The sequence below is a fragment of the Amborella trichopoda genome, chromosome 11, assembly GCF_054954075.1.
Source record: "Amborella trichopoda isolate Santa Cruz 75 chromosome 11, AtrichopodaSantaCruz75HAP2 v2.0, whole genome shotgun sequence".
NCBI classification, from domain to species: Eukaryota; Viridiplantae; Streptophyta; class Magnoliopsida; order Amborellales; family Amborellaceae; genus Amborella; species Amborella trichopoda.
The window spans coordinates 38,972,141-39,024,079 of record NC_142346.1 but is presented as its reverse complement, the minus strand read 5'-3'; the positions used below and the strand labels follow the sequence as shown (position 1 = coordinate 39,024,079).

Sequence of the window (51,939 nt, the reverse complement as noted above, 5' to 3'; positions counted from 1 at the left end):
ACTCGAAGATATTTTATTTTTATATTTTTTAACACCTTTTTTTATAGTTCGGGACTTGCAACGTTAAGCGGGTTGAACCGGCTCCTTTTCGTTGAACCTCTCCTCTCTCTATCTGAAACTGCCTGTTCACCTGGTTCTCACTGAGCGCGGTTTGGTGATGCCTCTGGTCTTTGCATATCTTTAGAAGGTTTTAGAGGGGTCATGAGAAACAAAATGAAAGTGATCTATTCAATCCCTTCTGAGGATTTTCCCCATTTTCCCGGTCACCCAAAAAGGAAGGGAACGGAAGAGAAGAGAAGAGAAGAGAAGAGAGAGAAAGAGGAAAGAGAGAGAAGAATGTCTGGTTTCGTGGACCAATGGATGATCAAGTTTCAGAAGCTTAAAGAGAAAGGGCAGGGCCTCTTTTCTAGGAGCTCAAGCCGCGTCGAGAGTAAAGAATCGGAAGCCAAAAACCGATTCAACTCGAGGCAGAGAAAACGGCGGCCCTAAGTTTTCACTCCCCTCCTCGTATGGAATCGAGCCATAAGGCGTTGGGCTCGGCGCACAGGGAGAGAGAAAAGGCATGGGGGTTCTCTCTCCCCTACCCTGTTTATTCTCCTTCTCGCGCTATCACAGGGATTTCTTCCCCTCCCTCTCTCCTTTCATCACTGCCATGGAAGCAGATGCGTCAAGGTAAGCAGTGCAGGAGGGGTAGAGGAGGAGAAGAATACGCAGGAGGACTTCACAACGGACGAGGATGAGAGTGCACAGGGCAGCAGCTCCCATGAAACTGATGAGGATGAGAGTACACAGGGCAGCAGCTTCCATGAAACTCCTTTACATTATGACAATGATGACTGCCACGATTATTCATTGTTTGGATCGGTGGATTACAACACAGACAAGGACGAGGAGGAGGAACGCCTTTTCAAGGAGCAGGTCTCCATTCCCAACCTTTTGGTTTTTTGCCGATTGGATTGCGTGGTTTCCCTCCGTAATTATATTGAATATGTGTCTCTCCCTTCCTGAATGCTTCCCTCCTTTACTTTCTCTTTTATTTTCTCGTTGATCAAATTTACTTCTTTCTGAAATGCTCTTTCTCTTCTTTTTGGGACGGGACTCGATCCTATTCAAATTGGGGGTTTGTTTTTTTATTTCTCTTCGTAGTATTTGATTTTAAGTTGGTGTTTGAATGATTCTTCTCTTTTTTGCTTTTTAGATGATGAAGTCCGTACTGTTTGTGGTTCTTTTTTATCCCAATTTATTCATGTTGATTCTCTTGCACTCTCCTGGTTTCAGAGGCAAAGAGAATTTTTGAAACTCAAGGATTTTTCTTGTCATTTTGGGAAATAGTTTAGTGAAATTGTACCTCGTGATCTCCCATTTCAACAGATCTTGAAGGAATGCTCACTTGCTGAACTTATTGATGTGAGTATCAATGCTATCAAGGGTGCTATTTCTCCTGTCGTTCTCAGTCTTCATATGGTCTACAGACTGTTTATAACTTTATATTTTATTTTATATTTACTCTTTTCTATGGGTATGTACTCTGAAATGCTCTCGTTATGCGATTCTATCCATGTGTTCCTTTTTTTTGCTTCTCTGAGATGGCAATGGTGGCCATAGACATGCTTTGTTGATGTGTGGTTGATTCTGTAGGGGGCTCTAGATTTTTGCAGTTATTTTGGTCGGTTGTACTTTGATTGTCCAACATTTATACACCTAGAAAAGCCAGAGATGATCGAGAACAGGGATTCGGAAATCTGGAATTGAGATCCCCTGTTTGTAGTCATTCAGGTCATAGGAATCACAATCATTGTACCAAATGTAGTTTGATCACTATGAACAATATATAGTGATTGTCTTCACCACAAACTAATTGTAGATACTTTTAGCTATCTGATCAATGAGATCATTATTGCCCTAGGCCATTGTCTATCTCGGTTGAGATGAGGAAACACCTGGATAAGTGCTGTTACTGGAATCGTGTTTGTTGCATGTGGTTTCACCACCTAACCAATGAGATCCTTATTGCATGATACCCAGAACGGTTAAATAAGTTCCTATCACACTCTGCTGTCTGGACGGAAATTTTGGAATCTCATTACCAACTCTTTTCCCTAATTGGATTTGGGTCATGGATGTGGAGTATGATGGGAGCATTGGAGCCTTCTCGTTTGACTAAGTGGCTTCAAACCCCTCACCATGATTGGTTGCCCGAAAAGATAACTAAGATCTGTGCTACTCCCACCCCCCCCAAACAGTGTCTTAGACATTCCTTTGAAGAACGAAGAAACGCAACTAAGGGAAGCACTAAAGCTACATTTCCTCATCTCATTTCATCATATCTCGAAAGAACAAGATAAGTCAAATTTTCATTGTAAATGAGTGTAACATGTTGGCAACATAGAGGACCTTCCATATGTGACATAACCATTGTACTTCTAGTTGGGCTATGGTGATTGGCTCATGGTATTTACAATCTTAGACCATTAATACTATGTGATGGGACCCTTAAAATCCGGGTGGCTTGATCAAAAATGAAAAAAAGGAAAAGGCTATCCATAAGAATAAGGAAACCTTGAATAACTTAATTAAGGTTGGCATAGAACTAGAAATTTGGAAAATTGATAAAATGGATACAGATCCCAAAAAGGTATTTGAATTCAGTTCTTTATCGCCCCAAATGGACATATGGATGTCTTACAATCTGGAAGTGTTATGCATCAAGTATCCACTCTTCTTGACCCAAGTCTGTAATTCGTTTCTTGAATGGGCGAACATATTGCTGTTCCTACTGATCCTTCAACAATTTATTTTGGGGCTCTGTCATTTAAGAGTTTGGTCACTAGGCGTGATGTATATTTTGATGTATTTACCTCAAACGCCACTCTTCCACGAATTCATTGCATAATTTGGATGTGCACTCCTCCCCTTGTTGAGGACTTTTATTGTCCTCAGTATTCAGTAACACTTTTGGTTAGGACTTTTGTTGAGGCTATTAATTACTATATTATTCAGTAACACTGTTAGGCTATTTTGATTCGAACTAGATATAGTCTTGGATAATTGTAGGTTCACCTTAGTGTAGGATATTTGGGACGCTACACCTTGAATTCGACCCGAAGCAGTGACTTTGAATCAAGATCCTTTATTAATGTGAAACTCCCATTGCTTGTTCCATAGTTGATGAAGGCATCATGGCCTTCTATAGTTCCATTTTAAATTTAATTTTTTATTTGGGCTTTTTGTTTTTTATTAAATTTTTTGGCGAGTGAAAGTATATTTATTTGGGCTTTTAATTTATTTTAGTTATGTTGTCGTTTGGGTGCTCCAGAGAATTCAACGGCAGTTTGTTCATTTTATTAGTTTATTTCAGTTAAATGTATTTTAGGTTACTTTAAGTATGTGTAAAAAGTGGAGGGAGGGAGAGGGACGTCCATCCCCACAGGATGAGGATGTTTTATTTTGAGATCTTTGAGAAAGTAAAACCATGGAAAGGGCTTCGAACTGTTTGATTGGAGAGGGACGTCCTTCCCTTCTGTCTTATTTTTTCTTTGATTTTTTTTAACATTCTTTGCTATTGATTTTCACTTTCTCCCATATTTTCCTAATTCTTTCTTCAATTTTTTGTTATTATAATAACCCTCCGATCGAGTAAACATTCCTTGTTGAAAATCAATTAAAACCTTAAAATTAACCCATAGGTTATCCTTAGAATTCTATATCTATAATCCATTGAAATTTAACCTTAATTTGCCATCTAGAATCAGAACCCTAATTTTTTACACCTCGTTAATTTTTCAAAACCTTTGAACTAATTAATGGCAACTTCTGGAATTAATTTGAAGTTATTTCACACCAACTTCTTTTCTCCAGGCTGTAGGTTAGCTTTAAAATTGACCGTGTTCAATTTTTTGTATTAGGATAGATTCCAATCCATTATGGATTCGTAATATCATCTGCTGGACTCTGAAACAAATTCTTAAAATTTAATACTGATTTACACAATTTTGGTTTTCAATTACCTATTGAAATTGAAGATATTTGACCTTATTTGAATTCAATGCGTACATCAACTTGGTACAAGAGCAAGTTCTAGGGCTAGAGGTCAATCTTTAAATTATTTAGGGTATGTCCCAGAGTTTTAAGGTGTCCATTAGGTCTTTAGGGTCGTCTCTCTGCTGCTATACTCCTTTTATGCTGTCTTGCTTTGTGATGTAGCCTTCTATTCTAAGGTCAATAGGGAGTTTGTGAGGTTTTTTTTATTGCCATCCTAGTGTTCCCAAGTTTGGAACTTTGTTCAAGTGGCTGCCTGGAGGCTAGGAAGTGGCCTTCCTTAGGTCTAGGAAAGTTCTATAGTAAGGTTAGATGAGTTCACAGCCATGGCAGGCGAAGGCATTGTGAACCAGGGTCTTGGTCGAGGTATGGCGTGTGGACAAGACCATGGGCGTGGTTAAGTAAGGAGTAGTTGGCAAAAATCCATCCTACAAAGACTTGTTCAATGATATGAAGCCCTCCAGCAGATTAGGGAGTAGTTGGCATAAATCTTGCAAACTCTAGTGTTAGGATGATGTTTTCTATTGACCCTCCGTGGAAATCATGTAAAGATGCTAATGTGTTGGTTCTGAGGGAACCAAACACTAGAAGAGGAGGAATAGGGAGAGTATGAGGATAATTCTTATGAGAATCCTAAGCAACTTGGAAAAGAGCGGTTCAAGGGTAAATTGGTTAGAGTGCAAATTGAGGAGAGTAAAGTGACGTACCTCATATGGCTAAAGAAGAGGAGAGTCCATTGATTATATAAGAGGTTCTGGAGGAATTTAGGGAGCACACTGCGAGAACATCATACTTGAGTGGCGTTGCCAGGGTCTTGCCATTTATTTTTGTTAGGCTGAGGCTATAGAGGAGAGGTTTTTCTAGCCTAGGTTGAGGTGCTAAGCGAAGTGATATGTAGATCATACTTTGCTTCTAAGGTTTTAAAAGGCCAGTCTAAGAATACCAACCCTCAATGCATACCATTTTTAGGAGATTCTCCCCCTTTCCTTCCACCCCATAACTTCTTCCTCACACCAGCCCTAAATATTACCCCTCAGGTAAGCACCAGATGTCGTCAAATACTCATCACACCACTCCTTTTCCATAGCCACACCTATTACAGTCTCCAACAGCTTAGAGACAAGAGGGGAGGGAAAGGTGGGTTTGAACTCGGACATCCAATCCTCGGTATTACTTTACCTGCAAGAGCTCTGATGCATTCACAGAGGTGCAGTGGTCCAAAAACAAACTAGTATTCCCATACTGGCATGATGCTGTTCCGATTAGTAGAAGAACAAGTTTGTTGCCCTTAAGAGAGCCTTGAACGAGATAAATCTTTGTGATTTGCTTTTTCACTTTTCAGCATTGTTTTTCTTTCCATTTTATTTCTTACTGACCTCATTTTTATGCTATAGAATCTTTGGGATTAGACTCCAAACCGAAGCGATGCATGCCCTGATATTTTGAAATCGGCATTTTATTACAAATATTATAGATTTTTGCTTGGATCTGCTATAATTCCATTTGCTGGCTAAAATGGAGAGGTCTCCAATGCGAATCTGATAACTCTGGTTGAAACCACATCACTATTTACTGACAGTGCTAACATTCTTATTGCTTGTAACTTATGCACAAATGTACTTTCCTTTATTACTTTGAAATGTAGCCTGATTCTTATTAGAATAGGTTTCCGCTGATGCGTACTCTCTTGCATGAATGGAGATTGGAGCGTGAGACATGTTTTAGAATCCATTGGAAGTTAACGAGAAGGTGCTGCCATATATAATTTTTCTTTCTAGCATTCACACTAGATTCAATATAAATTTTCACATGAAATGTAACATTTTCTCTAGTATTCGTACCAGATAATCTTTTATATAATCTTATGATGTGTCCATGATAAGATTTACTGATGATAATCTAGTATTGTGAATGAACTTTCAGACAGCACTTTATTTACTTGTAAAATTTGCATGAACAACTACTTATACAAAATGTGAAAAATAAAGAAAGCAATAGGTAAAATGAAAATTGTTAGTTCATCAAAATGTAAGAAAGAAAATTGCGAGTATGATAAATGTGATGATTTTGTACATGAGATTCATGAATTGAATGTGAATGCATATACCCAGAATAGGAGTGCACCAGTCCCTTTTGCATTCTTGTTAGTGTATTTGTCACTGCAAAAAATTGAGTATGATAAATGTGATGATTTTGTACATGAGATTCATGAATTGAATGTGAATGCATATAGCAAGAATAGGAGTGCACCAGTCCCTTTTTCATTCTTGTTAGTGGATTCGTCACTGCAAGATTCTCTCATCTATGTTTGGTGGGATAAGAAATGTTGCTGATCTTCTTCCAAGTCATGATGGAAAGGGACCATACCCAGTGGAGGAAAGCAACAATTACAAGGACTTCCACATGATTTTGGCTGCATATTCTGACTGAGCTCCTTCCACTCTTCAAAATTTAATGATTCATATGACTGACCCTACATGAGAACGAAGAGATTACTAAGAAAAAGTTAACTCATTCATAAAAACCAACAATTAGCTAAATTATACTCAAACAACCTGTGCAGCATCCTGTAGAGGACCCCAACACTCTACACGGTTGTACTCCTTCAAATTGGAGTGGAAGTAGACCCAAACCAGAGACCTCTTTAACTCTGGATGCTTCTTGAAAAGTACACCATCCCCATAAATCAATGCTTTTAAAACCTACCAAAGGATCACAATCAGAACAAGGGTCTTAGAGGTTTTTTGTTTTTTTTTTTTCAAATAATCAAAGCCAAACCAACATAAGGTGACAGGTGAAATGTGTTATTCGATCAAAACTGTTTGAAGGATGAAGTATAGGGAATTCCCAAGAAACATCCAGTATTTTGGTGACCCCTGGTCACATGGATGTAATTAAAACACTACAAAGTAGTGCTTATAGTGAGTTGTCAGTTGTAACACTCGAGGAGGTCCTTGCTGTGAGAGACATTTCACATTTGATCGAATTTTTGGGGTAAATTGAAATTTAATTAGTTACAGTAGAAATTTGTTGAATTCAACGTAATTAAGAGCATGAAAACTATTAGTCTATATGAACTTCTAAATGCATACATGCCTACATAGACCCTCAGCCATATATCTACTTATCCAATCCCCACCTGACCTAGTGGTGTGGGACACATGCAATGATCTATCCATCTATGAGATCTATCCATCTCACACAAGCCAGTAACCACCATGGAAATTCGAGATGGTTAAGGGTTGCCTTCCACTTTAAATGTACTTCGGCATGAAAGAAAATCGCTTAATGGGAAAGGTTTTGAAAACATTAGGGTCAATTGAAGCCGACGTAATTCCAGTGATATGAAACTAAAAAAATAATGCTAGAGATAGAAAAATAAGACATGCAGAAGGAAATAAACAAAGGTTAAAAAAGAACAGCAGTCATTACATATAATTAAATGTCATTATGTCTGTAATGAACCCAACAAATTATGATATATAAAGAAATTTAAATAAGTATGAAGTCATATATTTCATTCTGTTCTCTATTCTGTGGATTAAAAGTCACTCATCTAGCTAGGAAATATTTATAAAGGATTAAGGACATAATTTGGTGAAATTAATAATTTACCAATGGAAGCTCCTTTTGGAAGATATGGAAACGCAATCCAGCCACGAGATTCAGTAAGAGATGTCCCCCACTTATGTGGCAGTGTACATGCAAAGACATCTTTCCTTGGACTTTCTTCCACTCAGCTATTACATAGTCCCTTTGTAGCTTATTATACCACCCTTGCAGCTACATAATATGAATCACAATTACATTAACTTCTAAGAACAGTGATCAACATGCAGTGAATAATCCTTTGACAAATATGATCCATCAAAAACTCTTGGAAAACTCATAAATTTACATGCTTTGTATGCTCAGCCAGAGAAGAGAATGTCATTTGTCACACCTATTGTAGAGTTTGTATCGCATTGATGTTCCCTCTAAAGGTCATAGGAACACTTCATGGCATACTGCAGAATATAATATAATCCATTCCATGAAGATGAAAGTGCAGGCGATAAGAAATCTTTGTAGACGCTCGATGATTTTCTTTACAAATTCAAGTGACACTTTTTTCTAATAAAATGATACAATGAATAGTACAAGTTCTTGAATGATATAAGCTCTGCAATTTCTACCTGATTCCTATTTATGGAATGAGAAATAGCTAGGTTTAGGTCTGCAGTTATGTCAGAGTGGGTAAGGGTATATGTTCTGGGGATGGTTCCTGGATGTTTCTCTTGATCTACACCTAAGAACACCACCTTCAACTTTGATGCTTCAAACTTAGGAGGTCCCGAGAACCTCACAGCCTGCATGCGAATTAAGAAATCATAATAAGCATCAAATCATTTAGAAAAGCTTGTGAAGCCTAGTTCACCTTTGTAATCACCATTTGCTAACGCAGTAAACCATAACATGCATACGTTGTTTCGCACTAACATTGAAGGCTCAAGTGTCTGTTGTGTTGAGTACAATTTCAAGAAGGGTGATAAATAACAATTTCCAAGAAATCATTGTGAAATGTCTGTGTTGTTTAATGATGCTCCTTCATGGATGGGGGATGGATTGAGTGATGTATGTGGATGCATTACAGTACAAAAACCTAGGGTTTTACTCTCTTCACTTGATTACTAGAGAGCAAGGGATGGAGCATAATATCAAAGTTCAAAATGGCCAATACAAAAGACGGAAGAGAATATGATTCCAATGAATAATGAAAGTATTGCCCAACAAGAGTTGACTCTTAAAAAATCTTCATATCTAAAAAGATATTAGCAGGGAAGCATGATAATTCAATGTGCAAAAGGTGATGGAACTCGAAAAAAAAAGTTTACATTATGAAGATTAAAATAAATAAAAAATAAAAAAGTCCATCATGTCAAAATATAGACAAACTAATTTCTAGAGAATTGTAAAAAAATACATGAAATAATTACTGCAAAATTATGTCACAAAATGTAACCCTCTTAACACCTGACACGGCGGGTGAAAATATCAATAAAGTCATTATGCCTAAAGTAAACTCTTCCTTGAGCAATCCTAGAAGAGGCTATGGAGGGTTGTGTCAATATGCTGAGAACTGACTGCAACAATGTTCCTTGAATGCAAGGCAAGTTGTTGAAGAGGGATCAGGTGTGAAGATGTTAGGGCAAGTTGTTGAAGAGCGATCAGGTTTCAAAAGTTAATTTTTTTGGTTGATCCACTCAAAAAAAGATAGTGAACTGTGTTAAGGATTAATTAAAAAAGTTGATTTTTGGAAATTAACTACCTTGCAGTTTCTTCTTCTTGTTCTTCATTTTCTTTTTTTGTGTTCTTTTTTTCTTTTTCTTTTTTTTCTTTAGAAGGTCAATTGAAGACCACGAGAATAATAGAACTTCAAACGTCATTTTGTAACACCCTGCTACACTGACCACCTAGACCTAGAGGTCATTCCTACATTCCCAGCACTTTGCGGCATTGGTAAGGCAGTGTCTTAAAGCCTTGATTTTGTATACAATGGAAGCAAGAATTGAATGTGTAACTCTGATGCATTTCAAGTGGAATTTGTTCCAGAAACCTCGAGCCAATGCCCTTTGTAACTCTGATGCATCTCAAGTTGAATTTGTTCCAAAAACCTCGAGCCAATGCCCTTTCGCTTATGGGCCTTATGAGCTGGGTGATATCTGTAGTGTGGTGGATCGCATGATCTATCATTATTTAGCCATTCAAGTGGCTCTATGGTGCCCTACTGCTATTCTGAAAAAAATATGGCTTGTTTTTTATGTGGGACTATGACTAGCTCATGGACAACTTTACATTTAAGAAAAAATCTCTTTCCCTTTGAACAAATTTGTTAAATATGTTGGCCTAGGCATGAGTCCTACCCAATTGGAACTTGAATTGGGGCAATGGCAGGCATGGATTTTAGTAGGTGATGAGAAGATCAGTACTGTAATCTCCAATGTTAAAGTGGTAGGCATCCTTTCCTTGTGAAGCATGTAATTATATTAGATGAACCTGGTTTACCCAAAGAAGCTTCTTTTTTGGACAAGTAATAACAAGCGTGCACCAGGAGGAGTTGATGTTCCTCGTTTCAAAGTTTGTAAAAGGATTTACGAATCTTATGCGAGCATACTGTGCATTTGCTCACACGGGTAAAACTCAGGATATTTATTGGACTCCAAATTTTGTTGATGTAGCCTCTAGAACCTAATAACTAACTCAAAAGAAAAAAAATATTAAATAGGACCCTTTATGTGTCTCAAAGAAATTAATGTCCTAAGATTGAATATGAACGCTCCAATTTTGGAGGTTAAGATCCAGGTGTTCATGAACTTAAAATCTTTTTCTTTTTTTTCTTGAAAAAAAACATTTAATGATAAATGGATTGCAAAATTTCAGATTAAAAAAAAAAATTTCTCCCAAATTACTCTTTTGCCTGAGGGAGTTGTTGCATTGTATGCCTCTGCGAGAACATGCAACGCGAGCTCTCCACGCAGATTATTGGTCAATGGATAGAGGCTATTGTGGGACCGGATAAATCGATAACCTCAGCTACATTTTTTTTAGGGTGTGGTTTCTATAAGGCTGGGGTCCCAAACAATCAAAGTAAGGTGCTCTTTTAAATAGTACTGAAAGAAGTTTCCATACTAAAACACTGATAGTGTGAAAATTCATATTCATCTCTAATTATAAAAATTTAAAGCTTAAAAAATAGTGTAGATTGAATAGATCTATGAGCACTTGGAAATTTTAGAAGTTGACAGTCTAAAAAAAGATTTAAAATCCATTTTTTTCATGTTCATAGATTACAAGGTCGAGATGATTGATATGAAGATTTTTTGGGTGTCAAAACAACCTACTTTAGTGGATTTTTGAGGTGCATTTTAATTTGATTGTTTAGGGCCTCACCTTTATATAAATTTTTTCCTTCTTTTGTCCAACTTTGGTAGATTTCTGTATACAATACTGTTCTCATAGGATTGTTGTTGGATTTGGGATAAGTGAAATAGGAGCACTAGATGAAATGATCAAGAATATATACATGAGAATTAGTGTGCAAGAAGACATGCTCAAGAATCATAGCGCAAGACAAACCATCAGTGTTCAACTATCAATGGACAAGATGATGTAATAATGCATAAAAAGTTACTGGAATTTTATTTTAAGGCACATTTGTTGGTACTTTTTCAAGATAAATATTTGCCACTTCTATGTGAGATGAGAGATTAGGGGAAAACTTACTATACTTGTTTATCAATATATATATTTTTCTTACATTCCCATATCACAGTACGATTTGAATGGATAGTTGGGATGGCTTCAGCCATAAGGTCATAAGGGAGCTACTTTGATTTAGATATGTAGTCTCAAAGTATTTTATTTTTAATTTTTTTGACAAATCATATGAATAAGAATTTTGGTATGTATCATCATCTCAATAGAGATCACCTAAACAATAAAACAAATTTATTTTAAAAAATAAAATAATCAAAATATCTCAAAACTTTCAAAAGTATTTTGATCATTTTATTTATCAAAAATATTTTTTATATTTTCATATGTGCGGTTTTAAGAGAGGAGTGGATGTCCCGATTTGGTATCAAACTATTTTTTAAAAATAAAAATAAAAAATGTATGGATATGACATTGTGATTGGGGCTATCTCAACCATCCATTCAAATCAAATAAATGGAAGATGAGGGATGCAGAAAATATATATATATATATATATATGGTAGAAAAGTAAGTAAGTTTTCCCTATTGTTTTGTTGGAATAGTTATTCTATTGACAAGTGTTTTACTTTTACATCGAGTGCATTGGTGCCCTGTCCAAAAACAAACAGATGTGTCGAGTGCATAGGTGCCCTGTCCAAAAACAAACAGATGTGGATGCTTATTATCACTTTTCTTTGAAGAGCCATGTCTTCTTATTCATAGAATGAGACCATTTATTTTTTAATAGAGAAGTCACAACCTTTTAAAGTTGTTGGACTTGAAATTCGGTGGCTAGGAATGTGTTATTGGTTGTGCACAATATTCAAGACAAAACTTCTCGAACTTTATGATTTGTGCTTAGCCTTTAATTTTAATCTAACCGCAAAGCTTTTAACGTAAAAAATACATTTTAATCTAACCGCAAAGCTTTCAACATAAAAAATAAATGGTCTCATGGTATTCAATCTCAAAGTTGATGATCACTTTATTAAACTAAATAAAGTTACCAAACAATGACTAACCACATTGAGATTTTGATTTTTTTATCCTACAAATCCAAAAAAATCTCAGTGGTCACTAATTTGGCACCATATGAACCATTGGAGCCATGTCCCAAGCCTGAATTCAACAAGTATGGTTCCGTCTTGTGTCAATAAGCGTAAGTTATTTTTTAACAGACTTATCTACATCCCTTGCTCTCTGGTCATCAAGTGAAGAAAGCACAGTTCTACACTTTTTAACAATAGAGCTTTGATGAGCGCTATAGTAAAACTGCTATAGACCGGTGTTAAACCTTGTGATTCACGATCTGGATTGTTGATTTAGATGGAGAATTAGCTAGGGCTAAACTAGTTCTAAGGCAGTATGGGTCCCGGCACGGTTTCTCCCTAAAATCCCATGTTTTATATTTTTTTTATTTTTTTGAATTTATCTAATGTCTTTTTAAATCTCATTTAACTTTCACTTCATAAACTCTTGTTTTAATTATTATTTTATTTTATTTATTTTTGATATTTTTTTTAAAAAAATAAATTATCAATTCAGACCAATTTCAACAGGCACATCACCATGTCATTCACCATCCCCTGTTTTGGGCGTCAAAGTCAATGAAATTGTGTAAACTTAAAAAGTAGCCGGATTTAGTCCCTTGGCTTTTAAAAACTAATTTGAAATTTTGGTATGCGCCCAACAATTATCATAGGATCATTTTAGAGAAAAAAAAAAAAAAGGTTAAATTTTAGGTTCTTCAACGTACAAATCTTCATCTTAAAAAATTGAACGGTCTGTATTCATCTTGCCCTTCAAAATTTGTGCGGACTCTATTTGTCCTTGTCCAAGACAGGGGCCAGTCACCTCCTCAGTAGCTCTGTTCCCTTCCTCTTTCCAAGCACTTCTCTCTCTCTCCTCTCGGCTCGGAGTGTTGCACACTTATTCCTTCTCACACGAAATCTTGTGGATTTTGAGGTCTGAAATTCGAAGTTCACTTTTTTTTTTATATTTTTGTAACTTTTTTGTCTTTTGTTTATCGACTATTTTATACGTGAAAGTATATAGAGATACAGTTTATTAAAGTCACCATCACTCTTGTCCGTCATATTTCAAGCAGTTACGAATGTGTCAACTCGAATTTTATAACACATCCCAAGCCATGAAATTTGAAAAATATTTTAGGTCAGTTGAGAGAGAGAATATTAAGATTATCTTTTTCTTTTTTTTGTTTTAAATGTTGAGTATTATTGAAGCTATATTACAAAAATATTGTAGTTCTTATAAGGATGAGGAGTCGAAGATTTTGGTTGGGAGTTTTGTTTAAATTGGGGGATTTATTCAACCTGTGGCTCGTTTTTTAATATCTCATCAAATTGCATCCAAACCAGGATGATACCCACTGTATAAGTGGATGATGCGCCAACAATTGAAATGAGAGGCGATAAACAATTCAAAAACAAAGTTTAAAAATAATTTAAATTTAGAAGTTGTAAATTTAACTTTAAATATTCCTTATAGTTGTGGTTGAGACGACCAAATTTTAGGTCCAAAATCCATTCTCTGACATGGTTTTTTAAGGAAATTGCACTTCAACAGGTCTACGAGGGGATGCACCAAAACCGTCTTCTTTATAAGTACGGACAAAAGTTTATACAAAGGGGATGCTACGAATTCACCTCAAAAATATTACTAGAAGAGGCTGTTGTGATGCCTAAATATCTTCAAATTGATCATCTTGATATCAAGATGCATGAATATACAAAAAAAAAAATATTTCAAGTTTTTGGAAATATTACATCTTGTAATGCATTTTGGATTGTCAATTTTCAAGATTTTATAGATATGTTGGATTTATACAAATTTTAAATTTTATAATTAAAAATAAAAATATATTTTAAGGCTACCACAAAAATTTTTAGTATTGAAACCACATTTTTCGACACTATTTGAAGGTACAATTTACTTCGATTGTTTAGAGCCTCGACTCAATACAGATCGCACCCAATAAGTACAGCTTCTTTGATTTTGATAGAGGGGCAAGATTGGAAAGTGCCCCTCCCACGATTTATGATACTCGATAACGTGTCTGACTCCAGATGTAGGGGAGGCCACAGGTGGCCTGCACCAGGTTCGGCCGATCCTTGCCCTGGTCTCTATAGGGCCAGCCCTGCCCTAGCCTACTTTCTTGCTAACATAGCCTAGGCCTAGCCAAGCCTTATCTTCAAGCCATTGCGGCCCTGCCCTAACCTGATCCCTCAATCCACATTTTGTGTACCAGGACCTAGTTAGGGTCGGGCTGACCAGCCTATTAGTGGCCCCATCATGATGGGCATTTTAAAATTAAACAACAAGAAAAGAATGAGGTGTTAAGTAGTTGATCTCTTTTAAGTTGTTTTCATTAACTTTGCTAAATTAGGAGCCATATAGCATACTCCAGGGGGATCATAAAATACAACAACTCCCTTGAGCAAAAAAGCTACTTGGAAGGATTTGTTTTTTATTCCAAAATCTTGATAACCAAGCATCACTATATGATTATTTTCAAAGAAAAAAGTTGGATTATGAATTCTTAAACATCTAGATATTTCCCTCAAAAAATTGGATAGCTCTTGTGCATTCTTAGGATGTCATTTTTTGAGGCACATAGAGAATGTGGGTGGTTAGTTTTCTTTCCCTTTGAGGTTTGATTCCTCAGTTCTGGAGATCACAACCCAAAATTTAGGATCTAAAAATTTTCCCAATATGATTTCTTCCCCAGGGAGTAGATGGACAATATACTCCCAGTAGGAGAATGAAATGTTTTGGCAATTATACTTTTTAAAACTGATGGAGCAAAAGACGGAAAGATGATAAGAGAGAGAGAGAGAGAGAGAGTACCCTAATTGGTGAAGATGATCGAATGAAGAAGGCCCTGTTGCATTTATTTGCAGAATGCAGAAATGGCCGCTTCTTGGGCATGGCTGCCGATATTCTGGTTGGTGTGGGCACAAAACAATCCATGTCTTTCTATAACTCAAAATGGCAGCAAAAAATGTGAGGAATAGGGAAATGTGGTGGTGCCAATAGGGTGGTGCAAGAACTAGCCATGGCTTCTGACTGGCATTGTTACAGAGAGAAAGAGTAGTGAGAGAGAGATAGAGTAGGAGAGTAAAATGATGAATGGGACTCGTGGTGGATGCAGTTTTGTGGATAAGGAACAATCGTGCGTGCCCCACAGAGACCATACGTTGCTCTCCTCCTTCGAAAAGTGTTCGGTGACTCACGTTATTCTTGTGCGGTCTCCCAACAAAATATATTTCAAAGTTTTATTTTCAGTCCAACATTTCCATTCTAGAGTTCAATGACCCCAACTATGACAGCGATGTAGCTTTCTTTGTCAAAAGATATAAATGTTAGTTTTTGAATTCCTTTCTTCACGGTCCATTTTAACCGGTCGTGGTAACACTTTTTGACATCCGTCTTATATATGGACGTTAGATAGACAAGGGATACCGCACGGTAATAGGTGAGTCGGCTGACTCACCAAAGCCTGAGTCGGTGGTCACAAGAGCGCTAAATCACAAACATCCATCGTAAAGATGGACATTGTATACATCGTACCCTCCATATTGACACTGCACCAAAAAATATCAAAAAAACATATTTTTAATTTTATAATTTTATTTTATTTTTCATATTCATGATCACCTTTGTTAGATGATGAATCCATAAAATAAAATAGATTAAAAATCCATATCTAAATTGGATTTTAGAGGGGAGCGGCATGTGTAGCCGATTCATACAACCCATACTTTCTTATTACGCAGTCTCCTAATAATGATAGTTGAAGGGGGGCCGGGCCGGGCCGGCCTTCAAGTGAAAAGATTTGCTAGGCATTTTTTTGCATTTATTCATATGGGCAAAACCCATAATAGGAGTAACTATTTTGGGGATGAGGGCCACAAGAACATGAGGAGCAACCCCAAAGAAAAACAAATTAAATAGGACTTTTCATGTGCCTGAAAAAATAACATCCCAAAATTGAAGAACTCTTCAAGAGCTTGGTGTTTATCCATCTTTTTTCCGAAAAACAATCATATGATGATACTTAGATGGACCACATAATTTTAGATAAAAAATCTTCCCATGTTACTCGTTTGCCCAAGGGAGTTGTTTTACATTATGCCTTGCAGGAGCATGTTTCATGCGCTCTTAAATCACATGCCTTTGGAAATTGAAGTGGTTAAAATACAAGGGATGGAAACCACGGTCTTATTTGCATTTTAATTTTAAAATCTTTAATTTATTGGAAATTTCAGATGGAGCATATTTAAGGTCAGTTTGGATGTCAAAAAAAAAAACCTTTACATTGAAAAACATTTTAATTTTTTCAACCTTATTAAGAAATATTATCATATTTTTTTATTAGTTCGTTGGACTGTTTGGATGGTGTGAACACGTTAAAATGAGTTTTGCGGAGGGGTGGCGGGAGGCATATTTGTACTCCTCTCACAATAACATACGCTCTCTCCTCATACAAGTCCTACCAGCTCCATTTACAAAAGAGAGAAAATAGTTGCCCCACTGGAAGCTGATGCTGTAGTTATGCAGGCCAACAAGCATGGTGGTGAAGTGGAAATGAGTTGCAACTGACGTCTAGAGAGAGAAAATGGCACCGTGGCCAAAGCCTAAGCCCTAGTTTATGCAACTCTTCTTCCTCATCTATTTTCTTCCATTTCGGACCATACAACTCTTCTTTCTCAGCCATTTTCTTCCATTTTTGCAACTCTTCTTCCTCATCCATTTTCTTCCATTTCTGCAACTCTTCTTCCTCATCCATTTTCTTCCATTTCTGCAACTCTTCTTCCTCATCCATTTTCTTCCATTTCTGCAATTGAGGTCAGGATTAGAATCAAAAGAAAAGGTACGCCGGTTCAGAGATGGGATTTTGTGATTTTTTACAAAGATGGGATTTAGGGTTTTTTACAACCAAGATGGATGGTTTTTTTTACAGAGATGGGATTTGGGGTTTTCCGTTCTTTCAATGTTGAAGCTTGGAGCAAAAGATGGATGTTTTTTACAGAGATGGGATTTGGGGTTTTTGGCTCTTTCGGTGTTGAAGCTTCGAGCAAAAGATGGATGGTTTTTATAGAGATGGGATTTGGGGTGATTGGTTTTTGGTGACTCAAGTTTAGAGAGAGAAAGTAAAGAGATGGGGTTTGGGATTTTGGACGTCTTTGCTGTTCATGAACGGGTGAGAGATGGCCCATTTGAAAAAATTCAACTCTGATTTGAATTTTTTTTATTGTAACTTTTGTCTTGAAAGTGAAAGATTTTTTATTTCAATCTAAAAATATTGGGTTGTCCAAATGGTTCAAATCTATTTCACAAGATTTTTGGATTGCAATTTTGCTTTTTATAAAATTCTTTATATTTTTTACGTCGGGCTAATTGCGAAGCATGGATGTCCAAAACAATCCAATTAAGGTGTGCCTCCAAATTTTATCATAGCATGTAATTTTGGTGTAAATTTCTTAAAATTATCTAAAAAATCTATTTTTATATCTAATTATAAAATTTTAAACTCAAAAAATGATAAAATCAAGTAGATTTATAAACATATGAAAATCCTGAAAATGGACGGTCTAGATATTGTGTTGTAAGATGCACTCTTTTTGGGACTCAATTTTTTTTTTCATATTCACACATCTCGATGTCGATTAGAAGGTTTTTCAACATCATAACAACATTCTATAGATTTTTGAAGTGCATATGTAATTCTAAATTTTAAGGTTGCAACCAACCTTATATAAACTTTTTCCTTATATAAAATCGTAGCCGTCTATTTTCTATTCTTTTAATCTATACTAATGGGGAGGCTTGTGCATCCTTGAAGCATCCCACCATTTGGGCATTATACTTTTTAAGATCGAAAGCATCATTCCAATTACCAGGTTATGATTCATTTAATGGATTCCTAGTATCAATGTTACTTGGAGCTGGTATTCCCAAAGTGCTTCAACAGTGTCGACATCTTCAACACTGGTTTTAATCAAGGAAATTTCCATTAGAACCTCAGCATAAAACTGAGGTAAATTTATATCCAAAAAGAAAAAATCAAACCTCTATAAAGTAGATATTAAGAAAGGAACAACGTATTTTCTATTTTATGCTTAGCTCTTACTATATTTTGTTCTAGCTCAAAATGACCATTGGTTCGGACATCCAATTTCCAAATTGGTAGCTTCTGTTTTTAGTGAAATGCCAGACATTCAATATCTATGTCTAAATCCATTTTTGGTAAATAGGTTAATGTCTGGACCCAGCCTTTCAATTTAAAAAATGATGAGTCAATATATGATGTACGAACCCAATTTTTTTTAATGGAAAGCCAAAGCCAAAGCCAGGCTCAAGTTTCCATTAAAAAAAAGAGAGGTTGAGGTTTGGACACAAAAATTGAAAAGAAGTTAGTGGAAAGTCTGGGTCAAGCTTCCATTAAAAAAAAAAAACAGAGAATTGGGGTTTGAACGCAAAAAGTGAAAAGAATGGGTTCGGACATTCACTCTCTATTCACTTTTCAAAAGAGTGATTATAGGACCACACTTGAACTTTGTCCATTGAATAAAGGAAAAGTACGCAATGAAACTATTTACACTTAAACTTTGTCCCTTAAATAAAGAAAAAGTACGCAATGAGATTATTTACCTTTAGTATAATGGGTCACAATTAATCTTGATTATTGAATGTAAAATTGGGTAGTTGCATTTATTCTATGGACCACGATCCAAAGTTAAAAAAAAGAATTCTCAAAATTTGTGACCCACCCAAACTATCAGATTTCACATTGAATGGTCATAAATAATTGTAACCTCCTTGTACAAAAAGTAAATGATCTCATTATATACAATCTTTGAATAAAATAATCATCTGGTAATTCTAAAGTGGTTCCCATAAAGGGAAAAAAAAAAAAAACATTATATATGATGTGCAAGCTTGAAGGAACATCCTATAATAACAAAATTTACACATACCATTTATAAAACGTGAAAGGTGTACATGTGTATGCATTTACTGAGATAAATTCACTTTGATGACCCAAACAAAACCTTCCTCTGATGAGGATGGCACTGACAACAATGGGAGGAAAATGACTATATGCAGGAATGCTTTGCTAAAGAAAGACCTTCAGGAAGCAGTATTTACATGTGCGTGGCCAAATGACCCGATCTTTGACTTGTATGCATGAGTTCCTTTACTAAAGACCTTTAGGAAGCATTGTAAAATAATAAGTACAAGTTAAAGGATGCCAATAGAAAAATGTTCTTGGTAAACTACTACATTGACTCTAAGATTACATATGACAAGCCAGTTATTGCGCAAATGTATATGTTAGGATTAGTGATAGTTAAAATTACCGCATCCATGTTTTCTACAAAAGATAGATAGTATTATGGTAGAAACGAAAGGGGCTTTATTGGAGAGTAAGAAAGAAACATAATGTTCTCTATAAAAGGGGTAAAGAAAATGTAATATTTATCCTTTTGAGGGTTACATCTTTGGGGAAGGGATCTCCAAGGTGGAGATGGGTCTCCAAAGGAGAGACATGACCTCCAAGAGAGAGGTTATTTCCATGGGTTTTAGGTGGGTAAAGTTTTCACTTCAAGAGAGAGAGTTTTTTGGTTTATCTCGAGGTTATCATTTTGGTAATGATATTAAGGTGGGAAATACGACATTGATCAACGGTTTTGCTCAATCAAAAGAGCGAGTTTAGAAGGGAAGATGAGGCACGGTTTTTACCAACTCTTAGATAATAGTATCTCTTGTAACCCAAAATTGTAATACTCATTGTGATAGTGGATTTCTACTTGCCGAGGCTGTGGACGTAGCCTTACAAATTGTAAAACTCATTGTGATAGTGAATTTCTACGTGCCGATGCCATGGACATAGTCTTATAAGGTAAACACGTAAATTGTGTACCGTTGTGTGATTTTAATTTTTACTTTATTTCTTGCGCTGGATTTATAATATATTAATCTATTTCGTGCTTAGTCAATTGTGTACATTATCTTGGGTGGGATCCCGGTATTTGGGATTCCCAATTACGTAAGTGAGGAGTTCCCGAGGACCCTACAATTGGGATCAGAACACAAGGTATGTATAAGACTAAGGTTATATGAAGGAAAATATGAATGGTGAAGTTAGATAGGTGCATGGCTTGAGGTGGAGACATATAGAGGCAAAATGTTTGTAAAAATTTCATAATAGTAGCAAGTGAGAAGAAATTCATAAATTTATTCAATGAATGTAGACGAGGTAAATTTGGTGATTTTACTATCAAGGAGGAGATAATTGACACAATTGACTAAACGGGCTTGGACCGGCCCTAATCACCATAGGGCCGCCAAAGCCTAGCTTGGCCTTGACCGAATTGAGGAAAAAAAGAACAAGCACAGAAAAAGAGGCCCAAACCCGGCCGTACTCTCGGCCGTGATCCTGACCCCGCCCTCAAACCACATTTCATGGCCCAAGCCCTAGTTTTTTAGGGCTGAGTTGACCGGGTTGTGTGGCCCATTGCAACCCCAAGCCAAGATGAGGATTTCCAAAGCCCGAACTTTTTTGTTTTTTTTTCCCAAAAAGTTAATCATGGATTCATGATGTAACCACTTAAAATGTCTTACATGTTGGACAGTGACGATTGTAACTCATCAATGATCAAACAAACATCAATTCAATTGTACATCTAACTCTTCTCCATCTTCATCCCACCCATCGGAAATGACAAACACATTCCCTAACATAGAATAATGACAGATACAATAACATTTTCACATGGATTTGTTCATACGATCAAACAAAAGCTAGCATCCTAAAGTGCTATCACTATCTATCCTATCAAATGATGGAGAGTGATAGAGATTATTTTTTCATGGGTCCGATTCTCCCTTCACCACTGCCTACCAGTAACGGCTAATGCCCTGCATATCCCTTTCGCACCCAATCCGGAAGTTGTTGTCCAAGAAAAGAGGATTCACAAGCAGGTGCAAGCCTTCTCCAATTTATGTGGCTTACTACAACGCCCTAGGATTCTGATCAAAATGGGATTATGAAATTATCCACCTCGTCTAGTTGCTATCATCTCCTCAATATTGACGCTCATCAATATTACACCCTGAGATTAGCGATGTGATCCAAATCGTCGATCCAGATTCTGAATTGGTCGAAAATCAATTATGCAAAGGTATAGGTCCAAACCTGGTTCCCTGCCAATTTCATTTTTGTTTACTTTTTTGTTTAATATATTAAATGTTTTTTATTTAATCTAAATATTTTCTTAAATTCCCTTAAATTCTCACCCCATCAACCCTTCTTTTAATTTTTCTTAATTTTTTAAATATTTTCTAAATTACCAAAGTAGATCAATCCGAATTGCCGTTCTAACGATCCCATACACATATGCAAGGTGGACGATCCACCCCACCGTATGATATTAGAAGATGTATGAGCAAAATGGGATCTAAAGAGATCTGATCTAGAAAGCACAAGTTTGTGTGGCCTTTTCTTACTTCCATGCCCTCTAGCTGAACGATTTGCTTATGTGCATTGTAAGGCGGTTTTCACGCATAGTATGTCCTTCACGTGCCTATCAAACAATCATTTTTTTCTTCCAAACCCTCCTTACCGAAGGATTATATTGCTGCCATGGGAGAGAGGGTTTTTATTATCAATTTTAAACTCCAAAAATGGTTCAAATCAAATAAATCTATAAAGGCAATGGTTCAAATCAAATAAATCTATAAAGGCACGGAAATCTTGAAAATGGATGGTCCACATAATATGTACTATTTTTAAGACCTGAAATCTCTTTCTTCTTGTATCTACACATCAAGATGATTAATTAGATGTTTTTCCAATATCAAAACAACCTTTTTGAAATATTTTAGAGGTACAGCTTAAGGCTACTTTTTAAGATAACGTTATATAAACTTTAGCCAACTTAAATTGATATGTTGTAAGAGGGGCAAATCTCACTCTCTAAGAAAACCTATACTCATACGGTCCAAAAGGTATATGCAACAAGATTAAGTGGCATACAGAAGTCCTGTTGTTGCCATAATCAACAAAAGCTTGTACATCATACAGCCGTCCAAAAGGTCGATGCAACGGCATACAGAAGTCCTGTTGGTGGCATAATCTACAAAGCTTGTGCATCATACAGCCGCAGAATGACAGAGGTAGTAAACCACTCCTTGGCCGACTCGTATTGACAGAGGTTGTAAACCGGTCCTTGGGTGACTTGTATAGATAATAGATACTTGGGGTGTGGTGGATTCTGAGAACTCATCGATCTCAGAAGTGAAAGAAATTTAGATGTTTTGCGGAAGAATATTATAAAGGTTATGATCTTTTTTCGGAAATTAATACCAAATAGACTGTTTTCTTTATTCTTAGGATCATATGAAGCCTAAAAAAAGGAGGCAATTTCTGTAATAGGCGCGGTTCTAGAACAATATAGCCGAGCAGTTGCCAACTAGGGTACCACTGAACAGAGATAGATACCTTCAGAACTTAAAACATTTTTATAGCAAGGTTAGATTGGAGCCAAACTTTGATACACCAACATGCCTAAACCAGCTCTTAGTAATACAGTATAGAAATGAATCATACTACACTAGTGTATATCACTAGGAAAACGCAATATCACTTTCTACACCAAAGTTACTTTCTTCCACAAGTGTAGCTATGTCCTTGATTTCGTACTGGAAGTAAGAGGTAAATTTCCTAGTCATGAATGTGTGCCATGGCATGGTCAAATTTTTTCTCCGTGGCGGCTGCTTTTTTTTTCATCAAAAGATATGAAAAATCATTTAAATGTTACAAATATGAGAATTCTCTCAGATCCCAAAAACATCAAAAATGCCAAACTTTGAGAATACCATCCCAAAAATACGAGCAGCAACAAAATAAAAAAAAATTACAATGCTCGATAATTAATATTGAACAAGCACCTAAGGGTTCTTACCTCTCTCTCTTCCACACTTCTTCAGGGAATAAGTGAGAATAGGGACTACAAAAAGAGGACGCTGCGGCCGTTTTTGCTTTGCTCTCCATTGGGCGGTTGATTGAGTCTAAGAGGTGGTGGCAGTAGTGGCAGAGGACGAGGAATCTGAAAGGGGAGCCACGTACTCTTTGGGTCTCCACATGGATTTCTTGACAACGAGAAGTGCTTCCTTGTCCTTGGTGTAGGTTAGGCGCACGTCCCAGTGCATTGACTTCAAAATCTTTTCCACTTCTGCAACCGTGTCCCCAGCGTCTCGCACTATCATCTTCCCCTCTGGTCTCAGTATCCTGTCTGCTTCCACCAACACTCCTTCTAAATTGCACCTGCGTATAATTCCCCATTCTTCCATAAAAAAGCCCAATGTAACTCCAAAATCTCAGGCAATAGCTGCCATAACACATACATGCAAGCATACATATATAACATACACACACAAACAGCCAACATAACACACAAACAAACATACACATTTAGATTCATACATATATTCCACTGGTTACTTCAAACTGTTTAAGGATATAACCAGGTAATCCTCACACAACTACAACAAAAAGCAAGCAATAACAATAGGTCAAAAGCCAAATGAGGGCATAACATTCATATTCAGGACCAAATCTATGGAAGGTGCAGTTATGTTACTTAATGATTTGAAAGAACCAGAAATTGAATCCAGTTATAAGTGATAAATCCTCACAGGAGCTCACAGAACTGCATTCAATTTCTGCCAGAGGTGAAAAACTTGAGCAACTTTGGGGAAGATGTGGCATTCCAGCCATGAGGACAATTTTGAACAGGATTACAAAAATTGCCAAAAGGAAATCAACACTCACCAAGAGGATTCTGCTTAAGCAGTGTTTGTTCATTTCAGAAAAGCTTGGAGCAAAAAGAATGAAAATGATGATTACTGTGCAAAAGCTCCACAAAGCTGAGAGAGAGAGAGGTTGAGCTTCATAAAATAAATTATTATCTGGACTATGAGTACTACAGATATAATGGAGATTTTTCTTTCTTTTTTTTGTTCTTTGGGCGTAATCTATTGAAAAATCAATGAGTACCTTGTTTTGAGCTTGGAGAAGAGGTGATCAGCATGGAGGAGGTCATACGTTCTGGGATAGGTGCTGAAAGACTCACACCAGTCATGGTATATACCAAAGAGACCCCGCTCATATATGATGGGAAGGGTATCAGGTGAATCAATGGGCACCACATTCATCACCCACACCTGTATGTCCCTCAGAGCTGCAGCAAATCTGCCAAGTAACAAATGAAAGCACCATGGTTATCCAACAAGTCAATGCCTGAATCATAACTCAGTCACCAGCAATCAAGTTGTTCTAGAAACAATGGTAAAGTAAAATCCACCAAACAGAACAAAAAAAAAAACAAAGGGAGCTAAAAGTGGATAAAGGCCCTATGAGTTTACCATCAAAAAATTACAATCTAGTTTACTGAAATGAGAAAAGTCCCACTTGCCACTTCTTTGGGAAAAATATGGCCACCATTCCCCCCATTATTGATACCACAGGCACAAAGGCTCTCTGGATCATAGGCAACATGGTTTCAGGCTTTGAGCTAACCAAGCTTCCCACAGAAAGGCTTTTCAAACATTAAAAAATCACAACTAAGCCCGGATTTCTAAACATATCCTAGCTGTCTGAAATTTGGTTTGAAGTCAATCTGAACCCACTTTGTAACTGTTGCATAGTTTTAAGGAGTGATCATTTAATAAGCATAGCATGGTTAATCATAAGCCAGATTGGTTCCTTTCTGGCACACTTACCCTCCATAGACGGCTCTCATGTCCATGACATTCCTTACTTTGGACCAGCTGATTCCTAAACCATTCAGATACGAATTGCTCACGACCCGTTTCCAGTGCTTATAGTCTACTGTGAAATCCTCTGCTGCTGCTTTTCCATAGACCCCAACCTGGGAACTGTTGAGCCAATAAGGTGGTTTCTCCAGTCTCTGAGGCCATGTCTCAGGCCATCGGGATCCCCTCTGTCCCTCATCCGTTGGCACCCTATGCATGCACGCCTGCAGGGGCACATACCTGATATGCAGCCACACACAAGGTCTAATTTAGCTGCAAATCAGTGCAAAAGTTTCCCTATTTTCCAATAATTACAAGTTAGACTACTAATCTTCAGGCGCTACACCACATTCCAATCTATTATGCTAAGCCACATCCATTGGGGTCAGCACCATATGCTGAAATAAAGAACAGTGATGGAGAGAGAGAGGAACCAAACAGAACAAGGCATGATCACAAGGTTGGCCCACTTCTTCAATGCCATCCAACATTTTGGATCGTGATTACCTGAGTGGATGATGGTTTGCTTTCCAAATTCCAATATGAGAGTATTTCTTTTTTCTTGTGAAAATTATATAGCACATCTCTTTGTTTATTTCTTTGAATTAAAAAAATGAAATCTACCAACCAAGCTGCATTTGGATCATCAGACTCCTGGCATAGCGGAGGTTCATTCTTCTGCCTAGAGTTGTAGCATTCATTTGACAAGGGCTTCTGAAATACTGCAGCACCAACTTCATTTATTTTATCCTTGCTCCTGACCACCATCTTCCAGCACATGGACTTTGTCAATGCAGCCATGGCTGTGACCAAGTAGAGTCTACATGTTAAAATCTCATACATATGTAATGTTCACATTAACACATACTTGCAGAAAGATATGCCATTGTGTGCTTTATTGGCCTGCATCTGCGATCATTCAAAATTAAAAGGTATGCCCATTTTCAAGGTAAAGGTGGTGCAATTTACCATTCCAGATCCCAACATCTTCTTCCAGCTTCTGGTAAACAGGGGTAGCCGACCACACAAAGTAACCCCCAGGACGCAACACCCTATTTAGCTCTAGTAGAAGTTTACCACCTGCATGTGAATGTAATACAGTGCCCATGTAAACATGTAATTAACCACCCAAAGCAACGGTTAAGAATCCAATCAACATAATCCTATAGTTTAGAAGGGAAACAGTACATAACCAACAAGAAGTACAATCTAATACACAATGGAAAAACTACAGCGCATAAGTGTCATCGCCATCCCCAGAATAAGACATGACTCGATGGTAAAGTCCCACTGCATCTCCATCACCATCAATCATTTCATTGGACAGCCAATGGTCTATTATGATGTTCCATAGCATCTATTATAGTGTTCCATAGCCCATTGGATCTAATATAGAAAGCCATACAGAAAAGAAAGTACTACTAGGTCTACTTAGAGATCCAAATTTGTCCCTGCCTTCACAAGTTCAAACCTGTTAAAGAGTTATTACCTTCAATGTGCCAAGGGACCCTACAGCGTGCACAGTGGACAACATCAAAGGCTCTGCTTGGGAATGGAAGCCTCTGAGTTCCCATAACAGCAGATATTCCAGGGATCCCTCTCTCCAACGCAAACTGCACCTGGGCCTCATGCTCATCCTTGGGAGCAAAGGACATGGTGAGCACATCCCTGTCGAATAGATAACCACCAAAGCTCGCAACCCCACAACCAACATCCAGTATCACACGGCTCCTTTTGCCCCAAGCTATGTCAGGAACAATCTGCATTCACCACTGAATTTGTGAGTAAAAAGCACACAAAAGGTAGTAGAAATATTCCTATTAACAATCTTGCTATAGCTATAAAGGAAAATAGGAAGTCAAATGAAAAACACCTAGCTCAAAAGTACCTGCCACTCCAGGGTTTAGACCAAGGAACAACGAAGACCAAGTTGACATCTAATCAAATTTTAAGAAATAAGGATTTGGTTCCTTGGGTGAGCATGTGCATGCACATGTTCAAGCATCTAGGAGATAATCAGGTTTTATGGGCACTAAGGATTTGGTCATACAGGTGAGCTTTTCCATGAGAATGTTCAAGCCTCTGGGTAATAGAATATGTCTCACAATGTTACTCGCACAATTTATTGACAAGATGAAGGCAGAACACTTGCTTTTTGAAGACAAACTTCAGCCAATCATGCAGTGACAAACATCAGATTGAGGCGTGACATTGCTGTCACTTGCAGATGCTCTCAGCAAAAACAAATATCAAATGTTGACATAGGAATCACAAATGTTTCAAGAATATAAAATTTAGATCTGAACAACCGTACAAAATTCATATTTTCTATTCCACACATTTTCGGCTGGATCCAAACATGATACAGCAAAAATTGTTTAGTTTAAAATTGAAAAATTACGACAAAAATTTAATACAACCAAGGATGAATGAAAAGATGAGCACATTAGAATTTCGGCAAGACAAAAAAGAAGAGAACATGAACTGCATGCAAAAAGCATCAGAATATATATATATATATATATATATATATATATATATATATATATATATATATATGAGCCCAATGGCCCAGATTGAATCTGAGCCGATCTAACAATCACGGATGCCCGATAGTGTTCGAATTTTAATTTTTTTTTCTACAAATCCAAATCACTTGAAATTTTAGACATGTGTTGATAAAAAATAAGTGAATATTCGAAAAATATTTTACATGAAAAAATATTTTACACTAAAATTTTTTGGGGTATTTTGGTCATTTTTTATTTTACAGATTATTTTTTTTATATTTTTATTAGGTGCGGCTTGATGAGAAGAATATTCAGTTAAAATTTCAAGTTATTTGGATTTGTAGAAAAAAAATTAAAATTCAAACACTCTTGGCTGTCAGATCGGCCCAGATTCAATCTGAGTCATTGGGCTTATACTATTCTGTGAGCTAGTGGGCTCACCCTAGCATCTTCCATATATATATATATATATATAGCAAAGTTCATAAACTCGACTCGGCCAAGGTACTTGGCCCTTGGCTGAGCCAATCTACTCGGGCGAGTTCGAGTTACTCGCCCGAGTAGAGTTCGAGTTTAAAAAAAAAAAATCAACACATAAATTATAGTATATAATTTATGTCATTCCAACTTATCATACCAATCGTCAAATGGCTTATTAGCCTTTCACTTTTGTTTGCAAAATTTATGATGGTGTGTCGGGTAGGGGGCCCAGTTTGAGAATACTCTTTGCAAGAGGACTGAGGTTCAAGTCCATGTTATTGATATATAACAACTAAAAATTTGTGTACATGATACTCAGGGCAAAAGTTTTCCCAACGCCTATAGGCGAAAATGAATAGTGATTTCGCCTACAAATTGGAATGACCTAAAATTTGGCGGGTATGTACATCTTACTGAGGCGCATCTAATAAAAATATAAAAATAATTATCTACGAAAAAAAGATTGACCAAAATACCCCTAAAACTTTTCGGTTATTTTGGTCAATTGTTTTTCATGTAAAATATTTGTTTTATATTTTTTGAAAATTCCCTTATTTTTTATGAATACACGCTCTAAATTTCAGATCATTCCAATTTGTAAAAAAAAAAAATGAAAAATAAAACATTATCGAACAATCGTGACTGCGCGGTAAACTATGGACGGTGATGGGGGTAGGCGAAATCACTGTTCATTTCACCTATAGGTGTTGCGTAGTGTTCTCTTATATATATATATATATATATATATATATATATATATATATAGCTGAGGTTAGCCTACTAGCTAATAGCTATAGTGTTAGCCCAACGGCCTAGATTGAATCTGGACCAATCTAACGCTCATGAACTCATTTGGTAATATAATTTACTATTTTTTTACAAATCCAAATCACATGACATTTAAGGCATTCATTCTTCTCATCAAGGTGCACCTAATAAAAATATTAAAAAAATAATTTGTAAAATATAAATTGACCAAAATACCCCTAAAAAAAATTTAGGGTATTTTGGTCAATTTATTTTTTGCAAATAAATTTTATGATATTTTTATTAGATTCTCGTATTTTTAAAGAATAGAAGCTCAAAATTTCAAATGATTTGGATTTATAAAAAAAAAACTAAAATTCAAATTCGAAATGCAATAGTAACCATTGGATTGGCCCAAATTCAATATGAGCTGTTGGGCAGACACTGTAGCGTTAGCTAGTAGGCTAACCTCAACTTTTCCCATATATACAATGATACCATTTATCTTTATTATAAGGAAGTTACAATTACTCCTACTCATTAGATGTCAATTGGATGGCTTGGGCTAGTCACAAAGTCTGAGAAATGTTTTTTGAACTTTGAATAAAGGGTCTTACAACTACCTAATTTGAAATCCAACGAACAAAAGTGATTGTGACCTCCTTGTAAAATAAATGGTGAGTGTGTGTATATATATATGGAAGATGCTAGGGTGAGCCCACTAGCTCACAGGAAAAATTAAGCCCAATGGCCCAGATTGAATCTGGGTCGTGATCTTAATGTTTAAATTGCAATTTTTTTTTCTACAAATCCAAATCACTTGAAATTTGGAACGTGTGTACATCAAAAATAGGTGAATCTTCGAAAAATATCAAAAAAATATTTTACATAAAATAAATTGACCAAAATACCCCTAAAAAATTTTGGGGGTATTTTGGTCAAAAAAAATTTGTGAATTATTTTTTTTTATATTTTTATTAGGTGCGACTTGATGAAAAGAACACACGCCTAAAATTTCAAGTGATTTGGATTTATAGAAAAAAACTTAAAATTCAAACACTACCAGACATCCGTGTTCGTCAAATCGACGCAAATTCAATCTAGGCCATTGGGCTTATACTATTCCATGAGCTAGTGGGCTCACCTAAGCTTTTTCCTATATATATATATATATATATATATATATTCAAGCCTTCTTAATAAACTACCAAGAGATTTTAAATGAATCATACGCAAGCATTGTCAACCTTTTTTTAGCTTTATTTTATTTTTCTAAGTATCAAGCTCTAGTAACATAATTCAGCATGTGCATGTCACACGGGGAAAGACTATCATCTAAATATCTGTGGGCACCATCAAAAAATGACATAAACCTGTTTCACCACATCACCATTAAGTTTTGCAGAATTGGAAACGGAAAAGTAGTTGATGCGTCAGGGGAAGCATTTCTATATTTGTCTCCCCAAGGACATAAACCATCCATCTAAAGTCATGGTCCCTCCAAGAAAAAAGGTAAAATCAATGGCTCAAATATTTCCTTGTAACAAATATCATTTTTAGTTTTAAATTTTTTTTAACACATTAATGATATCCTTGTTAGGGATTTTATATTCCTTAAAAATCAGGGTCAAAATTTATTTTAAAAATGGATTATTAAGGGGGGCACATTTCTACATATGATTCTGGGTACTCGTAGGAATTCATACGATGAGACCACCTTTTTATCGATATCTAACAAGAACACTAACAAATAATTCATGACATTGGCCACTTATTTGCTACCCAGAAAATCTTTCAGAGGTCGGGCCATTGAGAGAAGTGGAAAATCCATTTCTGTTTTGCGAAGGCCACATGCACTAGTAGCATGGTCACATTTGCATATCATGGCCAATCATGCGATCCAGAAGTTAACTTCAGATTATCAGACTTGCTAGCAAGTATTCTTAATTGTTCTTTTTAAAAACATTATGGGAGTATTTGGTTACAAGGAGTTCCTTTTTGGTCACATTAACAGTTATTTCACCATATGTGCTGAACGTTAATGCAAAATAAGTAAATAAAAACCTTATCCAGGTCGTTTTGTTTGCATGATTCAAAATGAGGTATATCTGTAATTGTCTCGACACCCAGGGAAATAACCAGTGAGTACCTTTTGAGGTATCTCCTTAATTGTCTCGATTCCCAGGCAAATAATCAGTGAGTACCCCATGGGATAATTATAGTTCACAAGATTTTCCCTTTCCTAATAAGTTGTAATGGTAAATCGCCAACTCAGCCATATCTTACAATAGTTTTAATTACACAAAAATGTAAGATTTCACTCATCTAGGATATTTATGTTTCAATTTTCAAAGAAACAGGATATTCTTCCAGGAAAACATCTTGACGAGAAAAGAAAAAAAAACAAAAGGGAGAAGAATACAGAAGGTCAAAAGAGATTACCTGCTCAATAAAATCAATGTAATGAAGGGCCCCATGCTTGAATTGAGTTCCACCCCCAGGGAATGTAAGGTACTCGCCACTAACCTTCACCCAATTCTGGTGCCCCTTAACCACAGCAAGCTTTGTGTGGGGAACGTTTTGATACCAGATCTGCAGCAAAGAAAACACACCTCAGAACATAAGAGAGATACTAAGAGAAGGGAACTATAATCACAATGAAGGAGTTGGGGTTGGGATATAAATTGTGGAAAAGGAGAGTTATATAACACCTTGTCTCTGCTCTGTGGCCACTCAATCGGGCATTTGTATCCCTCAGTCAGAGGAACGAGACAAGTGGGGTTCTCTTTGGGACAGTGCCTCTCGCGGTGCTCATAGTGCTTGGTGCTGCGAAGCTGCCTGATTGCTTCATCATTGTCAAGGCAAGGAATGTAATCAGGACCAGCAGAGACATTGCACAGCTTCCAAGTGTACACTTTGGAGGACGTGGAAGCCTCTTCCTGCACTTGCTTCTCATTCTTGGACTCCACAGCCTGCGTTGACCAAGACCCACCTTGTATGTTGGTTTCATTCAAAATCTCTGATTGTGCACCAGCTGGGAAAGTTTCCAAAGGAACATGCTCTTTGCCTTCCCTGCTCTCCTCTTCCTTACCAGTCTTCTCATCAGTGCTTTGCTGCTGCTGCTCCTGCTCTTGTTGTTGTTGCTGTTGCTCCTGCTCTTGTTGTTGTTGTTGTTGCTGCTGCTGCTGCTGCTGCTCCTGCTCCTGCTCCTGCTGTTGTTGAGTCTCAGCCTCCACCTTTTCCAACTCCTCCTTCTCCTCTGTTTGTGACAACTGTTCTGTACCTTCTTGTTTCGTCTCAGCTTTTGAACCATCATTCGCCACCTCTTCTGACTCAGGGTTAGTCTTCCCACGTCCTTCCTCATTTTCTTCCTTCCCATTCTCATCCTCGCTATGTTGTTTCAATTCACTCTCCTCCTGGCTCTGGCTCTCCTTCTTGCCATCTGTTTCTTTCTCCTCTTCTCTCTCTTTGGTGTCACTTGCTTTCTCAACAGTCTCTTTGTCTTGGGTATTGGTTTCTCTCTCATCCTGAGACTGAGTCGCCCCTGCTCCATCTCCTTGTATCGCATCATCAGGCAAATCACCAGGAGTATCCTCAAAGGTTTGAGTATCACTCGCCGCTACTCGCTGGTCCTTTTCCTGTTCTGTAATCTTGGGTTCAGGGTCTGTCGGAGACAGATTCACTCTTTGTACAGGGCCAACTGCAGAGGAGGTCATCATCCATACCCCAACCAAACACAGGCCCACAAACACCACCAATGTAACAGTAGAGCAGTAGGAAGACGATGACGACCTCCGATCCACCCCACCTCTTGGATTCTTTCCAAGAGCCATCATCTCTCTCTCTCTCTCTCTCTCTCTCTCTCTCTCTCTCTCTACCACGCCAGCTCCACTGGATCGACTTTGCCTCAAATTGATTCAATCTGAACAACGAACAATATCCAAAATCAATCAACAGGCAGTAAACTCTTAAAGCTTTACCCTCTCTCGCTCTGCATTAATCCACAAAGAGAAAAATATTCCCTTTCAAACAAAGATAATAAACATGCATATAAATGAAATAAACTGAACGGAGTAAATCAGAGGTGAGGAACTGACGCAATTGGAGGAGAAACCCCCCAAACCACCTCAATTTACCTCAAGTTTTTCAATCATTCCCATGCTCCACCTTAAACCAGTAGAATTATAAATGGCATTAACATAAATAAAGGCATACAGTGAAAATGCTTAAATTGAAGTGAATCAGTACAGGTAGGGGCCCTTTCCCCCCACTGATTTACCCAAAAACAAACAAAGGTGAATCAGTATAAAGTATAAACACAATGCAGAAAAGGGTATATGCACACTGAGAGGAGACCTCACGAAAAGAAAAAGTAAAAATGGAGACAGAAGCATAAGCTCTAAACCAAAGAGAAGCTCCTTCCAAAAATTACTTGCAGATCTATGACAATGTGTCTCTTGTTAGCAGATCTACAATCCAGAGCTCCAGATCTCATGAAACTAATGTCGCTTCCATCAAATTCATATCAGGGAATTGAACAAGAAAATGAAAAAAAAAAAATCAGAGCTTCCTTAGCTTGATGAAGCCATTTAAGAGATGAAGCAAGCTCACATTTACCAGTAGTAATGCAATTATGCAACAATTCAAAAGAAACACAGGCAAATCACTGAACAATAAAAACTCCAAACCTTTGAAAGAGAAAAGCCATAAACATGAAAGAGAATGTGCAGAGAGTCACCTGAAAAAAGAAGGAAAGAAAGAAGAAGATGGATCCCAGATCAGGAGGTCACCCCCAAAGAAAAGAAGAAGATGGATCTTGAATGCATTTTGAAGAGAAAGAGAAAATGAGGTAAAGAAGATTTTAGAGAGAGAAAGATGGAGAAGGATAGCCACAAAGCGGCCGTGGTATTAGCAAGCAGAGAGAGATAGGACACATGACCTTAAAAGACGGAGTAATGTTCAGAGCCGCGCTATGTGATGCTTTTTCTGCGTGTTCATTGCAATGCGCTTAAATAAAGCAATTGTTTTATAATGAGGATCGAAGGTGCAGTGTCGCTATTGTCCGAAGGCCAGTAGTTGATATCACTATTTTTGGACAAAGGGAACTGAAGATGGCATATGTCGGTGATGCGGCCACCGCCAAATGGAACCTCCCCATTCGATCTCTCCTTTTACCACGTAGACTATGCTCCCGAGGGACCATAATTTACTTTTTACTCTGGGTGGCAAGGGGTCGGATGCGTGGATCCGAAGTTATCGGACTTGGACCTGGATCTGACTTGACTCGGATGCAGACTTTGGACCTGACTTATCTTGTCCAATTCTCAATCCCATACACCCAACCCGCCGGGTCCAATTCTCAGACCCAGGACTCGAATCTGGCTCGGGCATCAAGTCTCGGTTGGGTCACAGTCCATTGCCACCCCGATTTACTCCCTTTGGTCAGATCACTCAATTTTTTCAATCTAAAACTTTGGTAACCACCTTATGCTAATTGCGCTATGTCCCTATAGAGTTATCTGGTCCCTTTTTTCATCATAAAAAAGGTAGCTTAGGGTAAAAATAGGGTGCTAATTTGAAATTTTAATTTTTAAGTTACTCATTTGGGTAGCTCCGATGTTAGGTTTTTAGTGCACATCTCCCTCTCTCCCATGCTCTATCTTTTTCGACCATTGTTTTGAAACCTGGCGATTTTTAATCTGGATGATCGGTCCAAATAGGAATAAGTCCCAACCTGATTCCCTCCTAAAGTCCTCCCACTTATAGATGTGGTTTTTTATTATTATTTCTTAAACCTCTTTAATGTTTTTTTAGATCCCCTTAAATACCCGGCCCTTAAAGTTGTATTTTATTTTTATGTATTTTTAATTCTTAAGATCACCGATTCAGATCGATTCAGACTCAATCCATATCACTAAGCTACTGATTCGACATGGATATGTGGGTGAATAAATTGCACCAATCCAAGTTTTAAAAAATTGCTTTCAACTCTTTCATTTTATTAGATTTGTCTTTCCTCTTAAATCTATATTAAATCAACAAGATGATATTATATTAACCTTTTTGGGGAGAAAGATGTCCAAATCTACAAGATGATATTATATTAACATTTTTGGGGGAGATATATGTCCAAAAGCGACATTCTCCCTCTCGTGCCAATAAATAAATGAGAGGGTACCCTTGAGAGATGCTTTAATTTAATGTTGGAACGATCTCATTGAAGAATGAAATGGTGCATACTATTCACATACATGTCAGAACCAGTTTTGAAAAGAGCATAAACTATAAAACATTGGTGCGTGAATGAAAGGTGGCGAATTAAATCCAATTTCTTTAAATTAGGAAATATTATTAATCCCCTAGTAATATGACCATTCTCTCTAATCCCTTTTTTATGGAGCTATGTGTGAATCCTTTAAGTAAATCCTAGTCAACCAAAACTCCAAAAGGTCCATGTTAATTATAAAGAAAGATAAACATTGCTAATTGCTACTATTGTCAACAATAGTAAATAAAGGAAACGCTTTTTATGTGATTCCAAGCACATATAAATCATATATGACCATACTTCTCAGCCATTTGATATAAAACGACCGTTAGAATTGCTTATGTCACAATATCATGCCAAAACACTCTTCGATTTTTATTTTTACATATCCCTTTTGGCTTTAATTTGGGGCCTTCAATCTCCTTACTAGGGCGCACCTAGCAAAAATAAAAATGAATATTTATTGTGAAAAGAAATAACCAAAATGCTCCTTAAAGATTTAGAGGTAGTTTAATAAGTTTTCATCATAGGATTTTTTTTCCATGTGCGTCCCTTTCACATGTATACATGCCCCAAATTTCGTTGCAAAATAATTTATAAATAAAGATTAAAAATAAAACACTATGAGCCATTGGATCAACATCTGATGATCAATAGCCAACTTATGGCATTGTGACTCAAGTCATCTCATCCATCTACTAAGGCCTGATTGCTAAGAAAGAGAACCAAATATACGATATATGTGGGTGGGGTCCTATGGAAAGCTTTGCCATGAATAAAATTCTCTTCTAGTCCCTCTATACGATGGACAAAAAATAACCAATTATGTTAAAGCAATTGCAACAAGTATCTAAAATTCAAGTTTAAAAAAAGGAAAACATCTCCAGCCCTATTTTTAGGTTTAATTTATTGATAAACTCAATATTTCAAAAGATATCTTCTAACCCCCTAGCTATTTTAAACCTATTTTTTAACCTAAACAAATGTGAGATAGACATGCTCTTTCTAAATCCAATCCTTTCTCTCTCTTCACTTCTATATCCCAAACTTATTTTTTCCTCTCTCTTCATGCATCTCTCACTTTTTCTCTCCTCCTATATTTTTCTAAACATCTCTCTCTCCTCCCAATATCCTCTCACCTCTATGAAGTCATCCTTTCTCTCTATAAGTTTGGGAGGATGGATTTTAAAAAAAGCATGTCTTTTTATATTTGTTTAGCCTAAAAAAACAGGTTTAAATTAGCTCAAGGGGTTAGAAGAAATAAAATTTACAATTTTTATGCCCAAAATATCTTTTAAAACCTTGGGTTTATTGTAAAATGAAACTTAAAAATATGAGGTATGGAGATATTCTATGAACAAGCCATCCCCTACATACGCACATGCATTACCTATGAGTGAATTAATTACAATAAGTTCGTAAAATTTAAGTTTAAGAAAAAAGCAAACTTCCTATGCTTCCCCTACAACATAAAACTTATATGCTTCCCCTTATCCAACCGTCCATTCAGAATGGAGGACTAAAATTGCCCTAATCACAATATTACGTCCATACACTATTTTATTTTTAATTTTTTTTAGATAAAATATTTTGATGCCAACTTTCCCCCCCATTCTTCTATTAAACTCGCACTTTAAAAAAGTTAATGAAAATTATTCCCAATAAATAAAATGATCAAAATTATCCTAAAAGCTTCAAAGGGTATTTTGATCATTTTATTTTATCAAAAAATTATTTTTAATATTTTTTATAGGTGCGCCCCAATGAGAAGATGGTACGTACCAAATTTCATATTCATACAATATGTATTAAAAAAAATTTAAAAATAAAATAATCTGAGACATGGGATCTAGGATCAAACAGTGAGTGGCTCACTCGATTAAAACTGGACGGCTAGATGGGAGGGGAAGCATAAATCTTCAATGTTGTAGGGGAAGTATGGAAACCTTTTCCTAGATTAAAATTGAACAGCCAAATGGGAGAGGAAGCATAATCTTCTATGTTGTAGGGGAAGTATAGAAACCTTTCCCTAAAAAAAAATATGAATGAGCCATCCCCTACACACACTACTTAGGAATGAATTTCTACTGCACTTCATTTATGGCTCATCACCATCCAAAGTTTATTTAACAATCATGATTAATGAATAGTGTTTGAATTTTAATATAGTTTTAAAAATCCGATTTATCTAAATTTGGGATGCATGTGCATTTAACCAAATAACACAAAATAAAATAAAAAATAAGATGATAAAAATTACATTGAAATATTTATAGGGGTAATTTGATCATTTTTATGGTTTGAATTACTTTTATATGCGCCTCGTTGAGATGCACGCACCCACAAAATTTGAGGTTAATATGATTTATAAAAAATTATTAAAATTCAAATATGAATGGGATAGTGGGGAGTACAAAACGCTCGTTGAGATGCACGCACCCACAAAATTTGAGGTTAATATGATTTAACAAAAATTATTAAAATTCAAATATGAATGGCATAGTGGGGAATATCAAGCACTGTTTTATTTTGGCAGAAGGCTACTTTGGTTAAGAGATAGGGACTGTAGAAGAATTTATTTATGGCAAAAGGAGGTAAGAATCAACCTTAACCGTTAGATGACAAATGGGGCAACTAAGGTAGTCCCATTTCCAACGCATTATCTTGCAAACTTTGGGATACATCCACGTTGTATATCTCAGCCATGAGCGATGTTAGTATATTTTGGGGAACGATCACATGGTTTACGGGGAATTTTGAACCGTCAATCATGCTAAAGTAAAAATAACTCAACACCAATTATGTGGGGCATAGAGGTTTCTCGAGTCATACACTATCACATGGTTTACGGGGAATTTTGGACCGTCAATCATGCTAAGTAAAAATATCTCAATACCGATTATGTCGGGCCCCATAGAGGCTTCTCGAGTCATACAACTTATACTATTATGTCCATACTTTTTCTTTGTTAATTCTCTTGTTTCTCTCTCTTCCCCATCTTCAAATAAACCCTTGTCACTCTTTCTTTCGTTTTTTCTTTTATTTATTTATTTATTTTATTTTTATGTGTTTGAGAAAAGGTGACCATTATTAAACAACACGTTTGGTTCATATCAAAATGATTTTTTAGAAATGATTTTTTCAGAAAATAACTAATTTCTCACGTTTGGTTCGTCACAATAGAAAGAACTCGTTTTTACCTATGAAAATAATTTTCCCAAAATCTAAGAAAATGGAACCATACCTATGTAAGTATGATCGCAGATTATTTTAAAACAAGCAGGGGTAGGGGTGTAAATAAGGCTGCTAACGGGGCGGCTGGCCCGAGGCTCGGCAAAGCCCGAAACTACTTTGGCCCACCCCGTCCCCGAATACATACTATCAAAGCCTGATCGCGCCCAAACCAACCAAAAAAGAATATATTGGGCCTAGGCATGGTATGGCCCATTAAGGAGTCTCCCCTTTTTATTTATTTTTTTATTTCTCTTCAAACTTTTTTGTTTGAAGTACGCTAAAAATATCTTTTAGAATAATTTTTAAAATATTGGGTTTCTAGAGAGAGAAAGAGATATTGATTTTTTAGAGAGAGAAATATTGGGATTTTAGATAGAGAAATAGATATTAGTTTATAGAAAGAGAATATATTGGGTTTTTAGAGAGAGAACGAGATGGATTTTTAGAGAGAGAAATATAATTTGGATTTCTATAGAGAGAAATAGAACTTGGATTTCTAGCGAGAAAAAGAGATATTGGGTTTCTAGAGAGAGTGATGGTTTTTTGATAAAGAAAGAGATTGGGTTTCATAAAAAAGAAAATAGGTTTTTAGATAGAGAAAGATAGATTGGGTTTCTATAGAGAGAGAATGCGTTTTAGAGCGAGCAAGAGAGATTGGGTTTCTAGAGAGAGAATGAGGTTTAAAGAGAGCAAAAGAGACTGGTTTTTAGAGAGATATTGGTTTCTCGAGAGAGAATGAATTGTTAGAGAGAGAAATAGATATTGAGTTTCTAGAGAGAGAGAATAAATTTTTAAAGAGAAAGATAGATTGGATTGTTGAGAGAATGATTTTTTAGAGAGAGAAATAGATAATGGGATTTAAGATAGAGAAAGAGAGATTGAGTTCTAGAGAGAGGGTGGGTTTTTGGAGAGAGAGATTGAATTTTTAGAGCGAGAGGATGGCTTTTAGAGAGAGATTGGGTTTCTAAAGAGAGATAATAGTTTTTAAAGAGAAAGAGAAATTGGGTTTTTAGAAAGAGAAATATATATTAGAATTTTAGAGAGAGAAAGAGCGAATGAGTTTTTAAAAAGAGATATTGGGTTTCTAGAGAGAGAATATGTTTTAGAGAGATAAAGAGATTGTATTGCTAGAGAGGGAATTGGTTTTTAGAGAGAGATTAGGTATTTAGAGATAATGTGTTTTTAGAGAAAGAAAGAGATTGGATTTTTAGAGCAAGAGAATAGGTTTTTAGAAAATGTTTTTTAAAGAGAGATATATCTAGTTTCAAGAGAGAGGTTAGTTTTTTAGAGAGAGAAAAAATTTGGGTTTTTAGAGATAGAATATGTTTTTAGAGAAAGAAAGAGAATGAGTTTTTAGAAAGAGAAACAGATAATGAGTATTTAGAGAGGGAAAGATAATGAAATTTTAGAAAGAGAGAGAGATTGTATTTCTAGAGAGATAATGGGTTTTTAGAGAGAGATTGAGTTTCTTGAGAGAGAGAATGGCTTTTTAAAGAGAAAGATTGGGTTTTTAGAGATAAAAAGATAATGAGTTTTTAGAAAGACAAAGAGAGATTGGGTTTATATATATATATATAGAGAGAGAGAATGGGTTTTTAGAGAGATAAAAATTTGGATTTTTAGAAAGGATAAGAAAGATTTGGTTTTTAGAGAGAGATTGGGTTTCTATCGAGATGATAGGTTTTAGAGAGAGCGATTGGATTTTTAGAAAGATAGATTGGATTTTTAGAGCGAAAAAGAGATATTGGATTTCTAGAGAGAAATAATAGCTTACATTCCAAATTCCAAGATGGTAGATTCATAGTAAACCTTGATAGTATTACTAAACATGAAAGATAAAAAAAAAAAGAAGTGAAATGTAAATCTAAGAAATTTATTTCCTACAAAAAAACTAGTCCATACGAACCAAACTTGCCCCAAGATAATGAAAGTGACGAGGTGAAGAAAAACAAAAGAAAAAGAGAGAAAAAAAAAAGGAGAGGAAAGAGAAGGGGAGAAAAAGAAAGATGGGAGATCCTTGGTCCTAGTCAAGAGGTGGATTGTCTCTCTTATTCTTTCCTCCTTCGCTTTCGCTGTCTTCCCCATTTCCAAATAAACCCTCGCCTCTTTCTACTCTCCCTTCTCCCTTTTCTCTCGGTTCATCATTACTAGAAGAAAAAAGTTTATATAAGGATGCTACCTTATAACGTAGAACTACGAATGCCGCTCAAAAACCCATCGAAAAAGATAGTTTTAATGTTCAAAAAATCTTTTGATTGATCATCTCGACGTCGAGATGTATGACTATGAAAAATAAAAAGATTTTAAGTTTAATAAATAGTGCATTTTACAACATATTATCTGTACCGTTTATTTTCAAGATTTTTATATGTTTATAAATCTACTTGATTTTAACTATTTTTTAAATTTAAAATTTTATAATTAGGTGTAAAAATAGATTTTGAGATAATCATAAGAACATTTTATATCAAAATTATATACCACGATAAAAATTGAGGGTACACCTTACCTCTACAACTTTCCTCTCTTCCTGTTTCCTAATGAGGTGGACCAGGTGGTGAATAGAGTAACAAATACAGGGATCAGAAAGGCCCCTCGTACCATCACCATGAATACAATATGGCTAATTGTGATTTCCCTTAATAAGGACTGCATTTTCCCTCTACCCAGCTTCATGATCATTTTTGTGCTCGAATTTTGGATTCTTTATCCCATAGAGTTAGTAAAAAATGCTTGCCACAGTTTCTCCTGAGCCACTATGACTTCTAACCTAGCTAAGGGTGGCAACGGCGAACTGGATCCAAATTCAACAGACCCGGACCTAGACGTGAAAATATAGCGTAGGACCAGGACGCGTCTCGATCGGACCCGACCTAAAACTTTAAACATGTATTTATTTAGCTATATTAAAATATATTTCATTTATTGAGACCCGAAAAATATTATTGGACCCAGACCCTATTAGATTTGAATAGTATTCGAGTCCAAGATTTGGACTCAAACCCAAACTCAAGCCGCTACGTACAATTTAATTTTTGGACCTATACCCAGACCCAGATCGGGTCTACCCCTAGACCTAGCATTGCACTATAAGTGGCAAAGTTTTCCTCAGGCTGATGGGAATCTCTTCTTGAATAAATTTATACGACCAACAACAAACATGTAATATTCTCATTGTTACCCTGGTTTCGATTGGGGGCTTGGAAGGTATTGCATCCGAGAGGGCGAATTTGGGTGCAAAAGAGAGAGGGGTGAGCAAAGTGTTGTAGAATTCGTTATGCAAGCTAACAACAGGGATAGTTCTTAAAAGAATGTGTTCAAAGACTCCAACGCACACAATAATACTATGTATTTGAAATTTAAAATACACAGGTCATTCCCTTTTCAGCTAATAGCTTATGTAGTTTCCATCTATGCGATTAGCAAAATCTACCTTATATCCAATTTAAAAATTAGAATTAGGAAAAGGAAAAAGTTTATATAATGTTGCAACCTTAAAATGTTGAACTACGGATGCACCTAAAAAATCTATCGAAAAATGTTGTTTTAATGTTGAAAAACACTACAATTGATATCGAGATGTATGATTATGGAAAATAAAAAGAATTTTGAGTCTTAAAAATAGTGCATCTTACAACACTTTTATCTAGACCGTCCATTTTCAAGATTTGCATATATTTATAGATCTACTTGATTTTAACTATTTTTGGAGTATAAAATTTTATAATTAGATATAAAAATTATATGCTATAATAAAATTTGGAGGTGCATCTTAATTGGATTGTTTAAGGTTGAAACGTTATGGAAACCACACCTTTAGGAAAAGGCCTCCAAATTTTGGCGTATTACATGCATAATCCTTTTGTCCATCTCTTTCTTTCTAAATTTTTTTTTTTTTTTTCTATAAAATTCTAGATGCCTCCCTCTCTTTTTTTAGTGTAAAGCACACCACTAACCCTAAAACTGCATATTTTTACAACCACCTAAAACTGCATATTTTTACAACCACCCACCCAAAGTCAAAAGTAATGTCTTTTAGGATGAAAATACCCCTCCTAACACACATTTCCCACCTCGTCCCTCAATTTTTAAAAGAAAAAGTTTATATAAGGTTGCACCTTATAATGTAGAATTAAAGATACACCTCAAAAATCCATTAGCAAAGGTTGTTTTAATGTTGAAAGCCTTCTAATAGATTACCTCGACATTGAGATGTTTGAATATGAAAAAAAATAAAAATTTGAGGTCTAGAAATAGTGCATATTCAAACACATTATCTCAACCGTTTGTTTTCAAAATTTCATATGTTTATAAATCTATTGATTTTAATCATTTTTGGAGTTTAAAATTTTATAATTAGAAACAAAAATAGATTTTTAGATAATCCTAAAAAAAAATTACACAAAAATTACATGTTTCGATAAATTTAGAGGTGCGTCTTAATTAGATTGTTTAAGATTGCAACCTTATAGAAACCACAACCATTTTTAAATGATTCCAGTCTAGTACAATGTGTCTCATACCAGCATCATTTCAAATTATGTGTCAATTTGGCACAGATTGACTTCATTTTAAACCATTGCCACTTATATAGACTGGATTCATTTTAAACAATGTGTAAGTCCTCATATATTATGCCAGACCGGCACAATATTTGAAATAAAGCCGGTCTATATCAATGGCACATTATTTAAAATAAAAATGGTTAGGCACGCATTGTGATTAATCGGTTTGATTTTTGTCATCCTAAAAGACACTACCTTTTGACTTAAAAGGAGTGCTTGCAAAAATAAACATTTTTTTATATATAGTTGCGAAGTAATTTTTTTTTTGGGGGTATTAAAGCTTTAGTTTTTGGATATGTGAAGTTGGATGGAAATCTCAAATAGAATGCAACTTCTAATATTAAAATTTTGAAGTCAAAGTAACTTTCGATTTCAATATCCAAAGTGATTTAGCACGCCCCAGCCCCCCCGCCCCCCCAGACACACACCTAAAAATGACTTAAAAATAGTATGACTACAAATATTGAAAATTCGAAGTTATTTATACATCATATATTCAATCTACGAGCTAGGAGTTTGGTATAAAAAACAATAGATAAAAAAGATATGCATGCAATATACAAAAATTAAGTGATATTTTTTATAAGAAAAAAGTTTATGTAAGTGTAAGGCACTAAACAATCAAATTAGGGCGCACCTCAAAAATTTCACTAGGAGAGGTTGTTTTGATGATCACATATCCTCAAATTGATCATCTCAACATCATGATGCATGGACATGAAAAAAAATGAATTTCAAGTCTTGGAAATGCTACATCTTATAATGCATTTTTGGACCATCAAGTTTCAAGATTTTCAAGTTTTTATAGATCCGCTCGATCTACACTATTTTTGAAGCTATAAATTTCAAGAAAAGTATAGAATGAGACCATTTACCTTTGATACTAGGTGGTCACATTAATCTTGGCCATTGAATGTGAATTGGGTGGCCGAAACTATTCCATTGACTAAGCTTAAACTTCAAAAAAAATTTTCTCGAACTTTGTGACACATTCAAGCTATCAAGTTTCACATCGGAAGGTTGTAAGTAATTGTGACCACCTTGTATCAAAAGTAAATGGTCTCATTGTATACAATCCCATTTTATAATTAGAGATAAACATATATTTTAAGGCTTTCACAAAAATTTCCAATATTGAAACCACATTTATCTATACTAGTCAAAGATGTATTTTATTTTAATTGTTTAAAGCCTCAGCTTTATACAAACCGCGCCTTTTTTTATAATTACAACTTTTAAATGAGATATACAAGTTATTTCTCTAGGTTTTAACATACAGGCATGTACCTGCGGCCTCACCGTTGCCTCACCTCATATGCCGACCAAATCTACCCTATCACCAAAAGCAATAAGGAATGGGATTTGGCCTTTCAGTGTTGGATTGCATGAACCGGACCGGTAAACCGGCCAAGGGCCAGGTCCAACCCATGAACCGGCCAGTTCACCGGGCCTAATATGGCAAGTCCTAGTCGGGCTAAAAAGTATTTAAAAAAAAACAAAAAATCTTAAAGAAATATAAAAACTATATCTAAGGATAATTTAAAAAAATATACATCCAAATAAAGTTGAAAAGTAGTGAAAAAATGGATTTTAAGAAATCGATATGTGGTAAGGTATTTTAGAAATAATCCAAAAAAGAATATAAAAAAAAAGTAAAATTAAATATTCAGGACCAAAACACTTTCCAAAATGATAAAAAAAAATTACAACCAAATCATTTATTTTTTGGTAATTTATATATATATTTTAATTTTTCTATAAAAACCTGGACCACCTAAACCGGGCAAGACCAACTTGGCGAGTGGCCAGTTTACCCATCTGGTTCCGAGTCAACCGGGCCGGGATGTGGAACCGTGGTCGCTCCACACCCATAAACTCCCACGAAGTGGCTGCCGCCAACCCTTTGTAACCTTCTCAATAAAAAACGAAACCATTAACGCTCACCACCACCTCCTTTCCCCCACTAACTCACGCGCGCACGCACGCACGCACGCACGCACACCCTCGCCTCATCGCATTCTTTCTGCACGCTATATATGCAAAATCCCATCCCCAACCCTATACACACACAGCCCGTCCCCCTCTCTTCTTGAAAGCTCAAAACCTCTTCTCCCCTCTGCTCTAAAAATGGCGAGTCTCCTCGAACTATCCACAACCCTCCTCATCATGGCCTTCCTGAGCAGCTCGGTTGTTGCTCGTCCCCTCCAGCGTGTGGTGCGTCCTCTCGGTCCACTGGTGGGTGCACGATTGCTCGAGGAGGGCAGCATGCTGGAGTGCTGGAACGCGCTGGCGGAGCTGAGCTCATGCTCGGGCGAGATTATATTGTTCTTCATGAATGGTGAGACATATCTCGGGAAGGATTGCTGTAGGGGAGTGCGGGTCATTACGAGGCACTGCTGGCCGTCGATGTTGACATCCGTGGGTTTCACGGCCGAGGAGGGCGATATTCTCAGGGGTTACTGCGATGCTGGCGACGAGGCACCGGCCCCAGAAGTGGTGGCTCCATGAGTTGGTAGCTTGGCTTGGCTTGGCTTGGCTTGGCTTGTTGGGCGTGGTTTTTTTTAGGTATAATGAACCGTTTGGTTCTGGAGTTTGTCTGTGTGGTTGAATATGTAAGCTTGTCACTTTTTTGGTTTTGTTTTGCAAACCTCTTTGCTTTCTTTAATGTCTGTCTCTGTCTCTCTCTTTAGCTGCCGTTTGGGTGAATGTGTAGGATTGATTGAATCAAACATGGGCTTGGCTTCAACCCCGCCTAACCTACAAGTCCCACGCGGTTAAGGGGTATTTTTTAAATTTTTTAAAAAGATGGGAATGTAAAAATAAATATTAATGGCTAATTTTTTTTTTTTTTGGATAAAATGATAAAAAATATTTTAAAAATATATTGCAAATAAAATCCCTTATTTTTTTATATTTTAAGACCAGTTTGGATGTCAAGCAAAAAAAACATTCACATTAAAAAAAAATTGTAATTCTTTTCAACCTTATTAATATTTTTTTTTTTTTTTTTTTAAGTAGTTTGCTGGATGGTGTGAACATATTAAAAGCAAAAGAAACCCCATAACCTTTGTTTCATGGAAGTCCCAAAATTACACACTCTCTCTCTCTCTCTCTCTCGTTTGAAGCACCTAATCAGTCTCTCTCTCTCGTCATGGAAGCTTGGGTCCCTCTCTCTAACCCCAATTACAGCAGGGCTTTGCTGCCCTCTATCTCTCTCTCGTCTTAGAAGCTTGGGGCCCTCTCTCTTTCTAAACCCATTTACAGCAGGGTTTTGCAGCCCCCTCTGTCACTCATTTTAGAAGCTTGGGATGCTCTCTCTTTCTTTAACCTCATTCATAGCAGGGCTTTGCAGCCCTCTACCTCTATCTCTCTCTCTCTCTCTCATTTTGGAAGCTTGGGGCTCTCTCTCTCTAACCCCATTTACAGCAGGGCGTCACTCATTTACAGTAGGTTTTGCAGTCCTATCTCTCCTCTCATCTTAGAAGCTTGGGGCCCTCTCTCTCTCTAACCCCATTTTCAGCAGGACTTTTGCAGCCCTCTCTCTCCCCCGGTCTTAGAAGCTTTGGCCCTGTCTCTCACTAAACCCATCCATAACAGGGCTTTGCAGCCCTCTAGCTATCTCTAACCCATTTACAGCAGGACTGTGTGTCACTGAGAGGCGAGAGAGGAGAGAGAGCAGAGAGACAATAGGGAGTTAAAGAGCAGAGAGGGTTGAGAGAGAGGGAGGCGAGAGATAGCAGAAGAGGCACCGACGGAGACGAGGGAAAATGCTGCACTTTCATCTGAAAAAATTCAAGTCTAACTTAAAGTCCTACACTCATTTGTACTCCCATTAAACTGGTGGATTTTGTAAATACGATGCTGGTATCTCTCTCATCTTGACACATAAGTATTGGGAAGAACATTGGTGGTGAGGTACCCTTGTTTTCCTTCCTTCTTTCTTTCTTTTCTCTTCTTCTTTTTTTTTTTTTTCTTTTTTTTTTTTTTTGAAATGTTAAAATTATATTGCGTATGGGGGACTCAAATCCTTGACATGAAAGTGCAGAGACATGCTTGATAACTAAAAAACCAGTTCAACCCCAAGTTGATGGTGAGGAACTCAAAGAAATCAGTATTTAAGAAATTTTCACATGAAAAAAAATTCGTGCATAGTCCATAATTTGGGACGTATGATATTGGATGCGGTTTGTACAATGCCCAAGGCTCTAAACAGTCAAACTAAGGCCCACTTTCAAATAGTGTTGAGGAATGTGTTTTCAATATTGAAAATCTTTGTGATAGCTTTAAATTTTTATCTCTAATTATAAAATTTAAAGTTTAAAAAATAGTGTAGATCGAGGAGATCTATGAGACCTTGAAAATATTGAAAATTGACGTTCAAAAAATGCATTACAAGAATTACTACTCCCAAAACTTGAAATCTATTTTTTCTCATGTCTATTTAGGCACGTATGGCATGCACCCAAGCATGTTGTACAATAATTCTTTTGGCTAAAAGAGGAACTTGGGAAATTTTTTTATTTTCATTTAAAATCTTGGAATCCAAACATCACCCTATGATTATTTTGATTATTTTCAAGAAAAGCTATACTTTGGTTTGAAGACCTCGAACTTGCCTTCCAAAATTATCTTAGGACCACTATATTTTTTCAGGCACATAAATGTGACTCAAAAACTTTTTTATTTTCATGTTCGTTATTAGGAGGTCACATCCACAAAATTTGGGTTCCAACAAATGTCCAAGGCTTGACTTTTGCCGATGGAGCAAATGAACAATAAGTTGGTGCAGGAGCATTGCGATGATTTTTACATGTAACATGTTGTTTTATTTACCGTACTGTCGTGCTATATTTTCACATAATGAAGCTTATTTTTTCAAGATGAGAGAAAAAATGATAGGTGTTAATAAAATATCACAAATTTTTTTATTTTTTTTTCTATTTTTATATTCATATTCACCAAAGCTGGGATTCTCAATTCATGAATTTTTAGATCCGAGATTTATCTCTGAAATGAATTTTGGAGAGAGGACTCATATGAATTGATGAGTAAGTGGACTTACCAAAAACTTTTTCTTTGTATTATAGTGAAATTTTAAAGGAAAATGGTTTGATAAGGCTGCAGCCCTATCAAAGTAAATAAAGCCTCACCTCATAAGATCATCTTGAGGTTGTTAAAAAAGAAAAAAAGATTAAAAGATCTAAAAATAATGTATATTGTAACAAATTATCTAGACCACCTATTTCGCCCTAAAATAAAATGTTCACTCTGCAAGATCTGTACCATTTTTTTAGTTTCAAATTTTATTGTCGTTGGAAATTGATTTTAGAGCCATCATGAATATTTCTTTTGCCGAAAATACTTTCCAAACAAGGATTTAAGATGAGGATTTATTTTGTTTTCATAAAGCCTAAGCCGCTTAGAAAGTTTAAATTTTGCAATAAAGGTGTACCTAAAAAAATATTCAATGAATTCGTCAAAAATAAATCGATCAAAATTCCCCTATACATTTTAAATGTATTTTGATCAAAATTCCTCTGCACATTTTAGAGATTTTCTTGGACAAAAGAATCAGTTATATTATAAGAGATTTTTTTGGATAAGAGATAGTACACACATACTTTAGGTAATATTTTAAAATCTCTAATCTATATCACAATATCTCTACTAGTTATTTCCTATTTCTCTCTCTAAATATTTCCTCACATCTTCCTATTTCTCTCTCTAAATAAGAGAGTCCTCTCCCTATCACATCTTCCTATTTCTCTCTATCTCTCTCTTAACACGCACCTCTTTTCTTATAAGAAAAAACTAAACAATATCACTGCTTATTATATCCTCTCCCTATCACTTCTTTTTATTTCCCTCTCTAAATGTATACGTTATCTCTCTTTCTTTCTCTTACACGCATTTTTTTTCTCATCTAAAAACTCCTCTAGCCCACATTTCTCTCCCCCAAATATTATAATATCTTAAAATCTCTAATCTATACGAAGAGATAATGTCGTATAGATTCTCCAAGCCCACATCGCCATTCACATTTACATCGGGATCCGATTGTACATGTCCGTTTCGGTGGTAGGAAGCTTGGGCATCCCTACTAAGGGTGAGGGAAATCTCTACCATGTATGTTCCTTCTTTTTCAGCTTTAGTATTCTATAAGAGTGTCTTCTTTTTTTTTCTTTTCTTTTCTATCTTCAAGGTGAATATCACTACAAAATCACAGCTAAATCAACTATTTTACCTAAAAAAATGAATTTATTACTGCCCAAGAGTATTAACTTATTTAATTATTAAAAATAATTTACTTCTATAAGTAATTTTTTTGGTAAATTAGTTGATTTAACTATCTCATTGATTTTTCCCCTTTTTCTTAATATGAATACTCCCCAAAGTAATTTTAACATTTTTCTTAATTTTTTTATTTTAATGTAATTACTAACTTATCAATTTTACCCTTTTTTTGTTAATTCTGTTATTTTTTTAGTTTTTTTATCTTCAAGGGGAATATCACTAAAAAAAATTCAGATAGTTACTATCACCATTGTGATTTGAATTTTTTTTTTTTTTTTTTATAACAATAATTGGGAATGCATGTTTCAAACACACGGTAAAATTGTTCATTTCTCTGTTGTTTGGCTGCAAGTGATAACAACTTTCAATATATGGAAAAAGGCTGATAGCTGTTTACTTATAGTACAGCGCTTCCATTATTTTTGTAAATCGTATTAATACTATATATATTATAAAGATGAAGTTTAAAATGTTTTCATAACAATAGAAATATAACTTATATGCTCCGGAATAATCTATTCCGGAATATCGCTTTTATTTTTAGGAAATTTAGCAAAATACACTGAAAATTTTAACTTTAATAATTTATGATTTTCAAGTATTCCAACTTAGGATTATGCATATTGTGAAAATAAATAAATAAAATATTAAGCAGTTGATGTCTTATGTGTATTTTGAAAATTTTCCTTCATTTTTTTTTCAGGCTAATGGCTTCGATGCCAAGGATACTGAGGGGAGAAATATTCTTCGGATACAGTTTGAAGAGTGTGGATGTTTGGCTTCTTCTGAAATTACTTGATTTTTTTTTGTTTATTTTGTTGTGTTAGGATGTAAACCATTTTTTAGGTGAATTTTTCCATCCCAAGATTGTGCTTTGTTTACCACTATGTTGTTCGTTTAATAATAATATTTTCATGCAATATTATGATTTTTTTCCATTTTTTGGAAGGAGGTTTGATCATTGATTATTGTGAGATTTGCTATATATTGGACCAGGTTTTCGTATTTGCCTTTGTTTCTTTAGCTTTGCTATTTTTCTTTTTGGTTTTTGGCGGATATTGTGCTCGATCGTAGAATTTGATACTTTTAGGAATTTTTTTGTTTCACCGATTGGTGGTTTGGGTATCTTAAAATCTATTACGGAAAAATATATTACAAAAAATATGAAATTTACTTTCAATAATAAGAAAATGCAAATAAATTACAGAAGATTTATCTTAAATACATAAATGTAAATAAATTACATAGTATTTCCCTAAAATACGAAAATTTACACTAAGATTTCTCCAAAATCGAACGGAACGAATTCAACAGTAAGAAAATGGAAATAAATTATAGAAGATTTCTTAAAATACGAAAATTTACATTAAGATTTCTCCAAAATCGAACAGAACGAATTCTACAGTACGAAAATGGAAATAAATTACAGAAGATTTCCCCTAAATATTTCCTCAAAATATTTAAAAGTTACTCATAATACTTCCTCAAAATATTTAAAAATTATGATATTTTCTCAAAACATTTTAAAATTATGAAAATAAATTACATAATATTTCTTCAAAATATTTAAAAATTACTGAAATAAATTACATAATATTTCCTCAAAATATTTAAAAATTATGGAAATAAATTACATAATTTTCCTCAAAATATCATCAAAATACTTAAAAATTATGGAAATAAATTACATAATATTTCCTTAAAATACTTAAAATTAGGGAAATAAATTACATAAGATTTATTTGAAATACTGAAAATTAGGGAAATAAATTACATAAGAATTCCCCAAAATATACGAAATTGTGCAAGATGAAATTTATTACGTCCCCACGCATGATGAAATTTATTACATACGGCCATCGTGCGGCCGTGAAATCCGTAAGCACTTAACTGTAATTTAACTATATTGTCTTTTTCTAAAAAAAAGAATCCTCTATTTTTCGTGATTCTCTCTCTCAAAATCTCAAATTCCTGTGTAAGTAAGGGTGTGAAAAAAATCCTCAATCTCCTTCGATTCTCTCTCCCTCTTGGTCTCCCTCAATTCTCTCTCCCTCTCAAATCTCGTCAGATCCCCGCGCTGCGCAGGGGTATGAAATCCTGCGATTCTCCCTCTCATATCTCTGCGCTGCGCAGGGGTATGAAATCCTGCGATTCTCCCTCTCATATCTCTGCGCTGCGCAGGGGTGTGAAATCTTTAAGCGCTTTACGCTAATTTAACTGTACCATCTTTTGAAAAAAAAAAAAACATTTATGGGGATTAGGGTTTAAATTACCTTTATTTATTTTTTACCTCCCCAAATATCTAAACATTTAAATGAGTTTATTTCTTATACTAAAAAGGACAAGGGTCCTCTTAATAAAAGATTTATCATCTCAACATTTACACGAATGAATTTCAAAAGAAAACATAGTGTAGCTTGCAACATATTATCTGGACCGTTCATTTTCAAGATTTTCAAATATATGTAAATCCTCTTAATTTGAACTATTTTCTTAAGTTAACAATTTTATAAATAGGGATGAAAATAGATTCTCAAACCATCTGCTGAAATTTATATATATGGTAAAATTTCCAGGTGCGCCCTAGTTTGATCGTTTAGTTTAAGGTTGCAGCCTTATATTAACAATCACGTATTTTATATTCATTTCGACGAGACTTCATGCATGGTAATAATGCATTGAAGACAATTGAGTTTTTTATGGAAAAAAAAAGAAAACGGATTGC

General features: G+C 35.7%; 3 protein-coding genes and 1 long non-coding RNA gene across 11 annotated transcripts; 2 read left to right on the top strand and 2 right to left on the bottom strand.

Moving 5' to 3' along the window:
• The first annotated feature begins 215 nt into the window (after nt 1-215).
• Nucleotides 216-5,928, top strand: LOC148779902 (uncharacterized). Its single transcript, XR_016044045.1, has 2 exons — nt 216-918; nt 5,704-5,928. It is a non-coding gene; the product is annotated as an uncharacterized LOC148779902 (long non-coding RNA).
• Nucleotides 5,929-5,943: 15 nt separating this feature from the next.
• Nucleotides 5,944-15,621, bottom strand: LOC18436871 (protein STAY-GREEN, chloroplastic). Of its 4 annotated transcripts, XR_002281362.2 has the most exons (6): nt 15,142-15,456; nt 8,214-8,387; nt 7,654-7,821; nt 6,594-6,740; nt 6,289-6,511; nt 5,944-6,197 (listed from the first exon to the last, which is right to left on the bottom strand). XR_002281362.2 is itself a non-coding variant. In XM_020668827.2 (5 exons), exons 1-5 carry the CDS (start codon nt 15,262-15,264, stop codon nt 6,341-6,343), a joined length of 783 nt encoding a protein of 260 aa, XP_020524486.1. In that variant the 5' UTR covers nt 15,265-15,621; the 3' UTR covers nt 5,944-6,340. The 4 variants fall into 4 exon arrangements, 3 of the variants coding, with proteins under 3 accessions (XP_020524486.1, XP_088707595.1, XP_088707594.1); XM_020668827.2 differs by having other exon boundaries at nt 5,944-6,511; nt 15,142-15,621; XM_088851469.1 differs by having other exon boundaries at nt 5,944-6,511; nt 7,982-8,387; nt 15,142-15,389.
• Nucleotides 15,622-22,796: 7,175 nt separating this feature from the next.
• Nucleotides 22,797-33,854, bottom strand: LOC18436869 (S-adenosyl-L-methionine-dependent methyltransferases superfamily protein). 5 transcript variants are annotated; one of them, XM_088851467.1, is made up of 11 exons: nt 33,793-33,854; nt 33,542-33,591; nt 32,951-33,020; nt 31,565-32,775; nt 31,296-31,445; nt 26,606-26,876; nt 26,086-26,196; nt 25,745-25,919; nt 25,084-25,356; nt 24,359-24,553; nt 22,797-23,626 (listed from the first exon to the last, which is right to left on the bottom strand). In XM_088851467.1, exons 4-11 carry the CDS (start codon nt 32,687-32,689, stop codon nt 23,371-23,373), a joined length of 2,556 nt encoding a protein of 851 aa, XP_088707593.1. In that variant the 5' UTR covers nt 32,690-32,775; nt 32,951-33,020; nt 33,542-33,591; nt 33,793-33,854; the 3' UTR covers nt 22,797-23,370. The 5 variants fall into 5 exon arrangements, with proteins under 5 accessions (XP_088707593.1, XP_088707591.1, XP_088707592.1 ...); XM_088851465.1 differs by lacking the exon at nt 33,542-33,591 and having other exon boundaries at nt 33,592-33,854; XM_088851466.1 differs by lacking the exon at nt 33,542-33,591.
• Nucleotides 33,855-44,829: 10,975 nt separating this feature from the next.
• LOC18436868 (egg cell-secreted protein 1.4) lies at nt 44,830-45,567 on the top strand. Its single transcript, XM_006847090.3, has one exon. The coding sequence runs from the start codon at nt 45,048-45,050 to the stop codon at nt 45,426-45,428; it is 381 nt and encodes a 126-aa protein (XP_006847153.1). The 5' UTR covers nt 44,830-45,047; the 3' UTR covers nt 45,429-45,567.
• Nucleotides 45,568-51,939: the final 6,372 nt, after the last annotated feature.

Excerpts from the sequence above, each read along its gene's own strand:
- LOC18436871 (XM_020668827.2), bottom strand. The coding sequence starts at position 15,264 with ATGGATTGTTTTGTGCCCACACCAACCAGAATATCGGCAGCCATGCCC. Across the intron at positions 8,388-15,141 it reads GATCATCTTCACCAATTAGG|GCTGTGAGGTTCTCGGGACC; the intron begins GTACTCTCTCTC and ends ATTCGCATGCAG. Across the intron at positions 6,512-6,593 it reads CTCTACAGGATGCTGCACAG|GGTCAGTCATATGAATCATT; the intron begins GTTGTTTGAGTA and ends GTTCTCATGTAG.
- LOC18436868 (XM_006847090.3), top strand. The coding sequence starts at position 45,048 with ATGGCGAGTCTCCTCGAACTATCCACAACCCTCCTCATCATGGCCTTC.
- LOC18436869 (XM_088851465.1), bottom strand. The coding sequence starts at position 32,689 with ATGATGGCTCTTGGAAAGAATCCAAGAGGTGGGGTGGATCGGAGGTCG. Across the intron at positions 31,446-31,564 it reads GGCCACAGAGCAGAGACAAG|ATCTGGTATCAAAACGTTCC; the intron begins GTGTTATATAAC and ends TCTTTGCTGCAG. Across the intron at positions 23,627-24,358 it reads TTCTCCAAGCTCAAAACAAG|GTGCAATTTAGAAGGAGTGT; the intron begins GTACTCATTGAT and ends AATTATACGCAG.